Source organism: Miscanthus floridulus, chromosome 19 (assembly GCF_019320115.1).
Source record: "Miscanthus floridulus cultivar M001 chromosome 19, ASM1932011v1, whole genome shotgun sequence".
Taxonomy (NCBI): Eukaryota; Viridiplantae; Streptophyta; class Magnoliopsida; order Poales; family Poaceae; genus Miscanthus; species Miscanthus floridulus.
The window spans coordinates 48,924,978-48,989,411 of record NC_089598.1 but is presented as its reverse complement, the minus strand read 5'-3'; the positions used below and the strand labels follow the sequence as shown (position 1 = coordinate 48,989,411).

At 46.1% G+C, this 64,434-nt stretch overlaps 3 long non-coding RNA genes across 4 annotated transcripts; all 3 read left to right on the top strand.

The window, feature by feature from the left end:
* Positions 1 to 3,813: 3,813 nt before the first annotated feature.
* On the top strand, positions 3,814 to 14,650 carry LOC136529234 (uncharacterized). 2 transcript variants are annotated; one of them, XR_010777233.1, is made up of 9 exons: positions 3,814 to 3,896; positions 11,803 to 11,875; positions 11,990 to 12,664; positions 12,758 to 12,952; positions 13,035 to 13,242; positions 13,330 to 13,586; positions 13,700 to 13,798; positions 13,884 to 14,283; positions 14,422 to 14,650. It is a non-coding gene; the product is annotated as an uncharacterized lncRNA (long non-coding RNA). The 2 variants fall into 2 exon arrangements; XR_010777232.1 differs by lacking the exon at positions 3,814 to 3,896 and adding an exon at positions 9,768 to 9,886.
* A 7,344-nt stretch (positions 14,651 to 21,994) lies between these two features.
* On the top strand, positions 21,995 to 22,546 carry LOC136526962 (uncharacterized). Its single transcript, XR_010776641.1, has 3 exons — positions 21,995 to 22,096; positions 22,179 to 22,386; positions 22,474 to 22,546. It is a non-coding gene; the product is annotated as an uncharacterized lncRNA (long non-coding RNA).
* Positions 22,547 to 22,630: 84 nt separating this feature from the next.
* On the top strand, positions 22,631 to 23,216 carry LOC136527432 (uncharacterized). Its single transcript, XR_010776791.1, has 3 exons — positions 22,631 to 22,732; positions 22,846 to 22,944; positions 23,029 to 23,216. It is a non-coding gene; the product is annotated as an uncharacterized lncRNA (long non-coding RNA).
* Positions 23,217 to 64,434: the final 41,218 nt, after the last annotated feature.

Here is a 64,434-nt window from a genome sequence, read left to right as displayed (position 1 = left end):
ATATAGCCAACCGTGCCACATGTATCTTCCTATATCTCGCAGGTGACAGGAAATCACCTGACTTCTACCGTGTTTAAGCAGGGCTAAGCACTACACGAGCCTGAGCTACATAGGATTCAGGGTAACAATATCTGGACAAGGATTGGGTAACCAATGCAGCAAGTGTTTGCATCCAACACCTAAACTTAATGCAACAATATATGTAATAATAATACTGTAACTGCATTTCAGAAATTAGGAGGCTTAATATGCTCCGGGGCTTGCCTTTCACAAAGTTGCAAGGACTTTTAAATCTCCTGAAGGCTGCTCGTCCTGAATCTCCGGTGTCGGCTGCTGCTGCTCGCTCGGTTCGTCGAATTCCAGCAGGGTCACTCCTTCCGGTACACCTATTATATGCCGATGCACAAGATAAATATCATGGATGCATACGGAATGACATGGTGCTCAATGATGAATGAATCACAGTAAGTGTTTACCGAAAACATCACTGGACACTCGTTTACCGAGTAAGACTAGCCCTATTCAAATCACTTTAAAACAGGTATCTAACTTAACTTGAAGAACAAGATCAACTTACCTAACTTGCATAACCTAAGATAAAGATGCTCATCTTCAGTTAAAGGCCTAACACCTAGGTACATTACCACAAACTTAGAAATAGTAAAGGCATACATAAATCAACATTTAAAGTTTCATATGCACACAAGTAGTCCCTTAATTCAATCACAACAAGAGTTATACAAATCCAAATGACTTGCATGAGGACATTCTGGAAAGCTTATGAAATTCTCTACAAATCATTTGTAAACATCAAAGCATGATTCTTACGTTAATCAAATCGAATTCCAGTAAACCTAGAATCTATCCAGAAATGACAGGGTTACTAGCTTAATTATTTAATGATGATGCAAAAGCATAATTTGACCAAGCCAAGTTAACCAACTTGTTGCACATACTAGAGAAACACTAGAAAGTATAGTGCCAACTTCTAAATAAATTATTTAATATCCTTTTCAAATTTATTTAGTTAATTAGGTGATTTAAGCAATATATAGTAAAACTGTTCAGAAAAATCTACAAAAATTACAGTAGCTATCTCATGCTTCACATAGACTACCATAAAAATTTCAAAGCCATGGAGCAAGCAGAACTTGCTGTATCCAAAATAACAGGTGGCATGCCTATTTTTAGCATAATTAGGAAACCCTAATGAAAAGTGTCAAGAAACAGATTTCACATTTTTCCTATCATCATTCTATCATAAGAACCTTACTCACCAAATTTTACCTATACTGGATCTATAGAAAAATTATGAAAATTCACACAAGATCCATCCATTGATAAAAAGAAATTCTATAACTAAAAAAGTATACATGCACTAGCTCTGAAATTTTAACCAGAGCTTCTACTAAGCAATAATAGATTACCCACAAAATTTCATAATTTTTGGACCACAGAAACTCAAGATAAAATTCAAACAAGTTTGCATGCATCTAAAAACACATTTCAAAGTCCTATTTTATTCATCCAAAATTTCTAAAACATGTGCTCATATAATATTTTTATTAAATACTAGACATCACTAGGAACTCAACAAAATTGGAACCATAACATTTGGATCTACCAAACTTGAGTTACACATTTTTGAATCTATACATAAATCTTGTGAAAAACAATTAAACAAAACAAAAAGGAAAACCTAACTCTACTGCTGGGCCAGCCCGAAGGTCACGGCGGCCCACAACTCACGCTGGCGTGGCCCAACACTTGGCGTGGCCCAGGCTGGCTACCTCCTCAGCAGCGGCGACTGACAAAGGGGACCCACGCGTCAGTGAGAGAAACAGGGGAGGAAGAACGGCCGATGGCGTAGTTCGTCGCCGGTGGCTTCTCCGGTGAAGGCAACGGTGCCAACGTGTTTGCCTCACCCAAGCGCACCTAGGGGAACCCTTTATTGCAGCTAACGACTCAGCTAGAGGGGGTAATGACTAGCACGGCGGCGCACAGCCACGGCAGGGCCGGCTCCGGCGAGCTGACGGCGTCGCAGCCCCAAACGGTGACCCTACGAGCTTCCTCAGTACTCCTAGGACCTAGCGTGAGGCAGAGGAGGGGATGGGAGGGTCATGGTGGTGGTTGTCCGCGTGGAGCAACAATGCCGATGAGGTCAGCCATGGCGGCGGTGGAAGAACAACGACGATTCGCCCTTACCGAGGCTCGATTGGACCGACGGTGAGGTGGAGAAGGTAGAGAAGACTACAGCGAGGCTACAGATGGACTGGGCAACGTGTTTTCATGGTGGCGAGCGCGCATGATGACGGCGACGCACGGTCGACAATGGCGGACTGCTTGAGCTCGCTTGGAGCGCGTGGTGGAGGCGAAGAAATGAGAACTGGAGCGGGCGAGTGCGTCGGGCAGGCGCGCGGGGTGCTCAAGACGCGGCCAGCAGTGCCAGGATGCCCGTGGCACGTGGCCTGCGTGAGCAGAAGGCTGGCAACGGGTGGCGCCACGCGGCCAGCGAACTCTGAACCGGTCGGCCACGACGTTACTGAACATTTTCTGAAAAAACGCGATTCAGTGATCCAATTAAGCCTGACCGAGCAACTTCGATGCGATAAAACGGCTAACTCGTTGATCCATTGCAAAAATAGTGTACATGAAAATTGTAGGTCCACCATCCGTCTACAATTTCTTTTCAAGGACCATCATCTAATTCGCCATGGATCAGAAGTTACATCAAGCCCAAGTTGGCTTGATCCAACTGAAAATGTGTTTATGACTTAGACAAATTTTTCAGTGTGAAATCAGTATGTAATTCTAACTTGTGGGCCATGTTTGAGCATGTTCCACACATTTTCATGAGTTGGTCATAAAACAACTTTTGTTCCTTGATAAATTAGCTACAACTTTGGTAAAGACTGCACAGCCATGCATGGTTTCTAAATTGGTCTTTTGAATCAGTCAAACAGTGACACTCCATGGGTCAATTCAAGTCAAACCTCCACTTGAGGGCATTTTGGTCATTTTGATCTATATGAACAATGTCCCAACAAGTAACCTAAGTGTAGTTAAGGTGTAATAGACCATGATCAACCATTTTACAAAATTGTTATACCACTTCTAATGATCACATGTGATAAAGCAATTAAAACAAGCAATTCATTCATATGTTTCAATTCCATGTTTCACATGTTTCATGACCTTGTGGTTATTTTATACTTGTCATATTACTACCATGTTGCCATGTTTCAAGATATGAGAACTTCATGTTACATTCACATGTTGCACTACTACCATTCTAAGCAATCAAGCATGAAACACACATAATTGAAAATGTTGCATATGCATGTTTCAGTAACAATGACATGCTGAGATAGATGATGCACATGTTTATGAAATGAAATGCAATTATTGGAAGCCAAACACCTAGGGTGTTACACTGGCCGGTTAGATGAGCCCTTGGGTGGCTTTATATGGTTCTCTATGTTTTGGGTCTAGCTAACCCGGGCATATGAGAATCATGACTCACAGTGAAAGTGTACACCTCTGCGCAGAGTTTAATAAACTGGTATACTAGCCATGCTCATGGATACGAGCGGCCTTGGAACACTTACATAAGGGATGATGACTTTTACTTGTTAAGATGATCATTTATGTTAATTGTTTAAGATATTGATTATTCATGTTCATTGATCATGTGGTTATGGAATACACTACCTTGTTGTTATATTTGCTGAGTTCGACATGGACTCACCCTTGCAATTTCCCCCACACCTCAGGCGGGATATCAGTTTGCTAGAGTATGAAGGAGTTAGGCTTGTGATCAACCAGTCAGTTGGATCCAGTGGAGTGAAGTCTGCACCCAGAGATCAGAGTTGTCTATCCGGTGATTGTTTTCTAAGGTTATCTCTTTTGCTAAGTTCGCTATATATTAAACATTCTGAATTGATACTGCCCCTTCATTTGTAGCCATATGTGAGGTTTGATTACCAGGGCCCACATATGGTGTGCATTCGGCTTTGTCCTTAAAACCGGGTGTTACAAGTGGTATCAGAGCAATGCTGACTGTAGGACGCAAGCCTAGTAGAAACTGGTCGTTCTAAGGTTTACAAGTTACAGCAAAAATCATTGTTCTATAAACCTTGATATTTTCTTCCCTACTACATTCTTACCCTTGATATCCGTCCCCTCCTTGATGCTTCTTTAAAAGCTTTTTGTTCCCATCTACTCCTTGCTTTGATATGCTTTTAGAATCTTGTCTTACCACCTTCTCGCGCAATTTGAAGTTAAGCTATAGGATCTTTACCCATAATATGAAGAAGACGATAGTATCGCAAGTTTAAGTCAATGATTGAATTGTGCACCTTAATTGCTTGTTGGCTTGTCATTATGATTATGTTTTGTTTTGAATCTTTGTAATGAGTGCAATGATTTTGTGGGATTTTCCACAAATTCATTTAGTTTATAGGCATAAGACATAAGGATTAATGAATAGATAGTTGGGTTTTGGTTTTCTCCTGTTTTCCTATCCTATCTTTCTGGAGCAACCTGTCATCTTTGGTTTATATCTCTGTTTTCGGGCAATCAAAAATCATGGTAAACTTTTAGAGAATACTAGACTTCAACATGTTTCTCTGACCTCAAGAATCACCCTGATAGCTATTATGGTTATGAAGTTATGAAAATCATAAGAGGATGTATCTGTGCTGTCAGAAATCTAGAGCAGTCTGTGGTATTCTAGTCATAACTCAATTTTGGTTGGTGCAAAGTTTGTGGAATTTTTTTTGGATACAACTAGACCTCTGTATCTTTCATATGCCTCTGGAATCACTATCATAGCTAATATATTTTGGGAGATATAAACATCACAAGCCGAAGTTTCTGTGCAGTCGGTAATCTGGGACAGTTTTTGTTGTGTGCTGTGTTTGACCAACTTAGCTGTAAAATCTGGAGAAGTCTTCTACATGAAAGTTATAAAGGATTTAATGAGATTTCCAATGGTGTAAAGTACGACATTATTGGATTTACAGAACTGGAATTATAGTAGTTTTACTGCACTGCTATTTTTCTACTCACGGATAAACTAAGGTTACTTGTTCCTACCTATACACATGAGTTCCTCTTGGTTATCAAAGGTCATCCTGATAAGTTAACTCACTTAGAAGAAGATTCAAGCTATCCTTTGGTGCCCCTACTTGATCTTTTCTTAAGAGGGGTAGCCAAGGCATAAAGGAATCGCAAGATGGAGGTCTCATACAATCTAGAGCTTCACTTGGAAGTATCGGTTATTCCTATGGTTGAGGAATCACTATCAGACACAAGGATCTTTGTTCAAGATTGTTAACAGGTTGGATCATCTACTAGGAGCTCAAATATTTTGTCAGGATTGGTCTTCGCTTCAAGCTATCATCACTTGGGAGTTCAATCTTCAACTTAGGACAAGTTGGCACTGATGGCATACGAAAATATGATGATTGGATTCCTCTACAGTTAGTTCTTTGACAACTTAAGTGAGTTTAGTTTGGATGGAGTTCTCTTTTTGGTTGTGGGATGTCTCTAATGATAGAATTATACGGACAATCGCTCAAGAGAGATGTGTTGAGCTGGAACCCGCTTAAGTATGCAAGAGGGATTTAGAGTTCCCCGGAATGGTAAGATTCTATCACACGTTCATTAGAGGTAATATAGTGTTGAACACAAGAGTTTCTTTTATAAAGCGGTTGGCAAGGATATGGATGTGCTCTATGTAAGAAAAGCAGTGAATTATGCATCAAGAGAACTATGAAGGCTTGAGATGGGCTATTTGACATATGAGATCTGGAGTTATCCATTTGGAGCATAGTGGTATTATCTACTTAGACATGAAGAGTGATATCTACGTGAATCATAAGAATCTAAGGGACATTTTCAGTAAGTTGGTTTGAGATTGTGACATCAGTGTTGGGTTCAATTAACCAAATGTTTTTGGTTTAGAAGTATGTGTTATCTTTAGAAGAAATAAAAGTCATTGCCAATGCCGTTAGCAAATTGGAAGAGCTATGCTAAGAAGATTGGATGACACCATGGATTAAGTTTTGTGTTTAAGAGTCACAATTCAACCTGAGCATATATATAGTTAATAGTGTTTTGAAGTTGGAATCTATTTTGGACCAAGAGAGAGTAATACATGAGGATCAATTGGAATATGGATGTATGAAGTAGTCGATTTGATATCTTGGACTAAAAAAAATCTAGCAAGACATGTTGAGAAGTATTGTGTTACATTTTGGAATTAGTGAGGACAGGAGTTTGTCACCCAATGGATTCCAAAGTGGTCTTTGTGAGAAGCATATGGAGTGTCAGTGTGAAGAATAAGCTAGCACCCAGCTGCAATAGTTCATTGAGGTTGTTAAAAAGGAAAAGAGAAGAGGCCTAACAATTGGAAGAGTACCAGAGAGTTGGTTTGTGGATACTTGAGAGTTAATTAGAGGGCCTATCAACATCTTGGGATCAGCGAGTATGCTATTTGGAGTAAAAGTTAACAGGTGTGCAAAGTCAAGAGGAATCTTTGTCAAGACGGTGGAACTACTCGAGAAAGTGAAGAAGATCCAATGGCAGTGTGTATTCTAGTGTCTTTGATCACCATCTTCCGAATCTCGAGGACGAGATTCATCTTAAGGGGGGTAGAATTGTAACACCCTAAAATTAGCTACTTTCTAAAAAGAGTAAAATGATTTCTGTTAATTGTTTTGTGCTCATAAAAACATAGGTAAAAGAAAATTTTCTTTAAATTAAAATCCAACGTAAGGGTAACAACATGTTTGCGCATACATGCCGTTGCATTGATACTTTTGTGACGAGTGGTTTGGAAAATAAATTCAAATCTCAATCTTTAAAATATTGCTTTCAAGTAGTGGTTTAAAAAGAATTTGAAAATTTGCAAAAACAAAAGTTAGATAAGATGCCTTGTTTTTAAAATCTAAAGGCTTGGAAAAGGTTTTAAGACACGTTAGGACGATGCCTCTCTTTTTCAGGAATCTTTCCGACCTTTTTCGAGATTAAATTCATATTTCTTGGAGCTTTATCTTTTTCCTCGATCAATGCAAAAGTCTTTTTCGGGAGCTAAACCACTTTGGTTGTGTTCCTTATTCTTCCATCTATCCCTAGGAATTTTTTCTAGTATTTTTCGGAGCCTAAATAGTAATTCCTGATTTTCTGTAATTATTTTAATTCCGAAAATCAATATTTACTAAAATATCTCGGATTTCCAAAATATCCAAACCCTGCGTATATATATATGTCGGCGTAGCCCTCAATGCGAGGATTCCAGAAGTACAACCTGTTTTTCGAGCCACCACTCGTAGCCCCGCAGATCGGACGCCGAAGTTCTCCACAGCTAGGTTTCCGGCGAACCTTCGGCGAGCTTTTCCGGCCACCTCGGACGTCTCCAGCGAAAACCGTCACCACCACGAGGTAGATCTCGTCGTTCTCTATGCCGTAATGTCCTTCTTTGCATCCATCCATCATCTATTGATCGTATTCTCTTCGTATCTTTGTTTCCCAGCGAGGTATTCCGGCAAACTCCATTGACGCCCACGAAGCTCCTTCGTTCCGGCCGTCCTAGCCCTTGGCCGCGTCACCCCATTCCGAAGCCCTGCGCCTGGAGCCACGCCTGACCCCGCGGTCGCCTCGGGGCCGTGCTGCCATGCCCCAGGTCCCTTCCGCGCCTCCTGCTCCGAGCAAGCAGGGTAGGCTGCCGCCGCCGGCCATGCCGTGTGGGCTAGGGCTCCTGCCGCGTCCATACCGACGTGGTCGGCGCCGCCCCGCCGCTTTCTGGTCGCCCGGCTGGCCCACTGCAGCTCCCTGGACAGCGAGCCCCCTTGGACTTGGCCATGGAGACTACGATCTGCTACAGCCCGATGAAGAAGACAAGGTAGAAGATGTGCTTATTTATAGTTTTGCCACCATACGAGATTAGCAATAGTTTATCTGTTTTAATTCCGTTTTAGGTGGTTCAAATTGCGTTAGTTTCTTGTCATCGGGATCTACGCAGTAGAGTTATTAGTTTTTATATCACATGTTTATGAATTTATTTTATTAAAATATTAATTGTGTCTATAATTAATTAATCGCTGATTAATTAAAGTCGATTTAGGTTTTTGATTTCGATTTGATTGCGCGAGTTTCATCGTAATGTGTGGTACGTGTTAGCAGCGATGTTTAACATGTCTCACGTCTTGAAAATTTATAAGTTAAATATTAATCTGATTAACCTACAACCAATTAGTTTTCTAACTTAAAAGCAATATATATATATATATATATATATATATATATATATATGTTACACTTCAGTATTTAGTAAATGATATTCATATGATTAATTATTAATATAAATGTATTCCTAAATTATAGTTTGATTAGTTTAAACACACCTTGCATATATTAAACTTGTTAGATGCTCTCACGTGCATTTTACTTTTGCAAAGTTAAAGTTTATTTTGATTAAATAATACATGCACATCCGCTCCTTAATACATTATTAATTATTCCATTGATAAATCCTAAACTAATGTAATGCTTACATCATTTTGGTTTTCCTTTTAAAAATAATAAATGCAAGGGCTTATACGTGCTATATATGTTTTGAATATATACTCTCACTTGTTATTATATCTTTGTAAGTCAAAATTTAATTTGCATAAATGATATCAAAATAACTATAATTAAGATATGAATAGTTTATCTTAGTTTTCTAAATCTAATAACTCAAGTATAAAATGACTTAACTCAATTTAGATATTTCTCTGAGATATCTTATACATGTTTTATAATCATTAAAATAAATAAAGCATATCGATAGACGTTTTCGTTTCACCATAGGTCTGATTAGTGTGTCTTTCGCGTCTGTGTGATCGTAGTAACATGTAGATTAGATTTAAAACCTTTTCAATTGATTGGTGTATTGTTCTAATCTACTATGTTTGCTATGCATGCTTGTTTGGGTGCTTGTGTGGTGCTTTTTGGTCTTGTCTAGTCAGTGAGTTTTGCGTTGGTGATCTATAAGAAGTTGGAGATCAAGAAGAAGAAGAAGAAAACGTTGAAGATTAAAGCTTACTGAAGGATCGGTGTTTAAGGCAAGTATAGCTTGGGTTTTCTTTCTGTGACCATGATCTTGAAACTTGATTAATGAATATGCTATAAACATAAACAAGATGACTTTTTAGCAATATAAGGACTTGTCTTGTAACTGATTATCTGGGATTTAACGTACAGCTATGAGGGCTATATGGTTCTGGCTCTAGTCGCTTGAGAAACCCTTTTCTAGCTGGTTAGAGGTCTGCGAGTTGGGTATAGGATAGCCTCTGTCCTGTTGAGCCTAGCTTTGGAAGCGGCCTTTTACTTTATTTTTTGGAAGGGGGGGTTCCTATATCTGATGACCCTGCGGCCCTGGCCGGTTAGACGAGCCCTTGGGTGGCTTTATATGGTTCTCTGTGTTTTGGGTCTAGCTAACCCGGGCATATGAGAATCATGACTCACAGTGAAAGTGTACACCTCTGCGTAGAGTTTAATAAACTGGTATACTAGCCATGCTCACGGATACGAGCGGCCTTGGAACACTTACATAAGGGATAATGACTTTTACTTGTTAAGATGATCATTTATGTTAATTGTTTAAGATATTGATTATTCATGTTCATTGATCATGTGGTTATGGAATACACTACCTTGTTGTTATATTTGCTGAGTTCGACATGGACTCACCCTTGCAATTTCCCCCACACCTCAGGCGGGATATCAGTTTGCTAGAGTCTAAAGGAGTTAGGCTTGTGATCAACCAGTCAGTTGAATCTAGTGGAGTGAAGTCTGCACCCAAAGATCAGAGTTGTCTATCCGGTGATTGTTTTCTAAGGTTATCTCTTTTGCTAAGTTCGCTATATATTAAGCATTCTGAATTGATACTGCCCCTTCATTTGTAGCCATATGTGAGGTTTGATTTCCAGGGCCCACATATGGTGTGCATTTGGCTTTGTCCTTAAAACCGAGTGTTACAATGTGGAATCATGGGTGTATGGTGTTTTGGTATATGTGTATTTGCATTTGCAAAATGTATGGCTTAGGTTGATTGAGTGCATTGTTGTTTAACTATTTTATATGCTGAACATGTTAGGTTAGTTTGGTTTCTAGTTATTTTGGTCATTAGGGTTTTTTGTTTATTGTAGGTGTCATTAGGGTTAGTTATTTGTTGGTCATTAGGGTTAGTATGTATTTTAGTTATTTGTTGGTCATTAGATTTCAATTTTTTATGACTAGAAATGATTATGTTGTTGGGGTTGAAAAAGATGAAATGATATATTTTAGTTTCTACTTATTGGATTGAAACTTGCATGATATATTGATATGTGACACTACTTGTTGTGTGATGGTTGTAGATGGATAAATTAGTGAGGTTTCATCATGGAGGCCGTATTGTTAGGACAAGAGATGATAGTTTGGAATTTCTGGACATGTGTGAGGAGTTGTTGATTTTTTCTAAAACACCATCTTTGACCCAGTTAGTGGAGCGAGTGAAGGTTAAGTTAGGCTGGAATGAAGGAGACGTGCATGTTCAGTTTGAAGGTGTCATAGATGTTGGGTTGTCGAAGGGTCCTCGGATCAAGCGGTTGCTCAAAATTACAAGCGAGTCTGAATGGAATGATTACAAGGCAGTTGTATTAGCCTCAGAAGTGCGATATTTGGATTTAGTAGTAAGTAAGGAGTCCGGCTTAGGAAATGATAACTTCGAAGCATGCCCATCTTCCCCGCTCACATAGGTTATGGTCCTTTGTTTGAAGAAGAAATACTTGTCACACAAGTATGTTGATGGCAGGCAATTCTTGAGCGAGTTGATGGCGTCGAAGGATAAGTGGTCACTTGCATATGACACCGGAGGTTGGAGATGGGGCTTCATGACTAGTAACATGGCAGAGATGTTCAATAACCTTCTAAGAGGTTGTTGTGGTTTGCCTGTGACTGCTATTGCCTCATTCACCTTCTACAAGTTGAATGCTTGGTTCGTTTTGAGGAAGAAGCATGCGAGGTCTCTATGGACAGTAGGCAAAGCTTGGCCACTTTTAGCATCTCAGGAACTAGCTTTCTCAAAGAAAAAGTCTAAACGACAGAAGGGTTCATGTTTTGATCCGATCAACCATGGATATGAGATTCTAGAGGGTGGTGGTACTAACATTGGTGGTGAAGACCGGGGTGCTCGAAAACATAAATTAGTGATCAATGAGAACAAGTGTACGTGTGGAAAACCGACCATATACCATAGGCCTTGGTCCCACATGATTACAGCCTGTCACCTTAGACGTGTTGACGCTGAGGTCCCTCCCCGTATGGCCGCAGAGTTCTCTTTGAGGAACCTAATGAGCATCTGGAATCCTCAGTTCGAGCCATTTCTTGACGAGAGTCAATGGCCTACTTATGATGGCCCCAAGTATGTGGCTGATCTTGGTTTACTCTGGAAGAGTAGAGGACCTAGGCGGTGGAAGCGATTCAGGATGGACATGGACCGAGCCATGAAAGGTAGATCAACCATGAGTAAGGTTCGGACACATTTTGTAGAGGACACCCAAAAGAGCCATTGCTCTGGTTGCCATAAGACGGGCCACAATAAGAGAAAATGTCCTGAACTACTTAGACAACAGGTATCCACCAAGCTAGCTACTTGAATTGCTTTGTGTAATAGTGCATTGGTTTACTTTTGTTTTTTTATTATTATGTTACTTCGTACCACATATACATGCTTTAACTTATACTAATGCTTTGGCATTCCTTATGTTGTAGGATGGATCGGTTCCCCCTTCTTGATCCAAGGTTCGATGAGCACCACCGATCTCGGAGGATCGAGAACGGAGAGGTATATTCAATAATTCGTATGAAACAGTGCATTGTTCATCTTTTGCTATATAGTCCATGCTCTTTATAAAGTGACATGAACTAATACTTTTTCATGCTTGTCTTTTTTTTGCAGGTTTTGAATGTGCTGAGGCCAATGACACATGAGGCCTCTACAACCATGGTCTACGACGAGAGGTACACGCCCCTCCTAAAGCTGGTGAACCTTGCTACCGTTGCTCGTGTTTGTCGTCGAGGCATGCCACCTTTCAACCCAGCAGCGCTGACGGCGTTGATAGATCGGTGGTGTCCAGAGACACACAACTTTCACCTACCGTGCGGGGAGATGACGGTCACTCTCGAGGACGTTGCCATGATCCTTAGAGTCAAAATCTGAGGATTCCTAGTGACAGGAGACACAGAGTCTGAAGGATGGCAGCAGCGGGTTGAGCACTTCTTGGGACGTCCCCTAGCGGCAGTTGAGGCTAGCAAGAAACGGCGCAGCAGTGGGGTGTCCCTGAGGTGGCTTCGTCAGCAGTTTCAGGAGTGCCCACCCAACGTAGACGCCCAGACCGTGACATACTACTGTTGGGCCTACGTCCTGCACATGTTTGGTACGGTTCTCTTCCCTGATGGCACTGGAGACACGGCGTCCTGGATGTACATCCCGTGCCTTTGGAACTAGGAGGATGCCGGCAATAGGAGTTGGGGCTCGGCTATACTTGCCTTCCTATACCATCAGCTTTGTGAGGCTTGCCGCTGTCCTAGAGGCACGCACGCTACAATGTTAGGGTGCATCACACTGTTGCAGGTAATAAAGCAAAGTTGTACAAGTTTCCACTACAATTCAATGTTTTTTCTTAACAAAAGTGATTAACATGCAAGTTTCCACTCTTTTTTGTAGATTTGGATGTGGGAGAGGCTTCCAGTTGGGAGACCACATTAGCTTGATCCCCCACAACCTTGGTTTCCTCAAGGAGACACAGTTGTTGCCCCTACCGTGGCACACCTCTACGTGCGAGCCCACAGAACTTACCACGTGTCACGCCACGCGTACATCAGCTTCACCAACGAGCTGGACACCCTTTTGCCACAGCATGTAAGTTTCCCACCCTTTTGGCCTAATCGAGGATATGTGCACAAATTGAGCATCGACTAGTTGATGACGACGTTGTGTACAGGTTGAATGATGCCCATATCGGCGGAGGCAAGTCATGGATCTCAACTTGAGCTCCTTGTGCATGGTAGACGAGGACGTCTAGACGATGAGGACCCCCTTATTTGTTTCTATACAGTGGAGTACCATCTCCCTCACCGTGTAGCACGGCAGTTTGGTAGGCTGCAGCCTTCTTCGCTCGAGGATTTCTCCATCGGTTGGCAGCTCCACAAGTACGTAACATGCAATATTTTGTTCATTTCACATGAATGAATCATTGAGTAGGCCTTCATATTGCCGCTATGGTGTAAAATTTGCAGGTTCAGTAGACAAAAAAAGAAGAAGATCACCAACTGGCAGCTGGAGCACCAGCGCTACATTAATGAGTGGATGTTGATGGAGTAGAACAACATGGGCATCCATGCCGTCCATCGTGACAAGGCATTCGATGATTACCTTGTTTGGCTTGGTCAATGAACAAGGCTTCAATTGAGGCCCGCTTGGACAGAGCAAGACGGTGCTGACATTGCGAGCGAGGATGAGGGCAACAACCCATATGACCAAGCTACCTGAGAAGGTAGGCAAGTTGAGATTGCCCCTGCGTTAGCCAGAACTATAAGTGATACAACTATTTCCATATCTGAGGTCTTTACTGTGATGGAGACTTAAATTCTTGTTTTTGTTGCATAGAGCACAGAGATAATGAGGACAGTGGCTGAGCAAGGAAGGGCATTGATGATTCCTGTGGGCGATCCTGATGATGCCTCCATGTTACGATGGCACATTCAGGTAGTCTCCTATCATTTAGTTGATGTTACATCTTTATATAGTTTTGCGACCAACCCCACTTACTAATAGTGCTTTCAAAATGCAGCGTGCCATGCATCGCCTCCGAAAGGTAGCTGCACGCCTTGGATGTAGACGTGCCCCGGATGTGGCAGTCCCACAACAGCTTGGTGCTGGACCTTCTACTACACATGTTGGAGGGACTTAATCTTCACATGGTGCACATGTTGGCGGGACTTCTTCTTCACATGGTGCAGCAACTAGTGCACAGGGTGGTCAAAGACATGGTCCTTATGATGATGAAGGAGAACACTAGGGAGAAGATGATGATGAGATTGGTATGTCCTAGCTTGAAGATGCACCCCAAGAAACTCAAGGCCCCTCCAGTTCTGGACATCCACAGAGGACGCTCAGACCAGTGGACAGGTACACTACAGGTACCTATCCGTTTGGGAGGGGAAAGCATTATGCTCGCCGTCCACGTTAAGGTACATCTTTTGATATGGTAATCATGATACTTGGCTCAGATTTTAGCAAACACCAAATAGCTATGTGAAGGTAGTCTCATTAATGGTTTCTAACTTAGCTCAATATCCGCTAAAAGTTGTGAAAATGGACTACTGTAGGAAAAAAGAGAGACAAGGATAAAATGATGGAGCATTAGACAAGGAGCGAGCTAAAAGATCCAAAGACTTCATATGCTTGTTTTGTGCATGGACTATGTATGCATTGGACCTTATGTAATGCACTATGTATGGACCTTGTACTATGTTTGGACTATGTTGGATGATTGATGAAGCATATGTATGGACTATGTATGGATGTTGAATGTGTTGGACTATGTTGGATGTTGAATGTGTTGGACCTTATGTATTTATGGATGTTGAATGAATGTGTATGTCGGTGTGGTCATTTGTTATGTGAAATTCTATATGCTCATGTATTCTGTCATGTATTCTATGTATTATGTGTTATGTGTATGCTCAGTTCATTGTTTTTTGGTGAACCCAGGAGCTCGGCGTCAATTGAACACAAGCCGAGGGTGGGCACCTCAGCGTTGACTACCCCTGGTGCATACTGGAATCCTTTACCTCGAAGCGATGAGGTGCCCAAGCTCGGCATTCCGTAAATTGATGCCGAGCCGTTAATCTCGGCGTGAAAATAGTAAATGCTGAGGTAGGCGTGTGGGCTGACCCGACGATGCCCGTGGCCCAAATGTCAGGGTGGCTCGACTTGACGCCTAGCTGTCCGATCTCGGCATGGGCTGACTCAGCGCTGAGGTTCGGCCCAAACCTGGCGTGGGCCGTGGTGATCCAAACCCTAGGGTTGGCGTGGGCCGACTCGACGCCGAGCCTCAGCCCAACACGTAAACGGCCGAGCCAAACCCTAGGGTTGGCGTGGGCCGAATCAACGCCATGGTCATCTACCTCGGCGTCGTCCAACTTGACGCCGAGCCTATAAATCATAAAAAAGAAAGAATAAAGTATTAAAGACAGAGGTCTTCTAAACCTTTGGTATAGGTTGAAATCCTATTTGCATGATTCAAATGAAAAATCTTTCTCAATGATTCCTCTTCTACTAACACGAGTTATACTAATAAGAGTAGACATGCTATATTTATGTTTGTTCCTACAGGAAAAACCGAAGGTTGGTTCGATTTCAATCCCCTATTTTTAGAGAGAGTCAAATCTTTTTTTCAGTTTGGGAATCAACCATAGTACATGAAACTTAGAGATAGGTAAACTGCAATTTATGAAATAACGAATGCACAATGATTACACTCACATCAAAACTAACAATGGCATGTCGCAAACTAAACCTAGCATGCCTTAGGGGATTGAAAGAAACAAGTGATACAGACATTGCAAAGGTACTACAATTACACACTCACATGAAAACTAATAATGGCATGTTGCAAACTAAACCTAGCATGCCTTAGGAGATTGAAAAGAACAACTCATACAAGCATTCCACATTCGGATTGACTAACAAAGGTTGGTCCTAATAATGCTCCCACATATTGAACTGAGTTGCGCCTTCCCCATAGTATCCTCCAGTTGACGGCGGCAGTGGCGGTGGCGGTGGAGAAGGAGGCCCATGCTTCTTATGGTACGGGCACTGGCAGTACGGATTATTGCATAGTGCCTCCTCTGCATCATTGCTATTGTCGTCGTCCGACTTGTCCCTGTTACCACTTCTAGGGCCATACTCTAGGTCAAAGATGCGTCCCTGTAGATATGTGATGTACTGTTGATGGGGATAGATAGGAGGAGGGTCGACCCATCTAGTGAAGCCACAGTTATCTAGACAGCTTGAATCATGAAAACCCATCTACCAATAAGTACTACTACAAACCAAATGCAAATCTAAAAAAGGAGAGAGTTCAAAGGAAATACAAATCCTCGCAGGCATCTAAAGAAATGATGGCCTCCACCATCACAGTCATTGTACATCTGCACAACGCAATCCAAACCGTGGCGGCATTTTGGCCAATCTTCAATGCGCTTGTCGTATGATCTAAGAGGTCTCTCACGGGTGAAGTCACTCTTCCTCTCCAAAGGAAATTCCTCTATTGGTTCTTCAAAAGAATCAGGACCCAGAGAACCCTCCCACACAATTAGAGGTCCCTTCCTCACCCCCTTTCCTCTCCCTTCGTCGAAACCCTTTCCACTCGAGGAACCTCCGCTCGACATTTGCTAAAACTAAACCAGAAAACAAGTTTTGTGGATGTGGAGCAAGACATGGAGCACTATATATAGAGATGAAGGTAGGTTCACCATGAATGCTACTTGACAAAAAACTTGTGTGCGTACTCATTTATTGAATCTGCAAAGGCTAGATGCTTCATCTGAAAAGCCTACAACCATGACTGGTCATTTCATCTGAAAAGGCTACACCTGTGTTTTGTCACTTCACCTAATGCAGTACATCACTCTGATATTAATTCATTGCGTATACGGATACAACAGTAAATGAATCTAGGCTTTTCAGTGAGTTTTCAAATAGACTTTTCATTGACTGCAACAGTACTTGTAGCCCTTTCAGTGACTGCAATAGCACAAGTAGCCTTTTCAGTGCTACAAACAGTAGCACTACAGTCCTAGGATAGTTAACGAAGTACAGGGCATAAGACCATCTGAAATAAAAGCATAGTGCATTACAACATAATAAAAAAAAGTCCAAGGAATAAGTTCATCTGAAATAAAAGTAGAGTGCATTACAATATAGTAAAAAAAGTCCAGGGCTACACGACATCGCTCATGAATAAACCAAATACCTACTGAGTGCAATGAGGCCACTTTCCCTTCCTTTGGGCATCGGGATTCTCCTCCATCGCTGCCTTCGCTCGGCGCACATGCTCAAGCTTCTTCTCCCTCTCTGCCCTGTACGCAGCAACACGCCTCCTTTCCTCCTCTTCCTTATGCTCCTTTTCTATAGCCTCCTGTCTATGTCTCTGCTCAAACCTCTCCTTAACCTCCGCATCCCACTCCTTCAGGCCTTCTAGATGCTGCTTGTCTGACTCCTTGATCTCAGTGTCAATCCACTGCTCAAAGTCACACAGTGGTGAAACGGCCTGCAAGAAAAACAAATTGTTACAAAACAAATAAATAAGCAATACTTAATATCACAAGAAAATTAATTAACACACAATAAAAATTCCTCACAATCGATGCACGGCGCTGTTGCTTTGTAGGTTCCCATGCATAATTGGGACACATCCAGTACCTCTGTCTATTTGTTTCCTCATCTTTAGAGATGTCTACCTTGCAAGGATCACCACAAAAGCACATGGGTCGAGGAACGCCTTTAGGGAGAGGCTTTAGGTCGTAGGGATTTGCCCTCTGGCGACCATAGCTACAATTGAAAGAATTTAGTCATATTAACGGAGAACCAAACCTAAACCTAGGGTTTTCTATTTGTTGCACAAATACTGAATAAACATTGGGATTACCTTGGAATACGAGCTTTACCACGCCTTGACATCCTAACATTACGTAGAAAAAAATCAATCCAAAGTACCTTGCAATGAATGTAAAGCTACTAACACTAAATCACCATACCTCCCAAATAAGCTTTTCATTACAAACCCTAAGCAAATTTGAATCCCAACAAACACAAAATTTAACTCAATGATTATAAACCAGAACATATACAACAACAACAACAACAACCATACATTTGGGTCATTCAATCATTTGAACCACCATACATTGCATGAATGACATGAACATGAACCAAACCTATAATGCCAAGTTTAAAAAAAAACACAAACAACCGAATCTAAATGGATGAAATGAAAGAGGGGAAAGAGGAGTACCTTGGCAAAACATCAAAACCCTCGATCTAGCCTCCCAAGAGTTGGATTTAGGATTTAGGGTTCATGGGAAGAGAGAGGGAGTGGGAAATGGCCACCTGTTGGTTCTGAATGGAGGGAGGTGGAAGAAGGGGGCCGCGGCGTGGCCTCAACTAACCGAACCTCGGCGTTGAGTCAGGCCGCACCAAGGTTAGCGTCTTGGCATCAGCTGATCACACGCCGACCTCTTGGCCCACGAAGCATTGTTGGGCCACCTGGGCCATGCGCCGGATGGTGCCAAGAGCTCAGCGTGACTCCCCACCGCGCAGAAGTTAGGCCTGTGGCGTTGGCTGACACGACACCGACGTACTGGGCCCTATGCGCTAGCCCTAGAGTTGTCGGTGACGTGGCAAGGACTCAGCGTCGTGTCAGTCGACGCCGACCTTCATACCTCGGCGTGATTTCCTAAGACGCTTAAAAATGGTCTATTTGTAGCAAAAGTTTTGGCAGGGGTCTTTTTGTAAAAAATATTTTAAAAAGGGACCAAAATGCAAAAATTTCACCCAATTGAATACGTTCATGTAGCCTGTAGCAGCAGGCTGCGATTGTTGACTCGATACGTATTCACTTTCTCGTGGACATTTTGCAAAATTAAATGAGGTAATAAGGGTACGCATCACAAATATTAATTTGATGCGTAGCGAGAGAGACTTAAAAAAATTTTTAGTTTGATGTTCCAACCTATTCTGGGAACACCTCATAGGGCGTGTTAGCTGGTCTGAAAAAATCAGACCAGGTTGGTTGCCCACTCATTTCACTGTTTATCAAAACCAGCCAAACAGTGTTTTCTCTCACAAAACCAGCCAGTTTCAGCCAAGTTTCAGACCAGCGAACACACCCATAGACATTAAGCTTTTCATCCACTACGCCAGATTTGCATCATCACTACCGGCATCATCACTGCCGGATTTGTGAGAACAGGCAGTGATGTACCTTCACTGTCGGTTATGAGCTTGAAAATGAAAAAAAATGATTGGGGCTGGGCTAAAACCGACAGTGAAGGACCACATCACTGCCGGTTTGTGGCTTGAACCGGCAGTGTTTTGGCGGCTACTCATCACTGCCAGTTTAAGCCAAGAGCCGACAGTGATTGGGCTCTATCACTGTCGGTTCTAGCCAAGAACCGATGGTGATAAGCCTATAACACAAAGGGCTACAACCGTCCTCTCCTTCCTCCTCTCTTCCATCCCGAGAACAGAGGCACACTGTGGGGGTATTAACCCCTATACCCTTACGACTAGGTTTGGGCCGGCCCAGATCAGGGGGTTTGGTCCACTAGAAGACGACGCGCGGCCTAGCCAACCTGTTCGGAATCCCGCGCAAGGAGTCAAGGCGGATTTGGAGATCAAGCAAGATCCTGGTCGGTTAGAATAGGAATCCTTATCCGGCCACCTATGGCAATTGTAACTGGCTAGGATTAGTTTCCAGATCTGTAACTCTGCCCCCCGGACTATATAAGGCGGGCAGGGGACCCCTCTAAAAAACATCTCTCATTGACATACAACAATACAATCAGACGCAGGACGTAGGTATTACGCCTTTATGGTGGCCAAACCTGGATAAAACCTTGTGTCTGTCTTGCGTTACCATCTTGTTTGTTGCTTGCGCATCTGTCTGCCGATAATCTACTACCTTGGGCATACCCCTAGGTAGATTGTCGACCATATTTCATCGACAGTGGCGTGCCAGGTAGGGGGTATGTGTACTGCTCTCTAGGCGAACAAGATGGTCATCATCCCTGGTTCCATGGCTACGCCAAACGGCCTCACGTTCACCATCAGCCAGATCACCTGGACCACCGGCTTCGATGACTTCATCGCCATGACCCCAGAGGAGGTGCAGGTTCAATCTGCGCTGACCACTGCTTCACCTGCATCGGCTACAGCTCCGACCACGGAGGATCTGGCTCTGACCATGGTGGATCTGGCTCTGACCATGGCAGATCTGGCTCCGACCATGGTGGATCTGGCTCCAACCACGCCAGTGTCATCTTCAGCCACGCCGACAACCCGTCGTCCGCTTCCTCGCTACAAAAGGAGGCAAATCGACAACACCGACTTGCTCGACTCCATCGATCGGGTCAGCACCAAACTTGCCGAAACCCTGGCTCTGGTAAGTTCGATTCAAAGTCAACCTAATGAGCAGGTAACTACGACCCATAATAGATCTACCTGACCAGCTCGGGTCAGTCGTCTTGCATGACTCGGTACGGATCTCGTGGTCACATCTACTCCTGAAGGGTGCTTCGTCCGTCGCCGGCCAGCCCCTGCGATGGGTCTCTGGCTCTCCGAGTATGAAGCCTCGATGGAAAACCACCAGGTCTAGCACTACGGCCTATGCAACTTTGTCAACATGGTCCGAATTGAGGATTATCAAGAAGGATCAGTCCACATAGTTCAAGAGGGTGGCTCAAGCTCCTCGTCCAGCATCGCATCTAATGCCCCCGTTCACACCGAGCTCCAGCATCATGACGATGAAGGCGTTGAATACGATCTGGATAGCCCAGACCATGCCCCGGGAATCCCACAATTCCTGTCCTTCCTACCAAGGTGAGGAGACTTGATCAATGTCATCAGTAATGACAAACCGCCGGCGGTCAGCAAAACAGAACAAGAAAGGCTAGCATGCGAAGCACGCAATATTGACTGGTTTAATCGCCGACAAATTGAAGCCGAGGCAGAAGAGGAGGCCCGATGCATAAGGGTCTAGCCATGCAACCTTAACAATGCTTTTGACAGGGTGGGGGACAAGCAGGTCTTCAGGACTCCAAGCGCCAACGTAGCTGTTGCTATGGCGACAATGCAACGACTACCCAACACCCCGGAAACATAGGCAGTTCGCGATGACATACAAGCTTACCTGACGGCTGCTATGGCCCAGACCACAGAGATTGTAAATCAAGCCCAGGCTCCATCCGTCTTAGTCGAATCAAGCCATAGCCACCAGTACTCAAGTCGCTTATAGCCACCCAACCAACGTGGCTCACGCAACAATGACCCATCAGACAACCGTCAAGGTGGAAACGGTGGCCATGATGGTGGTCGGGACGAGCCCCTCCTAAAGCTGGTGAACCTTGCTACCGTTGCTCGTGTTTGTCGTCGAGGCATGCCACCTTTCAACCCAGCAGCGCTGACGGCGTTGATAGATCGGTGGTGTCCAGAGACACACAACTTTCACCTACCGTGCGGGGAGATGACGGTCACTCTCGAGGACGTTGCCATGATCCTTAGAGTCAAAATCTGAGGATTCCTAGTGACAGGAGACACAGAGTCTGAAGGATGGCAGCAGCGGGTTGAGCACTTCTTGGGACGTCCCCTAGCGGCAGTTGAGGCTAGCAAGAAACGGCGCAGCAGTGGGGTGTCCCTGAGGTGGCTTCGTCAGCAGTTTCAGGAGTGCCCCACCCAACGTAGACGCCCAGACCGTGACATACTACTGTTGGGCCTACGTCCTGCACATGTTTGGTACGGTTCTCTTCCCTGATGGCACTGGAGACACGGCGTCCTGGATGTACATCCCGTGCCTTTGGAACTAGGAGGATGCCGGCAATAGGAGTTGGGGCTCGGCTATACTTGCCTTCCTATACCATCAGCTTTGTGAGGCTTGCCGCTGTCCTAGAGGCACGCACGCTACAATGTTAGGGTGCATCACACTGTTGCAGGTAATAAAGCAAAGTTGTACAAGTTTCCACTACAATTCAATGTTTTTTCTTAACAAAAGTGATTAACATGCAAGTTTCCACTCTTTTTTGTAGATTTGGATGTGGGAGAGGCTTCCAGTTGGGAGACCACATTAGCTTGATCCCCCACAACCTTGGTTTCCTCAAGGAGACACAGTTGTTTGCCCCTACCGTGGCACACCTCTACGTGCGAGCCCACAGAACTTACCACGTGTCACGCCACGCGTACATCAGCTTCACCAACGAGCTGGACACCCTTTTGCCACAGCATGTAAGTTTCCCACCCTTTTGGCCTAATCGAGGATATGTGCACAAATTGAGCATCGACTAGTTGATGACGACGTTGTGTACAGGTTGAATGATGCCCATATCGGCGGAGGCAAGTCATGGATCTCAACTTGAGCTCCTTGTGCATGGTAGACGAGGACGTCTAGACGATGAGGACCCCCTTATTTGTTTCTATACAGTGGAGTACCATCTCCCTCACCGTGTAGCACGGCAGTTTGGTAGGCTGCAGCCTTCTTCGCTCGAGGATTTCTCCATCGGTTGGCAGCTCCACAAGTACGTAACATGCAATATTTTGTTCATTTCACATGAATGAATCATTGAGTAGGCCTTCATATTGCCGCTATGGTGTAAAATTTGCAGGTTCAGTAGACAAAAAAAGAAGAAGATCACCAACTGGCAGCTGGAGCACCAGCGCTACATTAATGAGTGGATGGTTGATGGAGTAGAACAACATGGGCATCCATGCCGTCCATCGTGACAAGGCATTCGATGATTACCTTGTTTGGCTTGGGTCAATGAACAAGGCTTCAATTGAGGCCCGCTTGGACAGAGCAAGACGGTGCTGACATTGCGAGCGAGGATGAGGGCAACAACCCATATGACCAAGCTACCTGAGAAGGTAGGCAAGTTGAGATTGCCCCTGCGTTAGCCAGAACTATAAGTGATACAACTATTTCCATATCTGAGGTCTTTACTGTGATGGAGACTTAAATTCTTGTTTTTGTTGCATAGAGCACAGAGATAATGAGGACAGTGGCTGAGCAAGGAAGGGCATTGATGATTCCTGTGGGCGATCCTGATGATGCCTCCATGTTACGATGGCACATTCAGGTAGTCTCCTATCATTTAGTTGATGTTACATCTTTATATAGTTTTGCGACCAACCCCACTTACTAATAGTGCTTTCAAATGCAGCGTGCCATGCATCGCCTCCGAAAGGTAGCTGCACGCCTTGGATGTAGACGTGCCCCGGATGTGGCAGTCCCACAACAGCTTGGTGCTGGACCTTCTACTACACATGTTGGAGGGACTTAATCTTCACATGGTGCACATGTTGGCGGGACTTCTTCTTCACATGGTGCAGCAACTAGTGCACAGGGTGGTCAAAGACATGGTCCTTATGATTGATGAAGGAGAACACTAGGGAGAAGATGATGATGAGATTGGTATGTCCTAGCTTGAAGATGCACCCCAAGAAACTCAAGGCCCCTCCAGTTCTGGACATCCACAGAGGACGCTCAGACCAGTGGACAGGTACACTACAGGTACCTATCCGTTTGGGAGGGGAAAGCATTATGCTCGCCGTCCACGTTAAGGTACATCTTTTGATATGGTAATCATGATACTTGGCTCAGATTTTAGCAAACACCAAATAGCTATGTGAAGGTAGTCTCATTAATGGTTTCTAACTTAGCTCAATATCCGCTAAAAGTTGTGAAAATGGACTACTGTAGGAAAAAAGAGAGACAAGGATAAAATGATGGAGCATTAGACAAGGAGCGAGCTAAAAGATCCAAAGACTTCATATGCTTGTTTTGTGCATGGACTATGTATGCATTGGACCTTATGTAATGCACTATGTATGGACCTTGTACTATGTTTGGACTATGTTGGATGATTGATGAAGCATATGTATGGACTATGTATGGATGTTGAATGTGTTGGACTATGTTGGATGTTGAATGTGTTGGACCTTATGTATTTATGGATGTTGAATGAATGTGTATGTCGGTGTGGTCATTTGTTATGTGAAATTCTATATGCTCATGTATTCTGTCATGTATTCTATGTATTATGTGTTATGTGTATGCTCAGTTCATTGTTTTTTGGTGAACCCAGGAGCTCGGCGTCAATTGAACACAAGCCGAGGGTGGGCACCTCAGCGTTGACTACCCCTGGTGCATACTGGAATCCTTTACCTCGAAGCGATGAGGTGCCCAAGCTCGGCATTCCGTAAATTGATGCCGAGCCGTTAATCTCGGCGTGAAAATAGTAAATGCTGAGGTAGGCGTGTGGGCTGACCCGACGATGCCCGTGGCCCAAATGTCAGGGTGGCTCGACTTGACGCCTAGCTGTCCGATCTCGGCATGGGCTGACTCAGCGCTGAGGTTCGGCCCAAACCTGGCGTGGGCCGTGGTGATCCAAACCCTAGGGTTGGCGTGGGCCGACTCGACGCCGAGCCTCAGCCCAACACGTAAACGGCCGAGCCAAACCCTAGGGTTGGCGTGGGCCGAATCAACGCCATGGTCATCTACCTCGGCGTCGTCCAACTTGACGCCGAGCCTATAAATCATAAAAAAGAAAGAATAAAGTATTAAAGACAGAGGTCTTCTAAACCTTTGGTATAGGTTGAAATCCTATTTGCATGATTCAAATGAAAAATCTTTCTCAATGATTCCTCTTCTACTAACACGAGTTATACTAATAAGAGTAGACATGCTATATTTATGTTTGTTCCTACAGGAAAAACCGAAGGTTGGTTCGATTTCAATCCCCTATTTTTAGAGAGAGTCAAATCTTTTTTTCAGTTTGGGAATCAACCATAGTACATGAAACTTAGAGATAGGTAAACTGCAATTTATGAAATAACGAATGCACAATGATTACACTCACATCAAAACTAACAATGGCATGTCGCAAACTAAACCTAGCATGCCTTAGGGGATTGAAAGAAACAAGTGATACAGACATTGCAAAGGTACTACAATTACACACTCACATGAAAACTAATAATGGCATGTTGCAAACTAAACCTAGCATGCCTTAGGAGATTGAAAAGAACAACTCATACAAGCATTCCACATTCGGATTGACTAACAAAGGTTGGTCCTAATAATGCTCCCACATATTGAACTGAGTTGCGCCTTCCCCATAGTATCCTCCAGTTGACGGCGGCAGTGGCGGTGGCGGTGGAGAAGGAGGCCCATGCTTCTTATGGTACGGGCACTGGCAGTACGGATTATTGCATAGTGCCTCCTCTGCATCATTGCTATTGTCGTCGTCCGACTTGTCCCTGTTACCACTTCTAGGGCCATACTCTAGGTCAAAGATGCGTCCCTGTAGATATGTGATGTACTGTTGATGGGGATAGATAGGAGGAGGGTCGACCCATCTAGTGAAGCCACAGTTATCTAGACAGCTTGAATCATGAAAACCCATCTACCAATAAGTACTACTACAAACCAAATGCAAATCTAAAAAAGGAGAGAGTTCAAAGGAAATACAAATCCTCGCAGGCATCTAAAGAAATGATGGCCTCCACCATCACAGTCATTGTACATCTGCACAACGCAATCCAAACCGTGGCGGCATTTTGGCCAATCTTCAATGCGCTTGTCGTATGATCTAAGAGGTCTCTCACGGGTGAAGTCACTCTTCCTCTCCAAAGGAAATTCCTCTATTGGTTCTTCAAAAGAATCAGGACCCAGAGAACCCTCCCACACAATTAGAGGTCCCTTCCTCACCCCCTTTCCTCTCCCTTCGTCGAAACCCTTTCCACTCGAGGAACCTCCGCTCGACATTTGCTAAAACTAAACCAGAAAACAAGTTTTGTGGATGTGGAGCAAGACATGGAGCACTATATATAGAGATGAAGGTAGGTTCACCATGAATGCTACTTGACAAAAAACTTGTGTGCGTACTCATTTATTGAATCTGCAAAGGCTAGATGCTTCATCTGAAAAGCCTACAACCATGACTGGTCATTTCATCTGAAAAGGCTACACCTGTGTTTTGTCACTTCACCTAATGCAGTACATCACTCTGATATTAATTCATTGCGTATACGGATACAACAGTAAATGAATCTAGGCTTTTCAGTGAGTTTTCAAATAGACTTTTCATTGACTGCAACAGTACTTGTAGCCCTTTCAGTGACTGCAATAGCACAAGTAGCCTTTTCAGTGCTACAAACAGTAGCACTACAGTCCTAGGATAGTTAACGAAGTACAGGGCATAAGACCATCTGAAATAAAAGCATAGTGCATTACAACATAATAAAAAAAAGTCCAAGGAATAAGTTCATCTGAAATAAAAGTAGAGTGCATTACAATATAGTAAAAAAAGTCCAGGGCTACACGACATCGCTCATGAATAAACCAAATACCTACTGAGTGCAATGAGGCCACTTTCCCTTCCTTTGGGCATCGGGATTCTCCTCCATCGCTGCCTTCGCTCGGCGCACATGCTCAAGCTTCTTCTCCCTCTCTGCCCTGTACGCAGCAACACGCCTCCTTTCCTCCTCTTCCTTATGCTCCTTTTCTATAGCCTCCTGTCTATGTCTCTGCTCAAACCTCTCCTTAACCTCCGCATCCCACTCCTTCAGGCCTTCTAGATGCTGCTTGTCTGACTCCTTGATCTCAGTGTCAATCCACTGCTCAAAGTCACACAGTGGTGAAACGGCCTGCAAGAAAAACAAATTGTTACAAAACAAATAAATAAGCAATACTTAATATCACAAGAAAATTAATTAACACACAATAAAAATTCCTCACAATCGATGCACGGCGCTGTTGCTTTGTAGGTTCCCATGCATAATTGGGACACATCCAGTACCTCTGTCTATTTGTTTCCTCATCTTTAGAGATGTCTACCTTGCAAGGATCACCACAAAAGCACATGGGTCGAGGAACGCCTTTAGGGAGAGGCTTTAGGTCGTAGGGATTTGCCCTCTGGCGACCATAGCTACAATTGAAAGAATTTAGTCATATTAACGGAGAACCAAACCTAAACCTAGGGTTTTCTATTTGTTGCACAAATACTGAATAAACATTGGGATTACCTTGGAATACGAGCTTTACCACGCCTTGACATCCTAACATTACGTAGAAAAAAATCAATCCAAAGTACCTTGCAATGAATGTAAAGCTACTAACACTAAATCACCATACCTCCCAAATAAGCTTTTCATTACAAACCCTAAGCAAATTTGAATCCCAACAAACACAAAATTTAACTCAATGATTATAAACCAGAACATATACAACAACAACAACAACAACCATACATTTGGGTCATTCAATCATTTGAACCACCATACATTGCATGAATGACATGAACATGAACCAAACCTATAATGCCAAGTTTAAAAAAAAACACAAACAACCGAATCTAAATGGATGAAATGAAAGAGGGGAAAGAGGAGTACCTTGGCAAAACATCAAAACCCTCGATCTAGCCTCCCAAGAGTTGGATTTAGGATTTAGGGTTCATGGGAAGAGAGAGGGAGTGGGAAATGGCCACCTGTTGGTTCTGAATGGAGGGAGGTGGAAGAAGGGGGCCGCGGCGTGGCCTCAACTAACCGAACCTCGGCGTTGAGTCAGGCCGCACCAAGGTTAGCGTCTTGGCATCAGCTGATCACACGCCGACCTCTTGGCCCACGAAGCATTGTTGGGCCACCTGGGCCATGCGCCGGATGGTGCCAAGAGCTCAGCGTGACTCCCCACCGCGCAGAAGTTAGGCCTGTGGCGTTGGCTGACACGACACCGACGTACTGGGCCCTATGCGCTAGCCCTAGAGTTGTCGGTGACGTGGCAAGGACTCAGCGTCGTGTCAGTCGACGCCGACCTTCATACCTCGGCGTGATTTCCTAAGACGCTTAAAAATGGTCTATTTGTAGCAAAAGTTTTGGCAGGGGTCTTTTTGTAAAAAATATTTTAAAAAGGGACCAAAATGCAAAAATTTCACCCAATTGAATACGTTCATGTAGCCTGTAGCAGCAGGCTGCGATTGTTGACTCGATACGTATTCACTTTCTCGTGGACATTTTGCAAAATTAAATGAGGTAATAAGGGTACGCATCACAAATATTAATTTGATGCGTAGCGAGAGAGACTTAAAAAAATTTTTAGTTTGATGTTCCAACCTATTCTGGGAACACCTCATAGGGCGTGTTAGCTGGTCTGAAAAAATCAGACCAGGTTGGTTGCCCACTCATTTCACTGTTTATCAAAACCAGCCAAACAGTGTTTTCTCTCACAAAACCAGCCAGTTTCAGCCAAGTTTCAGACCAGCGAACACACCCATAGACATTAAGCTTTTCATCCACTACGCCAGATTTGCATCATCACTACCGGCATCATCACTGCCGGATTTGTGAGAACAGGCAGTGATGTACCTTCACTGTCGGTTATGAGCTTGAAAATGAAAAAAAATGATTGGGGCTGGGCTAAAACCGACAGTGAAGGACCACATCACTGCCGGTTTGTGGCTTGAACCGGCAGTGTTTTGGCGGCTACTCATCACTGCCAGTTTAAGCCAAGAGCCGACAGTGATTGGGCTCTATCACTGTCGGTTCTAGCCAAGAACCGATGGTGATAAGCCTATAACACAAAGGGCTACAACCGTCCTCTCCTTCCTCCTCTCTTCCATCCCGAGAACAGAGGCACACTGTGGGGGTATTAACCCCTATACCCTTACGGCTAGGTTTGGGCCGGCCCAGATCAGGGGGTCCGGTCCACTAGAAGACGACGCGCGGCCCAGCCAACCTGTTCGGAATCCCGCGCAATGAATCAAGACAGATTTGGAGATCAAGCAAGATCCTGGTCGGTTAGAATAGGAATCCTTATCCGGCCACCTATGGCAATTGTAACTGGCTAGGATTAGTTTCCAGATCTGTAACCCTGCCCCCCGGACTATATAAGGCGGGCAGGGGACCCCTCTAAAAAACATCTCTCATTGACATACAAGCAATACAATCAGACGCAGGACGTAGGTATTACGCCTTTACGGCGGCCGAACCTGGATAAAACCTTGTGTCTGTCTTGCGTTACCATCTTGTTTGTTGCTTGCGCATCTGTCTGCCGATAATCTACTACCTTGGGCATACCCCTAGGTAGACTGCCGACCATATTTCGTCGACAGTGGCGCGCCAGGTAGGGGGTATGCGTACTGCTCTCCAGGCGAACAAGATGGTCATCATCCCCGGTTCCATGGCTACGCCGAACGGCCTCACGTTCACCATCGGCCAGATCACCTAGGACCACCGGCTTCGACTGACTTCATCGCCATGACCCGGAGGAGGTGCGGGTTCAATCTGCGCCGACCACTGCTTCACCTGCATCGGCTACGGCTCCGACCATGGAGGATCTGGCTCCGACCACGGTGGATCTGGCTCTGACCACGGTGGATCTGGCTCCGACCACGCCAGTGTCGTCTTCAGCCACGCCGACAACCCGTCGTCCGCTTCCTCGCTACAAAAGGAGGCAGATCGACAACACCGACTTGCTCGACTCCATCGATCGGGTCGGCACCAAACTTGCCGAAACCCTGGCTCTGGTAAGTTTCGATTCAAAGTCAACCTAATGAGCAGGTAACTACGACCCACAACAGATCTACCCGACCAGCTCAGGCCAGTCGTCCTGCATGACTCGGTACGGATCTCGTGGTCACATCTACTCCTGAAGGGCGCTCCATCCGTCGTCGGCCAGCCCCTGCGATGGGTCTCCGGCTCTCCGAGTATGAAGCCCCGATGGAGAAACCACCAGGTCCAGCCCTATGGCCTGCTCAACTTTGTCAACATGGTCCAAATTGAGGATTATCAAGAAGGATCGGTCCACACAGTTCAAGAGGGTGGCTCAAGCTCCTCGTCCGGCTATCGCATCTAATGCCTCCGTCCACACCGAGCTCCAGCATCATGACGATGAAGGCGTTAAGTACGATCTGGATACCCCAGACCATGACCTGGGTTCCCACAATTCCCGTCCTTCCCCACCAAGGTAAGGAGACTTGATCAATGTCGTCAGTAATGATGAACCGCCGGCGGTTGGCGAAACAGAACAAGAAAGGCTAGCGCGCGAAGCACGCAATATCGACCGGTTTAATCGCCGACAAATTGAAGCTAAGGCAGAAGAGGAGGCCCGACGTATAAGGGTCCAGCCATGTGACCTTAACAATGCTTTTGATAGGGTGGGGGACAAGCAGGTCTTAGGACTCCAAGCACCAACGTAGCTGTTGCTATGGCGACAATGCAACGACTACCCAACACCCCTAGAAACACAGGCAGTTCGTGATGATATACAAGCTTACCTGACGGCTGCTATGGCCCAGACCGCAGAGATTGTAAATCAAGCCCGGGCTCCATCCGTCTCAGTCGAATCAAGCCACAGCCGCCAGTACTCAAGTCGCTCATAGCCACCCAACCAACGTGGCTCGCGCAACAACTGACCCATCAGACAACCGTCAAGGCGGAAACGGTGGCCATGATGGTGGTCGGGACGATCAACCACCGTCGGGAGGACAACCACCGCGACGTTCGGGACGACAACCGCCGAGACAACCGCGATAATCGCCATGATAACCACGGTCACAGGGTTAATCAGGATGGCAACCGAGATCGCCGTGATGGCAATAACGATCTCGCCATTACCTCGGAGGACGCTGATCTGCGCGATCGCATCAACCAAAGAGCCAACGATCGTGCATCCCACGAAAGCTATCGCCGTATGGAATATGATACTGCCCACGGCCCTCCGGGTTTGAAGCAGTTTACTCCGCACCTTCGCCAAGTCATATGGCCCAAGAACTTCAAGCTCGAAAAACTTCAGAAGTACGACGGCAAGGAGAACCCTGAATTATGGGTCATGCTCTATGAAACTGCGTGCAGATCAGCCATGGCTGACTGAGCACGTCATGTCTAACTACTTCCCAGTCGCTGTTGGCCATGCAGGTCACCAATGGCTGGTCAGCTTGCCGGCGAACTACTTTGATTCTTGGCAAGAGCTCAAGCAAGCCTTCATCGACAACTTCATTGCTACTTGCGAGCAACCCGGCAACAAATATGATCTGCAGTGGATTCGAGATCAGAAAGATGAGCCACTGTGCGAGTACGTCCGGCGTTTCTCGGAGATGCGCATCAAGGTCCCGTCAATCTCGACAACGAGGCAATCGAGGCTTTCATCACTGGCCTCCGCTTCCATGACGCCCTAAGGGACAAGCTCCTCCGCAAGAGACCTGAATCAGTCACAGCGCTCCTGGCCACTGCTAAGAAATATGCGGACGCCGACGATGCCAAAAAGATAATTATCGAAGAAGCAGCAAGGGTTCCACGCTCCTGACCACCCCCCACACCACGACGACTACCGCGGCAACCATGGTCAGAACAACAATTTTGACCGCCGCAACCAGCGCAACTGACTCCCGCGACCACCACGACCAACGTAATCAGCGGCGTAACCGCCGTGACGATTACAGGGGCAAGCGTGCTCGGGAAGATGACGGCGAGGTCAACACCATTAAAAAAGGTGGCGGACGTCGTAACTACGAAGAAGACTATGCCAAAGCATTGAAAGGGCCCTGCCAGCTCCATCCCAAGTCAAACCATACCATGGAGAATTGCCGCGTTCTCAAGTCTATCTACACGCGTCAATAGGCTCCGGATACATCCGACAAGCCTAACGACGTAGGGGAACAGCGCAACGAGGACAACGATGATGAAGACGCAGATCCCCGTCACAAGTACGTCAAGCCAACCGATCACGTCCACACCATCATTGGAGGCAAAGTGTCCATCAGACCAAACTGAGAACGCAAGCTGCTCGCCCGCGCCTGCTTGAATGTGGCCAACACCGACAACCTCATCGCCTGATCCGTGGCTCCCTCCTTGGTCTCACCATGAGATCTCCTTCAGCAGAAAGGACCAATGGGCAGCAATACCTGAGCTAGGACATTTTCCCCTGGTCCTCGATCCTTGTATCAACAAGGTTCAGTTCGATAGAGTGCTGATTGACGGCGGCAGTTCCATCGATATACTGTTCAAGAATAGTCTGCCAGCCCTGAAGATAACCCAGGCGGATCTCAAACCATATGAGGCACAGTTCTAGGGTGTTCTCCCCGGTCAGAGCTCTACACCTCTCGGGCAGATCACGCTACCTGTGCAGTTTGGTACCTCGGACCACTTCCGCACCGACTACTGTCAACTTCGTGGTCGCTGACTTCGACGGCACCTACCATGCTATCCTTGGTCGACCATCGCTCACCAAGTTCATGGCCATACCTCACTACAGGTATTTGGTGCTCAAGATGCCTACCGAGAAAGGAGTTCTAACTCTCAGGGCAACGTATACGCAGCTTACACCTACGAGGACGACAGCTTCAAAATAGCAGAGGCTCACGACCTCTCTATTCGCATGGCTGAGACCATGCTCGACGCCAAGAAGACCTCAGCCGACCACCTGGAGATCCCAGAGCTCGAGGCTCCACGCAAGAACATCAAGTCCAAGGAGCACAAGGTGATCCAGCTGGTCGACTGGTGATCCCTAGCAAAACGGCCCTTATCGGGGCCAACCTAGATCCCAAATAGGAAGACGCGCTCGTCAGGTTCTTGAGGAGCAACATGGATGTGTTCGCATGGAAACCTGCTGACATGCCCGGTGTACCTCGGAACTTGATCGAGCACTCCTTGAATGTCAACGGCAAGGCCAAACCTATCAAGCAGAAGCTACGACGGTTCGCTCGCGACAAGAAGGAGGCGATTAGGGTAGAAGTTACATGGCTTTTGGCAGCCAGGATTTATCAAAGAAGTGTATCATCCGGAGTGGTTAGCCAACCCGGTTCTTGTACGCAAAAAGAATAATGAATGGAGAATGTGCGTTGATTACACTGATCTCAACAAACACTGCCCTAAAGACCCCTTTGGCTTACCTCGCATAGACGAGGTCATAGATTCAACCGCCGGTTGCGAGCTGCTTTCCTTTCTCGATTGCTACTCTGGTTATCACCAGATCGCTCTCAAAAAGGACGACCAGATCAAGACATCTTTTATCACGCCTTTCGGCGCCTACTGCTACACGACCATGTCGTTCGGGCTCAAGAACGCCGGGGCTACCTATCAGCGCGCCATACAGGCCTGCCTCAAAGACGAGATAAAAGATGACCTCATCGAGGCTTATGTCGATGATGTAGTTGTCAAGACCAAGGAAGCACATACCCTTGTTGACGACCTGGCACGCACCTTTGCAGCCCTTAATACATTCCAATGGAAGTTAAACCCAAAGAAGTGCATCTTTGGTGTTCCTTCTGGTATATTGCTTGGCAACGTCGTCAGTCACTGACGGCATACGCCCTAACCCGGAGAAAGTCAAAGCTGTCTTAGACATGAAGCCGCCCAAAAAGGTGAAGGATGTCCAGAAGCTTACCGGATGCATGGCTGCCCTCAGTCGTTTCATATCAAGATTAGGAGAGAAAGGACTACCATTTTTCAAGCTGCTCAAAGCATCCGAGAGTTTTGAGTGGTCAGAGGAAGCAGACGCTGCCTTCACACAGCTGAAACAATACCTTACATCACCTCCGGTCCTCACTGCTCCCAGAGAAGATGAAACTCTCCTACTTTACATTGCAGCAACTAATCGGGTGGTCTCCACTGCCATGGTGGTCGAGCGCGATGAGCCTGGCCACGCCTACAAGGTACAGCGACCAATCTATTTCATCAGTGAGGTACTCAATGAATCCAAGACCAGGTACCCACTAGATTCAGAAACTGATCTACGCCATACTGATAACATCCCGAAAGTTGAAACATTACTTCGACGGATATCGTGTGGTGGTCATGACCGAGTACCCTCTGGGAGACATCATTCGCAACAAGGATGCGAATGGGCGCATCATCAAATGGGCAATGGAGCTATGCCCTTTCTCCTTGGAATTTGCAAGCCGTACTACAATCAAGTCTCAGGCACTCGTCGATTTCATCGTCGAGTGGACAGACTTAAGCACACCTGCCTCTCAGGGGCCCGATGAGTATTGGAAGATGTACTTCGATGGCTCTCTCAACATCGATGGTGCAGGAGCAGGAGTCCTTTTCGTGTCACCATCCAAGGAGCAGCTCCGGTACGTCCTCAGGATTTATTTCCCAGCATCAAATAATGCCGCCGAGTACGAAGCATGCCTACATGGTTTGCGCATTGCGGTCGAGCTCGGTGTCAAACGTCTCTATGTTTACGGAGACTCGGCTCTGGTCATCAACCAACTCAACAAGGACTGGGACACGACCAGTGAAAAGATGGATGCATACTGTAAATCGATCAGAAAGCTGGAAGGCAAGTTCTACGGCATCGAGTACGCACACGTGGTCCGAGACAAAAATCAAGCAGCAGATGCGCTAGTCAAAGTTAGGATCATCCTGAGCCAAAGTCCCACATGGTGTATTCGTTCAAGACCTGCTCACTGCCTTCCATCGAAGAGGAAGACCCCACGGTCGACAAGCTTCCAGACCAGCTATTGGTGGCTACGGTTCCGGCGTCAAGCACCACCGAGCCACCTCCGACCACCAATGAGCCCGACTAGAGAGTACCTTTCATCAAGTACCTGACAGATGGCAGCGGTTACACTGATCGGACAGAAAACGAACGCCTGATGCGTCGCAGTAAGCAATACCTGCTCGTCGATGGCAAATTATGGCGCAAGAACGCAAAGGAGGAAATCTTGATGAAGTGTATAACCCAGGAGGATGGCAAACATCTCCTGGACCAAATCCACTCTGGCTCCTGCGGCAACCACGTGGCCTCGAGAACGCTGGTTGGCAAGGCTTTCTGAGCAGGGTTCTATTGGCCGTCAGCTGTAGCCGATGCAGAGAAGCTAGTCCGCCATTGTGAGGGTTGTCAGTTCTTCGCCAAGAGAATCCACGTACCAGCACACGAGATCCAGACAATACCAGCCTCTTGGCCCTTCGCATGCTGGGGACTGGATATGATCGGGCCCTTCAAACCGGCTCCTAGGAAATTCACATGTGTCTTTGTGCTGATTGACAAATTTTCTAAGTGGATAGAGTACATGCCTCTGGTACAGGCATCTTCGGAAAAGGCTATCACGTTCATCGACCAGGTCATCCACCGCTTCGGCATACCCAACAGCATCATCACTGATCTGGGTACTCAGTTCACCAGGAACGCTTTTTGGGACTTCTGCGATGAAAGGAGCATAGTAGTAAAATACGTCTCGGTGGCGCACCCTAGAGCTAATGGACAGGTCGAGCGGGCAAACGGTATGATCTTGGACGCACTTAAGAAGAGGATGTATAGAGAAAATGACAAGGCTCCCAGAAGATGGCTCAAAGAGTTACCAGCCTATGGTCTGGGGCCTCAGAACCCAGCCCAGTCGCAATACCGGCGTATCACCATACTTTATGGTTTATGGCGCTGAGGCAGTGCTCCTAGCAGATATAGCCTTCAGATCAGCACGGGTAGAGAACTTCGACGAAGACAAGGCCAATGAAGCGCGGGAGCTAGAAGTGAATAGTGCAGAAGAGAAGCGGCTCGATTCTTGCATACGTACAGCCAAATACCTTGCTGTTTTGTGCAGGTACTACAACAAGAATGTTAAGGAGCGGTTCTTTGTGGTCGGGGACCTGGTCCTGAAGTGGAAGACTGAATCAGGCTGGTGTCCACAAACTCGCAACTCCATGGGAAGGGCCCTTCATGATCAAGGAAGTTACGCGACCTACTGTCTTACAGGTTAGCTCACCTGGATGGTACGGACGTACCCAATTCATGGCACATCGACAAGCTTAGGCGTTTCTATGCTTAACTGCTAAGATATGTACTCCTCTTGTACTTTTGATTTAATTCAATAAAGCTACTATGATTTCTCCGACCACTCTAATGTGTCACTTCGAAGTCTATTATTATTCTAACTTAACCAGTCAAAACCTGACCACCATTCCTTCCTGGGTTTTCAGAGCAGGCCCTGTCTCCGGTTCCTCCCAACGCGTGCATGGGATCTGCTCTCTACGCTGCGGGTGATCGGCAGGTCCCCTCTGGTTTGATTTGTCTGCGTCTATGTGTGCATAGGCTACGCTCCTCACACTCCGACCACAAGACAAACCAGGGCCATACAAACCTGTCAGGATGACGTGTCGACTAAACTGGTACAACTAAACAGAACGCTAACATGTTCTCACTTAGTTACACCAACGTGAGATTCAAGCTTAAATACATTTTCCACAAAACAAACAAGCTTATGATGATATACAGTTATGTTATTACAAGCTTGCCTGAAAAGGTCTAAGTTTACAATAACACAACTACATCTTCTTCTACAGCTATAGCCTATACTATTGGCTAGTCGGGTTACGCGGCACCTGCTGCTCGCTGGGCCTGACATCGTGCTCGAGTCCCGGGACTCTTGTACTGGTCGAGCTGAAGAAGATGGCCCCGCCGATGCCTGGCTGGTCGAGACCGCAGGCTTCGCCGGTTGGCTCAAAACTGATGGCGTTTCCTAGCTGACTTGTTGATGGCGTACCCTGTACAGGTGCTGTCCCGCCTCCACACAGGTTAATGTCGCCAATTATTTTTGCCGACAAGTCCAGCTGGGTCATCCGAAGCTCCTCAGCCTTGTCTGGATCTACCTCCTTCGGGTATCCAGCCTCTAGGCGCTTGAGATCGATCAAGGGGTAGTGAGCACGTACCATGCTTAGCACATGTGCGCCTGTGTACTCACCTGCCTCCTTCATGAACTCTTGGAACCATCCCCATGCCTTTCGGCATCTATCGACCAGTCCGAGCTGCTGGCGTCCTTGGCACTTCCTCGTAAGCGCTGGGTCGATAAGGTTGAGGACCGGCAAAATGCCCGTTGCCACATCCTGGCACCGGTTTTTCCATGTGTCCCGATCCTCGGTGATCTCTTGGCATCGCGCCTTCCAGCCGTCACTGATCTTTCATCATGGCTTCCAGATGCTTCTTGGCATTGACTTTTAAAACTGCAAACCACACAAGACATTAAAACAGTCATACCACGACAAGATAAGGTGGGAAACAAAAGTGAGCAAAGGGGTCTGGAACACTTACTTTTCAGTTCCTCTTTCATCTTGGTCGTGTGGTCCCGGAGCTACGACTGGTCGTGCGCCAGTTTCCTATTGTCCTCCTTCAGGCGATCACACTCTATGACCGCACGACTATTCTCCTCTCGGAGACAGGACTACTTCGGCTTCTAAGCCTGCACTACGGCTGTTACTACCAACAACGCAACAACACTTGTCATGCAATCGTTGTGATAAAGTAACTACTTACTTGTTTTTTCCTGCTCTTTGTTACTGAGCTGGATGACCAGGTTCTGGTTCTGCGCCTCTTGCTCCGTCCTCTCATGGTTGGCGGCTTCAAGTTGGTGGCGCAAGCGTTCCACTTCGGCCGCCAGTTCTTTATTGCTTGCTGTGATCCCCTCAATCTGGTTGAAGCATTTCTTGCGGTACCTTGCGGTCTTCATTAAGTCCTGCATGCAAAAAGCTAAGTAAGACAATATGACTAGATGGCAAGATCAGGTGGTCAAGCAAAGCATACCTGGACTTCCGTCACTAGTCGTTTCGCCACCCATTCAACTTTCATGGTCTCTTCGACCTCTGGGATTTCCTCATGAACAACCCATTGGTCATTCCGCCAGCGCGACACATATACATGTTGTCGTCTGTCCTGTGGACGGCCTAGGACCTCTTCTACTTCGTCCTCTTTGGCCTCTTCTTCAGGTATCGGTGCTGGTCCAAAATTGGCAGCTTCTGCGATCACTATATCCTTCCCACGGGCTGCAGCATCGATAAACGTGCTCTATGCTCTCGCCTCCGTCCGCTGCTCCTTGGTCTGACCCGTTACCCTGGGTACTGAAGTGTCGCCCTCAGCAGGGTTAGTGCTTGGAGCACTTGCACTTGGCTCGGCTCTTCTCTCGACCCCCTGCTCAGGGACTGTTGTTAGACCGCCTGTGGTCTGAGGCTCCGGTGGACCTTCTGCTATGTTTTCCTCCATGGCCGGCTGCTGTGCAGTCTTCTCTGCAACTGTTGCTGGAGCCACGCTGCTCCCAGCTAGTTGATCTAGATTTTTGATGGACGCCGACCTAGTACATCCAAGATAAGTTCAGAAGGCAACCATAGTCAATAAAAATTGCAAGTTTACATCAAAGTTACAAATACTTACATGTTGGAAGCACGGAATGATGTGGCAAAGGCACGTCTCTTCGGCCGTGCTTGCTCCACGTGCTGTGCGGGTGACACCTAGTCTCCTTCTACATCTAGCACTAGCGCCGAGGCTCGGTGCTCGACCCCTTCGCTGCTTGTCCTCTGCGCTGCAGTGGTCGATGATGCGGGTCCCATCGGCACAGAGGAGCCACCTTGCTCCGTCGACTCCAGTTGCCTCCTCCTCTTTTGAGGGACGAGTCGAAAGATGTCTGCATCCTCTGTTTCATCGTCTGACAATGTAAAGATCGCCTGACGACGCTTGCTGGCCGCCAACCGCTTACCAGCAGCTCTAGCCACTGCCTCCTCCCCAACTCTGAGCACGGCCCAGTCGACATCTTCGATCCCGGCGCTGGTCTGGGCGGTTGGGCCGGCAACTTGCGGCCAATCTACACCAGGGGGTGGAGACACGAACACTTGTTGCTCTATCCCGACCATTAATCTAGGAAACACAAAGGAGATAACACAGTAAGTTTCTATTACAACATAAAACTACGGGTACAAGGCAGGATGATTTACCTTTGGGGGAGGTCGGGCGAGCTTGAAAGCGTGCTCGATGTCGCTCAATCTGACATAATTTGGATCAGCTTAAGTTAAATAGCTCTCCAATTCTGGCTCTGACTTCGATCTTGTCAAGCACCTCTTGCCTTGTCCTCGTTGGGTCTGTGCTACCTTGGTACTCGTAGCCGGGGTGTACCCTCCTCTGGCAGGGCTGGATCCTTCGGCTGATGAAGTTCCTGACCACGCTCGGACCATCTAGTTTCTTCCACGGGATCATCCCAAGTAGTTCTGGGATATGTTTAGGTGCTTGGGCTTCTCTGACCAGCTAGTCCTCTTCTCCGGAATGAACCCCACGTCGCACAGTGTGATCGTGTTTGGCTCTTCGTGGATGTAGAACCACTTCTTGTACCAGTCATCAAGCGACGTGTTCCAAGGGTAGTGCAGGTACTGGGCCTTCATCCCGTCACGAAGGTTGAGGTACACACCTCTGGCTATCTTCGAGCCACCGCTTCCTTTCTTTCGCAGACAGAAAAGATGGTGAAAGAAATCAAAATGGGGCTAGAAGCCGCCATATGCTTCGCAAAGATGAATGAAGGTGGAGACAAGAAGAATCGAGTTGGGATGCAGATTGCAAATCCCAATCTCGTAATACAGACAGAGCCCCTGAAGGAAAGGGTGCACTGGAACCCCTAAAACCCCACTTGAAGAAATCTTCGAAAACCACAATCTCACCTGGTTGTGGATCGGGATACCCCTCGCCCTCTGGCGCGCGCCATCCCGTGAGTTCCTTGTTGTGGAGTACTCCCATGATGACGAGGTCTTCGATGGTTTGCTCGTTGCTTCTTGACTTCCACCACTCCTTCGCCATGACTCCGGCTGTCTTCTGGGCATCACTTTTCGCCATGAATCTGGCCTTGCTGATGAAAACGGATACAGTGGAGGAGTGGTTGGTGATGATTTTGGAGGTATTAGGGTTGGCAAGAGGAAGGAGAAGGCTACGGTGGCGAATGGTAATGGGGCTCGGTAAAAAGTAACTTACCAATTCTATACTATATTTAACCAAGAGTTCCTCCATTTTGTCTGCCTGAGATTCTTGGGAGACGTGCACACGCACCGTAGACGGTTGTTTTCACAACCTCGAGATCTATGCCAATATATGCGCCTCTTCGTTATCAGTGTATGCGCCTCTTCGTTATCAGTGTGAGAGGGCCCACACTGACGCACCTCCTTACAGGTGCCAAGTGACTGTTTGCTTGAAAGGACAAGAAGGCAGTATGATGTGCTATACCCGTCTACTTTTTTTACTAGACATGTCGGATTGGACTTGACAGAGTAAGAAGATAAATAAATATACCAAATAATAGTACAAGTGGCATTTGGTTCTTCACCGCACGTCTCGTGCTTAGGGATGGTCCAGACCACTATCATGCTCAGGGACTGCCCAGACCACTACTGTGCTCGGGGACTGCTCCGACCACTACCATGCTCGGAGACTGCTTCTGACCACTGCCATGCACAGGGACTGTTCCGACCACTGCTCGGAGGCTACTCTCCTCGGCTACATGTGATTTGTACTCACATACAGTCGAGAGGCATTTATTTGGACCTTGCTACAAGGCTTATGCTTTGCCTTCCAGCAAGCTCGGGGACTACATCGGTACAATGCACCTGCCAGTGCATCTCGTATTGCTTGTACGACGATTGGATTCTTAACTTCAGTGGAAATTCTTTTTAGACCCTGGCACCACGTGCCTACATCACCTACTACCAGGCTCGGGGACTAAGTGGGCACACTTCACCTTGCGGTGAATGTGTTTATCTAATCGACCCTACGCTTTGACTGATTGCCAGAATTACTACTGTCCAAGGGTCACTTACATTTCTTTTCAGAAATACAAGTGGGCACACTTGATAAGGAAAGAAATCTTTTTCTTTTTTCTTTAAGAGCACCATGTATTCTTCAGACAACCAGAATCTTTGGCTATAATCATGGTCTACTGCTCTCTGTTCTGACCAGAATGCTGGCACATTCGATTGGTCAATGTTTCAATCAGTTGGAGATGACATGAAGGTGGATCGCATTAGTCAAAGGAGATCGAACGCCGTGTCGCAGCATAATACATGGTGCTCGGGGACTAGCTGTGGGGGTATTAACCCCAATACCCTTATGGCTAGGTTTGGGCCAGCCCGGATCAGGGGGTCCGGTCCACTAGAAGACGACACGCGGCCCAACCAACCTGTTCAGAATCCTACGCAAGGAGTCAAGGCGGATTTGGAGATCAAGCAAGATCCTGGTCGGTTAGAATAGGAATCCTTATTTGGCCACCTATGGCAATTGTAACTGGCTAGGATTAGTTTCCAGATCTGTAACTCTGCCCCCTGGACTATATAAGGTGGGCAGGGGACCCCTCTAAAAAACATCTCTCATTGACATACATCAATACAATCAGACGCAGGACGTAGGTATTACGCCTTTATGGCAACCGAACTTGGATAAAACCTTGTGTCTGTCTTGCGTTACCATCTTGTTTGTTGCTTGCGCATCTGTCTGCCGATAATCTACTACCTTGGGCATACCCCTAGGTAGACTGCCGACCATATTTCGTCGACACACACGTTTGTACCCTTTCCTCCATTGTTGCGGCTGCTCTTCACATGAAGCTAGTGCTTGGATTTTAAAGAATGGCTTATTCTTTCTGCTTTAAGGTTAGTAACAAACATCCACTCCTTTGATTTTGTTGCTTAATTAGCTTTATTTTGATGGCTACATTGCTTGATTCTCATTCTAGTTCTTTCTCCATTCTAGAGAGCACTTTTCCAATTGGACATTTGTGCAAGGCTCAAATTGTGGTGAATCCATCATCCAAACGGTTGGTGTCTATGAACACATTTAAATTCCTAGCTAATTATTCCATGGTAGTCAAGATCATCATTATTAGTATGTGATGCTATAATTAGTTCTTAGAAGTAGAGTAGAATAGATGTTCTTCATTATTGCGCAATAATTGTTTTTTACTATGATTTTTAATTTATAGGGCCGGACTACCAATTTTAAATTTCCAATAATTAGTGTACAATAATATTTTCTAAAAATAGTACTTTCGAGCTACAATTGTTGTTCATGAAACTCGATTTCTTATTAATTCTTTGTAATTACTGTCTCAGTATTTTTTTGTGCAGAGATGGATTGAGAGTGGATGCATCTGTCCCAAACAGACAAGCGGTACATGCATGGCGTCAGCCAGTTTATCACCGATGCCAAAGCCCATGCTGGGAATGTGAACCCTATCTTCTGCCCATGCAAAGATTGCAAGAATCGTAGGAACTTTCATCAAATTGAGTCTATACGATCACACTTGATTACCAAGGGGTTCATGCTAAACTATATGATATGGACTATGCATGGTGAGGTTGGTGTGAATGTTCTGCAGGAAAATGATGATGATGTGGACATGCCTAACATAGCCATCCACGATGCTAATGAGGAACCTGGTGTCAATACGAAACCTATGGCCACAGTTAATAATGTGTTTAGGAACACGCTAGCTGACGACACCGAGGATAACGATGGCATTTCTCAGCTGCTATGTAATGTAGAGACTGGATGTCTTAGTGAAAGACAGCTGAGAAAACTAGAGAAAATAAGACAAGATGGCAAAACACCATTGTATAGGAATTGTCCAATGAGCAAACTAGAAGCCGACATCATGCTGTTAGAGTTCAAGTCGACAAACGGATTGAGCGATAAAGGCTTCGATCAGTTGTTAGGTATAATAAGGAAAATGCTCCTAGAAAAAAATGAGTTGCTAGAAAAGACATACTTGGCGAAGCAAATGATCTCCCCCATCGGCCTCAAGATTAAAAAAATCCACGCATGTTCCAATGATTGCATATTGTACTGTGGAGAAAAATACAAAGACTTGGACAAGTGCCTCAAGTGTGAAGCTCCATGGTACAAGGAAGGACCGTCAGATGAGGGTACCAAGACCAGAGGAGGTCCCATAAAGGTCGTTTGGTATTTCCCTATAGCTCCCCGGGTGCATAGGCTATTTGCATGTGCAAAGTCAGCCAAGCTATTGCGCTGGCATGGCAAAGAGCGTAAGAAAGATACAATGATGAGGCACCCCGCCGATGGGCATGACTGGAGGACTATCAATACTATATTCTATAAGGACGTCGGTGGAGAGGTAAGGCACCTTTGGTTTGCTTTGAGCACAGATGGGATGAATCCTTTCGACCAGGTTAGAAGCAATCATAGCACCTGGCCAGTGACGCTCTGTATATACAACCTTCCACCTTGGGTCTATATGAAGCGGTCATACATCCAGATGCCACTACTGATCCAAGGGCCAAGACAACCTGAAAATAACATCGATGTGTTTCTAGAACCAGTGATCGATGAACTAGTGGAGATATTTAAAAAGGGTGTGCCGGATGTTTGGGACGAGTACAAAAAGGAACATGTCACGATCAAGGGAGTACTTATCGCTACAATCACCGACCTGCCAGGTCAAGGTTCATTGTCCAGAGAGAAGACAAAAGGCTATACTGGATGTGTCGAGTGCTTGGACGACACCGATGCGGTAAATCTGCCAAATAACTCAAAGATAGTTTATATGGGACACCGTAGGTTCCTACCTAAGGATCACCCTTACCGTAGGAACAGAAAAGATTTTAATGGTACTATTGAGAAATGCTTAGCTCCAAAATATCAAGACGGGTCTGCGATACTTCGAGAACTCAACAAACTAGAGGTTGTCCTTGGGAAGGGGGACAATGCAGTAGCAGCGCCTAATGGGAGTGTTTGGAAGAAAAAATTAGTTTTTTGGAAACTACCTTATTGGCCATTTCTAAGTGTACGCCACTGTCTTGATCCCATGCACATCACTAAAAACTTGTGCGCTAACACTCTTAACACCTTGATGGACATAGGGGGGACATCGAAGGATTCACTAGCCACACGCCTAGACATGCAACACTTGGGAATCAGGAAGGAGCTGCATTCCGTGGAGCTAGAGAATGGCCAGTTTGAACTTCTAGTTGCGTCATGGACATTGAAGAAAGAAGAAAAGCGTGCACTTATTTCTTTCTTCAATGAACTCAAAGTCCCGATGGGCTACTGTGCAAACCTGAAGAGGCTAGTGAACATGAGAGAACTCAAGTTCAACTATGGCCCTATGAAGACCCATGACTGTCATGTCATTATGACTCAGCTACTCCCTGTTGCCCTGCGTGGTATCCTCTCACCAAAGGTCCGTGCCCTAATCATAAAGCTTTGCTCGTTCTTCAACACGATCTCAAAAAAGGTCATTGATGTGTCCACGCTAGAGCAGCTATAGTGGGACATAGCCAAAACTCTCGTTAGGCTTGAGATGCATTTCCCACCGACTTACTTTGATATCTCATTGTATCTACTCATTTATCTTGTTGACCAAATTGGAGCCCTTGGCCCAATATACCAGCATCAGATGTTCCCTTTCGAAAGATTGATGAAAGTTTTTAGGAGGTATGTTAGGGATAGATTCAGGCCAGAAGGGGCATGGTTGAAGGATGGTCAACGGAGGAGGCTATTGAGTTCTGCATATATTATCTGGACATCAAAAGGGTCGAAGTTCCAGAATCTCGTTATGAGGGAAGACTACGTGGCAAAGGAACGATTGGGGAGAAATCTGTTATAGTAGACGACCTTGTTTCTTTTAGACAGGCACAGTTCGCTGTTCTCCAGCAAGCCGAGGGTGTGATGCCATACATTGAAGCACAGGCAATCGCTGCAAACTCTATATCCGAGCAGGTCACAGGCTTGGCTGGATAAAAAACATAAGGAGTAATTTGTCAACTGGTTGCGACATCGCTTGCTTGGAATAAAGTTGGGTAATCAACTAGATGCCTTAGCCAAGGGACCTTCGAGTACATATCTTAAGTACCATGGGTATGAGATCAATAGATTCACATTTTACACAAAAAAGCAAGATGGAAAGAGCACATACCAAAATTGTGGTGTTCGTTTTGATGTTCACGACAAAAATGGCAACGTGCAGGCGACATACTATGGTTTCATAGAGGAGATATGGGAGCTAGCCTATGGTCCATTGAAGGCAGCTCTTTTTCGCTGCCAGTGGGTCTAGCTTGAGGAAATCAACACTGACAGCGAAGGGTTCACTACCATTGATCTTACTAAGACCACATACAGAGACGACCCCTTCATCCTTGCAAGAGATGTTATGCAAGTCTTCTATGCAAGGGACAACAAAGACAAAAGGAAGGCTAAAAGTAGTCCTAGAAGGGAAAAGGAAGATTGTCGGTGTCGATAGAGTGATGGATGAAGAAGACTATAGGGGCTATTAGGAAATGCCTCAATTCGGGGTGAACGTACCCGTACCTATCATTCAAGAGGGTGATGAACCTGCTTATGTATGGCTTGATCACAATGTGGCCCTCATTGTTGATGCACCTAAAGATAGTTAGATTATTGTTAACTATGTAATCATTATGCACATAACCATGAAGGATGTTTGATCCTGATGAAACTCTCATCTCCTCTCTCCTCTTCGTTAATACTTTGCCAACTCAACAAATATGCCAACGTATCATAGCAATTAATGAGATTGAAAGTTATTTAAATCTACCATTGAGACTGACCTTATTACTATTCAAACACTCGATTAGACATCGGACGTAACATTTCTAAACTTTACTCTTTGAATTTAAACACCAGCTAAATATAAATATAAACATATATGTCTAGACTTCCGATAGAAGGACATTGGGGCGGCCATTCTCTCTCGAGCTACTACTAGTAGTGAGGGATCCATAGCTCCTCGGTGCCACTGGTCCCCAACCAGTTTGTAGTCCCTGCTCGCAATACTCGAAGGAGCCCAGCCCACAGTCGACATTGAGCAAAGGTGTAGTAGCTCCATTCCTCCTCCAACCTTCATTGATTATTGATGTATGTGCTCCTGGAGATGTGAATGGGAATGCCTGTGGCTTGTGTGTTGACTGTTGAGTGATCCATTTACTTGATGCGTATATTGTTCCAGTCTCCAGATCAGGCCGAGATGAAGAGGAACGCTAAGAAGGCCACAGAGAAAGAAGGTGCACAGAGAAAATTCATTTAATAATTTATAAAATTGAAACAAAAAATTTGGGCCACCTAAGACTCGAACACGGGTCTCGAGGGCTAAGTTGAGGGGTCTTAACCATTGCGCCAGTAGGAGGAGTTCGAAAGAAAACTAAAAGTTATCCTACTTAACACCTAACTGCTACACCACTTCACTACCGGTTTGGAGAGTGACCCAACAGTGATATACCCCCATCACTGTCGGTTTATAATCAAAACCAATAGTGATGAGCTATTTCCCGAAGTAAATTAATAATTTATAAAATAGAACAAAAAAAATTGGGCCACCTAGGACTCGAACACGGGTCTCGGGGGCTAAGTTGAGGGGTCTTAACCGTTGCGCTAGTAGGAGGAGTTCGAAAGAAAATGAAAAGTTATACTTAACACCTAACTGCTACACCACATCACTGCTGGTTTGGGAAATGACCCGGTAGTGATGTACCCCATCACTGTCGGTTTACAATCAAAACCAGCAGTGATGAGCTATTTCCCAAAGTAAATTAATAATTTATAAAATAGAATAAAAAATTTGGGCCGCCTGGGACTCGAACACGGGTCTCAGGGGCTAAGTTGAGGGGTCTTAACTGTTGTGCTAGTAGGAGGAGTTCAAAAGAAAATGAAAAGTTATCCTACTTAACACCTAACTTAACACCTAATTGCCACACCACATCACTGCCGGTTTGGGGAATGACCCCTAACTGGCTGCGATGGCGGTAGGGCCCTTCACTGCCGGTTTTAGTTCTTCACAGTTGATTGCTCAAACTGACACAGAAGCCTCCATTCAACCGATAGTGATGTGTAGATGCTCCTCACATGCCAACAGTGCTCCCACTGACCACAACAGTTGGAACACTGCTCTCACCTACCCTGATAACTTTAGTTTAGAAATAAAAATGTACCACAACTGCTAGCCCCTATAAATGTCCCTCAGCCAGGAGCTAGCCTCTCCATGCATGTTGGTTTCAGCCAGGCCTTATCAGCCATGATACAATGTTTTCCTCTCACAACAAACCACAGATATCATTATGTGTCGTAGTTCACCAAAATGGTGCACACAAGAGGTACTAGAAGAATGCTACTAAAGATAGAGCAACGCTTTAGATTGGAGATGCCACGAGGTTCACAGAGACATCCGCTGCGGTGCGCATCTAGAAAAAGGCCATGTACAGACAAGGTGGATTCATCGATGCCACCTTGTCATCTCCAACCGGTATAGCTTGTAGACCACCTCGGTGCTGCTGTTTGCCCCTAGTTGGTGCTAGAAGAATGCTACTGAGGTGGTTACATTATAATGTGTTGATACACATTGATTGTAACATTGACCTATATGCAAATAGGTCTTTGTTATCTTACATGGAATTTTAGTGTAAGGTCTTTGTTATCGTATATGTAATTTATTTCTAACATTTTTGTTATTTTTTGATGTATTTCATTACTATCTGAATAAATATATCATTGTTGTTAAAACTTTCCCACTGTACTACCTAAATAAATATATCCTTTACATATATGCACCTTCACTGTCGGTTTTACTTACAAACCAGTAGTGATATTAACGTTCACTGTCAGTTCTATTTAAAAACCGGCAGTGATATTAACTTTCACTGTCGGTTCTACTTAAAAACCGGCAATGATGTCCATGCCCCCCTATATAAAACAAACCACCGGCCACATACATCGATCCCACCCATCCACGATCTCTCACAGTCTTATTTCTCATGTTTTACTCTCACTTCTCAAGAAATCCACTCTCTCTATGTGATTTGGTCATGGCACCTGCATTTTTCAATGGTATTGATATGTTGTCTTCTCTAATATTCTATCTATATTCATTTGATCTATATTTATATTCATGTTTCTTTGCATTCTATATTTATATATATTCTTATTCCTTGCATTCGATCTATATTTAATTATGTTGCCACATTTTACTTGGAAGATTTTTTTATGCATATATTTTATGTTCATATTTTTTTGGCATTTTATCGATCAGGTGGTATGAACAATGGACCTCCCCCACCACAAGAACCAGGTTTCCACCCTCACGATGAGCCATTCGCTCCTAATATGGCCATTCCACGGTTCCCTGTTCCAGCTATTGTATGAAATATTTTCCAACATCTTTTGTTTTTTTGATGCTAACAAATAAGTGTAATTAGTTTAATATCATTGTTGCATACATACATGTCGTAGACTATATCCCCAATAGATTGGCTATGAACAACACTTAGCTGGTTCTTTATCTCAGACATCGTCGAGAACACGGCATCTAATGCAAGTGGTCGGCTATGGACGTGTGAACTCAGTTTTTCCATCCCTTTGAGGGGTACTGTAACGTCCTGCCTCTATGAGACCGGGTCCGCTTACATCTGGCAGCTTTTCTAGGACATAGACTGCCCTCACAGACCCACACAAGTCTTTTCTGCACACTTTGTCCTCACTCGTGCGCACCCGGGAAAGATTTTTCGATCGGTCACCCATCTTGAAATTGCTCTAGGCCAAGCACGCTTAACCTCATAGTTCTTTAGAGATGGGATTTTGGAAAAAAAGTTGCAACTTGTTGGTATGAGTATCCTATTAATCCTGTTAAGCCCTGGGCCAGGATGTTACATCCTCACCCCCTTAAGAGACCAACGTCCTCGTCGGTCAATCCCAAGCAAGGAACATCCCCTCTTGGCCACATCTGTGTGTCTAGTGTCAGCGCATGTGCCATGCTGTGTGACCACTCTAGGACCACGCCAGCCATGCGCACCATGCCTGCGCAACTACGACACACATGTCTGTGAAACCATGAGAGTCAGCTCTGATACCATTCTGTAACGTCCCGTCTCTATGAGGCCAGGCCCGCTTATATCTGGCAGCTTTTCTAGGACATAGACTGCCCTCACAGACCCACACAAGTCTTTTCTGCGTACTTTGTCCTCACTTGTGCGCACCTGGTTAAGATTTCCCGATCGGTCACCCATCTTGAAATTGCTCTAGGCCAAGCACGCTTAACCTTAGAGTTCTTTAGAGATGGGCTTTTGGAAAAGAAGTTGCAACTTGTTGGTATGAGTATCTTATTAATCCTGTTAAGCCTTGGGCCAGGATGTTACATCATATATATATATATATATAACACCTTGGTGTTACGATCTTATTTATCGCCGCGATTTAGGCCTAAGTAAAACTTTCGAAACGAGTCTCTTGAATTTTTAATTTAAAATGTACTTGAGAGGCGATAAGCGAACCCTGTGTGACTTAGTTTCGCGGACTCAAGTAAACGACCAGGTTAAATTTCAGTGCGTAAAAATATTTAGGAATGTCGAACGATAATCCTGGCAAATAAATAGCGAACAGTTTGTTCTATTAGATTAAGCAGAAAAAGCAACCTTTATAAATAAAATAAAATTCGTTAATAAATAGAATGATATACACATATATAGCTTTTGGATCAAATTTAAATTCAAGCTTTGCTGAAGTTTTCCTGTGCCTAGACGTTGCGAATTGTGTAAATTAGTAAACCGTTATATATATATATATATATATATATATATATATATATATATATATATATATATATATATATATATATATATATATATATATATATATATATATATATATATATACGACGAGGCAAAATGCCAGAAACGAGCTTCATTGATTTTGAGCGTGCTGTTGTCTGCTCTGCTCGATGCTGTCGTGGTCACCATGTCAACACCGCCCATGTGCCTCTGTCTGCCTATGCTCCTCTGATCCCCTTTTTCCTTCTACCATGCATGTAGCTGAGGATTGAGACATAATATAGGATACGAGAATTGATGGTGCTTGTAGGTCAGCTGTTGGATGCATGTGCTCAGAGATAGGCCAAGAAGCTAGCATCTCATCCCTGCATGCCTAATTTCCTGTCCACTGTCCTTCCACCTTTACAGCAGCCTACAGCGGTGCAGCTCAATTTTTTTACCTCATTCTCCTTGCCTTGCCTCTCTCTGCCTTGCTTGTCTATTTACTGCTCGCATGGTCCCGTCACTTGGCTGTCTTGCGTATTGGATGTTGGCCGACCCACGCGCTGCTGCCCCTGCTGTCCGTCTCAATCACGACACGCTTAGGCAGGTCTGGCCGGGTCACCTCCGTGTTGGCAGCGTGCTCCTCTCGCTCTCTTTCTTTTTCTTTGCCCCGTGTGTCCCAACTCCTCTCGCTGCTGCTTACCGCGCGCTGGCGCCATTCCCGCAGCACCTCGCCTCGCATCGCCGTACCGGCCCTCCCCGTGAGTGAGCCCCGACCCGCGTGTAGCTTCGCCGCTCTCCTAGCTCCTTCCTTCACGCTGCTGGCCGCACTACTCGCACCGAGTCCGTGCGCAACTCCGCCGCGCACACGAGCTGCCGACACCGGCGTCCTCTCCTTTACCTTCCCAGCATTCGGTGCCCCGGCGTCTGCGCCCGTGTGCCCGCGACGCCGCCCCTCCCTTCTCCTCCCCGCATCACGCGTCTGAGCCCATAGCACCGGCTTAGGCCGCACCTCTACTACCGATGCCGCCGCGAGCTCCGCAGCCCTCCTCCTTGTTCGGGAGCCGCCACTTCCCCGCGCTAGTCTCCATCGGTTGGTGCACCGCCTCCCCTACCACAGACGTCCGTTCCTATGCTGCTGCGCACGTGAAGCTTCTCGTCCCGTGCCGGGCTGCTGCTCCATGGCCCCGCCGCCGTTGCTGGCGTATCTGTCGTGGCCTCATGTGGCCGTCGTGCGGTGCCCGAGATGCGCGCGATTTCCCCTCGGTCCGCTGCTGCTGCGCCTGTGTGCCACAGCACCAGCCTGGGCTGGGTGGCCGCGCCATTCCACTCCACTGCACCACTACATCGTCATGGGCCAGCTGCTCCACCGCCGCGTCGCAGTGGCCGGTCGTCGTGCCCCTCCCCGATGGTACTCTGCTTTTCGGAAGAGAGATAAGGTGAGGAGGGTATAAGTCCAAGTTGAAGTACTATACCGGGTCCTTTTTGCTAAATACGAGACTCACGTAAATAGTGCGTTGTACAGCGAGTGGATTTAGAGAAATCTCAGGGGTCAATCACCACCGCCGTCTAGCCTTGGCCACGCTCGTCCGCGACTGGGCCGGCCTGCTCGCACTGCCGGCCTGGTCCGCCTGTGCCTAGGCTGGCTTGTCGGGCCGCGCTCGTGCCCCCGCCACTTGGGCTGGCCTACTCGCCGCGCGCACCGCTTGCGCCCGTCCAGCATTGGGCTAGCCTTGGGTCACCTGCCTAGGCCTGCCTACTGCTGGTCTTGGCCGCTCCCGGTTTGCTGGGCTAGATGGTTGGGCCGCTGCCCCGCTTCCGGTCATTGGGCCACCGATCGCATGCCGCCTGGGCCGCGCATGTGTTTGCGGGCCGGAGCATCGGTCACGGGCCACGCTGTGGCCGCGCGTTCGCTGAGCCAATTCTGATGGCCCTGGCTCGGTTCGTTTCTAAGCATTTGTTAATTTGGTTTGAAAATAAACTTATACAATTCATGGTAAATCATAGATAAATCAAAAAAATGCCAAACCAATTTTAATAGGCTCCTAAAATCATGAGCTACCTATTAGTAGATTTTGTTCACATAGTTTGATAATATTTTTGGAAGCTATATATTTGATTTAAGATACTTAACATTATAAAAATATAAATTTGTAGGAATTGTCGTGGTCAATTGGTAATATTGTTGAATCTGAAATTTGCACAATAGGCTCCTAGCAATATTAGGTACTCACTGTAGTTTTTTTAGCTCCAGAATAAGTAGTTTGCTAAATTGATGATGATAACCTATTTCAAGTAAAGATTAAATGGATGGAATGAAATAATGAAACACCTTGGTTTATATAACTAAAATTATTGTTGGGAAATAACGCCTTATCCGACAACGTGTATATGTAGCCTAATGTACGGTCGACGTTAGAATTAGCCCATTAACTCAAGAGGCGTACGTCGTATTTTATGAGTCACGATTATAGTTGATTAATTATATCTTTGCATTTGCATCGCATGCATATCATATAGGTACGATGATGGATCAACGGATCAATTAAAGGATGATTGAGAATCCAAAGATGGTGTCATGGTATTCTCTCCAGGAGATGATGCAACGGGCTTGTTATTCAGCTGATGGTGGATGATCTGAAGATGCAGATACTAACTTTTTAATATATATCTTACCCAGGCAAGCCCCGGTGCATAACCCCTACTTTTATGTAGTTTAAATTATATTTGTGCATTAAGTTTTAAGGAGTTGAATGAAACCCACTTGCATATATATATCTTTATCCCATGAGTCTTACTAGTATGATAGGATCGTGTAGATTGCTATGCTACAGGACTCCGATAGAAGTCGAGTGATTGCCTGTCACTCGCGAGAGATATGAAATATATTACTAAATTATTATCAACTGGAAAATATAAATGGTGGAAAGGAAAATGGTGACCGGGTAGGGATATGGTTTGGGTATTGGTGGGTGTAAGAGGTTGTGTCGCCATGGACACGGGGCATAGATTGGTTACACTGCTTTCCCTGTCTGGTCGGTTAAGGACCGTTTGTTGCATAAGCCATCGAGGCAAGTCATAGACTTATTATCCTAAGCACATACTTGGGTATGGGCGCTTGGAAGACTTGTTGCTCTCTTGTCATGGATCTGGCTCTTTCTAGACTGACTGTCAGGGTTTTATTTTGGTGGAGGAGGTCCTTGCACCGCACTGAGTCTAGGACTCAGGGGCAGGGGCTTGGAGTCCTAGTTTGGACATGGACCTGGACACTGGGATAGGAGAGTGATGGGTTGGTCTGGCTTGTGCCTTGGGTATAAGCGAGGCGTGTGTTTTTGGGGTACCCAGCTAGGGGCATTGATTCATGAATCGCCGGGCGATCCGGTATAGCTTGTTTCATGCCTAGCATCATAGTAAGAATTGAAGATGAAAGATGGAAAAAGGAAATCTGATTGCTTACCACCTGCTTGAAAGTAGCACACGTGCTTACATAGAATGGTTAGTTAATGAACCAATGCGGCTCTTAATAAAAATTGAATATAAGGACGCACGCTTAGTAATGCTTTCTACAAATGCAATAAACCCACAAGCCAGATAGCCTTGCATATCCTTGGAGTCTTTTCTTTCCTCCTGTCGGGTAAGTCTTGCTGAGTACAATTGAGTACTCAGGGTTTTATTCCCCCTGTTGCAGGTGACAGGTGGATGCTAAAGCTGACCTTTGTGTGTGGATACCTCCTGGTGGGCTCAGCGAGGATTCCGTTATGCTGCGATCGTAGTTATTATTTACAACTCTCACCAAATGCTTTTATAAATGAAAGTTTATAATCTGTTGTCATAGTTGTTATATATCAATACTTCAACATATCATGAATAGATATTTATTTCCGCTGTAATCTTGATCACATGTTTATATTCCATTGTTATGTTAATAATTATTATACATCGATGTTGTATTAAAAGTGATGTAAGAAATGGTTCAGAATGATGTAAGCTTTATTCTCTCATTTGTGATCCTGATGGCAAAAATGTGGATTTTTAGGTTCTCCCCTGGGGTGTGCCCGACGAAACCGAGTAATTTAGTGTTATTCCTCGAGTGCTTAGTGTCTAATAGAAGACGAGCACTCCTATGAGGCATTAGATTAGGCGGTTCTACCATAGGTGGTATCAGAGCGCAAATGAGGGAATAAGGTTTCGAAAACCTTTTCTAAACTAAAATTTGACAACCCATTTTTGCAAAAAGTTAGGATATTTTTATGCGAAGTTATATAAGTAGCCCTATTACTATGGTTATGTATCCAGGATAGATGGCACTCTGCTGACTTAGATAGGATTAATCAAGTTTTCTGCAGGTACACTGACTCTAGCATAGTCCGATAGTATCGACTAGTTACAGGGAGAGAACGATGTTCCAAAAATCTGAGAAGGGTTGCATTCATGCATATCCTGGTTGTGCATTGTAGTGCCGTACTACTTGCAGATAGACCATCCATAGGTGTCACGCATATTGTATTGTGCACGAACGACTCGTTCCTATTCTAGAGTTAGGTCTGCACTATGGCTTCGTGCTCCACGTTTGCCATGGTTCACGCCTGTAGTGACCCATGTCTCCCCATACCTCTTTTCTGTGCTCTTGTCGGACCCTTACCCTGCAGTCATGCTAGTCAGTAATGGCCTCGGACGTCGCTCGCCTCAAACGCGTGGAATTTGGTCGGTTCAGTCATAGCCCTATTACTATGGTTATGTATCCAGGATAGATGGCACTCTGCTGACTTAGATAGGATTAATCAAGTTTTCTGCAGGTACACTGACTCGAACATAGTCCGATAGTATCGACTAGTTACAGGGAGAGAACGATGTGCCAAAAATCTGAGAACGGTTGCATTCATGCATATCCTGGTTGTGCATTGTAGTGCCGTACTACTTGCAGATAGACCATCCATAGGTGTCACGCGTATTGTATTGTGCACGAACAACTCGTTCCTATTCTAGAGTTAGGTCTACACTGTGGCTTCGTGCTCCGCGTTTGCCATGGTTCACGCCTGTAGTGACCCATGTCTCTCCATACCTCTTTTCTATGCTCTTGTCGGACCCTTACCCTGCAGTCATGCTAGTCAGTAATGGCCTCGGACGTCGCTCGCCTCAAACACATAGAATTTGGTCGGTTCAGTCATAGTGATCCTACCACGGGAACCCTGGTGGACTGCGCTAGGACCACTGAACGCTCTGCCTTTATAAGCAGAGCCTGACTTAGCTATTGGTATCACCACTCAGCGCACTTTAGCTCGCTTAGCTTTTCCTTTGAGCTAGCTTTTCGCTCAGCCTTCCTTGCAACCGCCGCCAGAGATGGTAGGAGCCTAGGTTAGTACCTACTGCCTAAACATTGAGGGTTTTCCCAAAATCTTGCATGCCACCCTGCAAAAGCTCGGAGTTAAAGATCGTCCTGAGTATGAGGGCCATGAGTATGAGGAGCATGGCACCGAGCGGTGTGAGATTACCATCTACATCGGGAAGAGTGAAGAGTTCCCCGACCTCACTAAAGCCTGGAGTGCGACCGCAACCGGGTTTTGCTTCATCGACACCTACCAAGTTGTGGCCTGCAAAGCCTTGTGGTACCTCTGCCAGATCTATGAGGAGCCCATTGCCCATACCCCCATGTGGTTCTTTCCTCCTTTGGACAAGAATCGGCGGGCATGGAGGGCTCGCATGGAGGCTTTGCAAGGGTGGGATGTGCAAGAGGACAGTCCAACCGTGGTGCACTTGGCCACGTACCTGCTCGCTCTAGATGAGCAGTATGACCATCAAGCCTTGGAACTGGGGGCATGCCTTCGGCGCGCCGAGGAAGCCAAGATCTTCAACTAGATGCTCCAGGTGTAGCTCGTCGAAGCGCATGCCAGCGCTGCAGCTGCTGAGAGCCGAGAGGCTGCCATGGAGGAAGCTCTGAAGGAGGCTGAAGATCGGCATGTCCATCAGCTATGGGTGGCCTATCTTGTCACCAGGGCCGAGCGGAGGACGTTGGCTACCGAAAGGCAGGATGCCCCGATCTTGGAAGGGATCCCTATCCACCCGCCAGAAGGAAGAAGAACTAGTGTTGCAGCACCACCAGCACCTCCACCCTCGGAAGTGTCAGAAGAAGAGCCCTTGATTCCTCTCACTTAGCCATTGCTCCAAGAAGATGTAGATTAGTTGCCTTGTAATGTTGTACTCGTAGTAGTAGTGTTTTTCGTTGTTGTCCCCCGGAACACGGCATCTAATGCAAAGTGTCGCGGCTATGGACGTGTGAACTAGTTTTTCCATCCTTGAGGGGTACTGAACGTCCTGCCTCATGAGACCGGGTCGCCGCTTACATCTGGCAGCTTTTCCTAGGACATAGACTGCCCTCACAGACCCACACAAGTTCTTTTCTGCACACTTTGTCCTCACTCGTGCGCACCCGGGAAGATTTTTCGATCGGTCACCCATCTTGAAATTGCTCTAGGCCAAGCACGCTTAACCTCATAGTTCTTTAGAGATGGGATTTTGGAAAAAAAGTTGCAACTTGTTGGTTATGAGTATCCTATTAATCCTGTTAAGCCCTGGGCCAGGATGTTACATCCTCACCCCCTTAAGAGACCAACGTCCTCGTCGGTCAATCCCAAGCAAGGAACATCCCCTCTTGGCCACATCTGTGTGTCTAGTGTCAGCGCATGTGCCATGCTGTGTGGACCACTCTAGGACCACGCCAGCCATGCGCACCATGCCTGCGCAACTACGACACACATGTCTGTGAAACCATGAGAGTCAGCTCTGATACCATTCTGTAACGTCCCGTCTCTATGAGGCCAGGCCCGCTTATATCTGGCAGCTTTTCTAGGACATAGACTGCCCTCACAGACCCACACAAGTCTTTTCTGCGTACTTTGTCCTCACTTGTGCGCACCTGGTTAAGATTTCCCGATCGGTCACCCATCTTGAAATTGCTCTAGGCCAAGCACGCTTAACCTTAGAGTTCTTTAGAGATGGGCTTTGGAAAAGAAGTTGCAACTTGTTGGTATGAGTATCTTATTAATCCTGTTAAGCCTTGGGCCAGGATGTTACATCATATATATATATATATATAACACCTTGGTGTTACGATCTTATTTATCGCCGCGATTTAGGCCTAAGTAAAACTTTCGAAACGAGTCTCTTGAATTTTAATTTAAAATGTACTTGAGAGGCGATAAGCGAACCCTGTGTGACTTAGTTTCGCGGACTCAAGTAAACGACCAGGTTAAATTTCAGTGCGTAAAAATATTTAGGAATGTCGAACGATAATCCTGGCAAATAAATAGCGAACAGTTTGTTCTATTAGATTAAGCAGAAAAAGCAACCTTTATAAATAAAATAAAATTCGTTAATAAATAGAATGATATACACATATATAGCTTTTGGATCAAATTTAAATTCAAGCTTTGCTGAAGTTTTCCTGTGCCTAGACGTTGCGAATTGTGTAAATTAGTAAACCGTTATATATATATATATATATATATATATATATATATATATATATATATATATATATATATATATATATATATATATCTATATATATATATATATATATATACGACGAGGCAAAATGCCAGAAACGAGCTTCATTGATTTTGAGCGTGCTGTTGTCTGCTCTGCTCGATGCTGTCGTGGTCACCATGTCAAACACCGCCCATGTGCCTCTGTCTGCCTATGCTCCTCTGATCCCCTTTTTCCTTCTACCATGCATGTAGCTGAGGATTGAGACATAATATAGGATACGAGAATTGATGGTGCTTGTAGGTCAGCTGTTGGATGCATGTGCTCAGAGATAGGCCAAGAAGCTAGCATCTCATCCCTGCATGCCTAATTTCCTGTCACACTGTCCTTCCACCTTTACAGCAGCCTACAGCGGTGCAGCTCAATTTTTTTACCTCATTCTCCTTGCCTTGCCTCTCTCTGCCTTGCTTGTCTATTTACTTGCTCGCATGGTCCCGTCACTTGGCTGTCTTGCGTATTGGATGTTGGCCGACCCACTGCGCTGCTGCCCCCTGCTGTCCGTCTCAATCACGACACGCTTAGGCAGGTCTGGCCGGGTCACCTCCGTGTTGGCAGCGTGCTCCTCTCGCTCTCTTTCTTTTTTCTTTAGCCCCGTGTGTCCCAACTCCTCTCGCTGCTGCTTACCGCGCGCTGGCGCCATTCCCGCAGCACCTCGCCTCGCATCGCCGTACCGGCCCTCCCCGTGAGTGAGCCCCGACCCGCGTGTAGCTTCGCCGCTCTCCTAGCTCCTTCCTTCACGCTGCTGGCCGCACTACTCGCACCGAGTCCGTGCGCAACTCCGCCGCGCACACGAGCTGCCGACACCGGCGTCCTCTCCTTTACCTTCCCAGCATTCGGTGCCCCGCGTCTGCGCCCGTGTGCCCGCGACGCCGCCCCTCCCTTCTCCTCCCCGCATCACGCGTCTGAGCCCATAGCACCGGCTTAGGCCGCACCTCTACTACCGATGCCGCCGCGAGCTCCGCAGCCCTCCTCCTTGTTCGGGAGCCGCCACTTCCCCGCGCTAGTCTCCATCGGTTGGTGCACCGCCTCCCCTACCACAGACGTCCGTTCCTATGCTGCTGCGCACGTGAAGCTTCTCGTCCCGTGCCGGGCTGCTGCTCCATGGCCCCGCCGCCGTTGCTGGCGTATCTGTCGTGGCCTCATGTGGCCGTCGTGCGGTGCCCGAGATGCGCGCGATTTCCCCTCGGTCCGCTGCTGCTGCGCCTGTGTGCCACAGCACCAGCCTGGGCTGGGTGGCCGCGCCATTCCACTCCACTGCACCACTACATCGTCATGGGCCAGCTGCTCCACCGCCGCGTCGCAGTGGCCGGTCGTCGTGCCCCTCCCCGATGGTACTCTGCTTTTCGGAAGAGAGATAAGGTGAGGAGGGTATAAGTCCAAGTTGAAGTACTATACCGGGTCCTTTTTGCTAAATACGAGACTCACGTAAATAGTGCGTTGTACAGCGAGTGGATTTAGAGAAATCTCAGGGGTCAATCACCACCGCCGTCTAGCCTTGGCCACGCTCGTCCGCGACTGGGGCCGGCCTGCTCGCAACTGCCGGCCTGGTCCGCCTGTGCCTAGGCTGGCTTGTCGGGCCGCGCTCGTGCCCCCGCCACTTGGGCTGGCCTACTCGCCGCGCGCACCGCTTGCGCCCGTCCAGCATTGGGCTAGCCTTGGGTCACCTGCCTAGGCCTGCCTACTGCTGGTCTTGGCCGCTCCCGGTTTGCTGGGCTAGATGGTTGGGCCGCTGCCCCCGCTTCCGGTCATTGGGCCACCGATCGCATGCCGCCTGGGCCGCGCATGTGTTTGCGGGCCGGAGCATCGGTCACGGGCCACGCTGTGGCCGCGCGTTCGCTGAGCCAATTCTGATGGCCCTGGCTCGGTTCGTTTCTAAGCATTTGTTAATTTGGTTTGAAAATAAAACTTATACAATTCATGGTAAATCATAGATAAATCAAAAAAATGCCAAACCAATTTTAATAGGCTCCTAAAATCATGAGCTACCTATTAGTAGATTTTGTTCACATAGTTTGATAATATTTTTGGAAGCTATATATTTGATTTAAGATACTTAACATTATAAAATATAAATTTGTAGGAATTGTCGTGGTCAATTGGTAATATTGTTGAATCTGAAATTTGCACAATAGGCTCCTAGCAATATTAGGTACTCACTGTAGTTTTTTTAGCTCCAGAATAAGTAGTTTGCTAAATTGATGATGATAACCTATTTCAAGTAAAGATTAAATGGATGGAATGAAATAATGAAACACCTTGGTTTATATAACTAAAATTATTGTTGGGAAATAACGCCTTATCCGACAACGTGTATATGTAGCCTAATGTACGGTCGACGTTAGAATTAGCCCATTAACTCAAGAGGCGTACGTCGTATTTTATGAGTCACGATTATAGTTGATTAATTATATCTTTGCATTTGCATCGCATGCATATCATATAGGTACGATGATGGATCAACGGATCAATTAAAGGATGATTGAGAATCCAAAGATGGTGTCATGGTATTCTCTCCAGGAGATGATGCAACGGGCTTGTTATTCAGCTGATGGTGGATGATCTGAAGATGCAGATACTAACTTTTTAATATATATCTTACCCAGGCAAGCCCCGGTGCATAACCCCTACTTTTATGTAGTTTAAATTATATTTGTGCATTAAGTTTTAAGGAGTTGAATGAAACCCACTTGCATATATATATCTTTATCCCATGAGTCTTACTAGTATGATAGGATCGTGTAGATTGCTATGCTACAGGACTCCGATAGAAGTCGAGTGATTGCCTGTCACTCGCGAGAGATATGAAATATATTACTAAATTATTATCAACTGGAAAATATAAATGGTGGAAAGGAAAATGGTGACCGGGTAGGGATATGGTTTGGGTATTGGTGGGTGTAAGAGGTTGTGTCGCCATGGACACGGGGCATAGATTGGTTACACTGCTTTCCCTGTCTGGTCGGTTAAGGACCGTTTGTTGCATAAGCCATCGAGGCAAGTCATAGACTTATTATCCTAAGCACATACTTGGGTATGGGCGCTTGGAAGACTTGTTGCTCTCTTGTCATGGATCTGGCTCTTTCTAGACTGACTGTCAGGGTTTTATTTTGGTGGAGGAGGTCCTTGCACCGCACTGAGTCTAGGACTCAGGGGCAGGGGCTTGGAGTCCTAGTTTGGACATGGACCTGGACACTGGGATAGGAGAGTGATGGGTTGGTCTGGCTTGTGCCTTGGGTATAAGCGAGGCGTGTGTTTTTGGGGTACCCAGCTAGGGGCATTGATTCATGAATCGCCGGGCGATCCGGTATAGCTTGTTTCATGCCTAGCATCATAGTAAGAATTGAAGATGAAAGATGGAAAAAGGAAATCTGATTGCTTACCACCTGCTTGAAAGTAGCACACGTGCTTACATAGAATGGTTAGTTAATGAACCAATGCGGCTCTTAATAAAAATTGAATATAAGGACGCACGCTTAGTAATGCTTTCTACAAATGCAATAAACCCACAAGCCAGATAGCCTTGCATATCCTTGGAGTCTTTTCTTTCCTCCTGTCGGGTAAGTCTTGCTGAGTACAATTGAGTACTCAGGGTTTTATTCCCCCTGTTGCAGGTGACAGGTGGATGCTAAAGCTGACCTTTGTGTGTGGATACCTCCTGGTGGGCTCAGCGAGGATTCCGTTATGCTGCGATCGTAGTTATTATTTACAACTCTCACCAAATGCTTTTATAAATGAAAGTTTATAATCTGTTGTCATAGTTGTTATATATCAATACTTCAACATATCATGAATAGATATTTATTTCCGCTGTAATCTTGATCACATGTTTATATTCCATTGTTATGTTAATAATTATTATACATCGATGTTGTATTAAAAGTGATGTAAGAAATGGTTCAGAATGATGTAAGCTTTATTCTCTCATTTGTGATCCTGATGGCAAAAATGTGGATTTTTAGGTTCTCCCCTGGGGTGTGCCCGACGAAACCGAGTAATTTAGTGTTATTCCTCGAGTGCTTAGTGTCTAATAGAAGACGAGCACTCCTATGAGGCATTAGATTAGGCGGTTCTACCATAGGTGGTATCAGAGCGCAAATGAGGGAATAAGGTTTCGAAAACCTTTTCTAAACTAAAATTTGACAACCCATTTTTGCAAAAAGTTAGGATATTTTTATGCGAAGTTATATAAGTAGCCCTATTACTATGGTTATGTATCCAGGATAGATGGCACTCTGCTGACTTAGATAGGATTAATCAAGTTTTCTGCAGGTACACTGACTCTAGCATAGTCCGATAGTATCGACTAGTTACAGGGAGAGAACGATGTTCCAAAAATCTGAGAAGGGTTGCATTCATGCATATCCTGGTTGTGCATTGTAGTGCCGTACTACTTGCAGATAGACCATCCATAGGTGTCACGCATATTGTATTGTGCACGAACGACTCGTTCCTATTCTAGAGTTAGGTCTGCACTATGGCTTCGTGCTCCACGTTTGCCATGGTTCACGCCTGTAGTGACCCATGTCTCCCCATACCTCTTTTCTGTGCTCTTGTCGGACCCTTACCCTGCAGTCATGCTAGTCAGTAATGGCCTCGGACGTCGCTCGCCTCAAACGCGTGGAATTTGGTCGGTTCAGTCATAGCCCTATTACTATGGTTATGTATCCAGGATAGATGGCACTCTGCTGACTTAGATAGGATTAATCAAGTTTTCTGCAGGTACACTGACTCGAACATAGTCCGATAGTATCGACTAGTTACAGGGAGAGAACGATGTGCCAAAAATCTGAGAACGGTTGCATTCATGCATATCCTGGTTGTGCATTGTAGTGCCGTACTACTTGCAGATAGACCATCCATAGGTGTCACGCGTATTGTATTGTGCACGAACAACTCGTTCCTATTCTAGAGTTAGGTCTACACTGTGGCTTCGTGCTCCGCGTTTGCCATGGTTCACGCCTGTAGTGACCCATGTCTCTCCATACCTCTTTTCTATGCTCTTGTCGGACCCTTACCCTGCAGTCATGCTAGTCAGTAATGGCCTCGGACGTCGCTCGCCTCAAACACATAGAATTTGGTCGGTTCAGTCATAGTGATCCTACCACGGGAACCCTGGTGGACTGCGCTAGGACCACTGAACGCTCTGCCTTTATAAGCAGAGCCTGACTTAGCTATTGGTATCACCACTCAGCGCACTTTAGCTCGCTTAGCTTTTCCTTTGAGCTAGCTTTTCGCTCAGCCTTCCTTGCAACCGCCGCCAGAGATGGTAGGAGCCTAGGTTAGTACCTACTGCCTAAACATTGAGGGTTTTCCCAAAATCTTGCATGCCACCCTGCAAAAGCTCGGAGTTAAAGATCGTCCTGAGTATGAGGGCCATGAGTATGAGGAGCATGGCACCGAGCGGTGTGAGATTACCATCTACATCGGGAAGAGTGAAGAGTTCCCCGACCTCACTAAAGCCTGGAGTGCGACCGCAACCGGGTTTTGCTTCATCGACACCTACCAAGTTGTGGCCTGCAAAGCCTTGTGGTACCTCTGCCAGATCTATGAGGAGCCCATTGCCCATACCCCCATGTGGTTCTTTCCTCCTTTGGACAAGAATCGGCGGGCATGGAGGGCTCGCATGGAGGCTTTGCAAGGGTGGGATGTGCAAGAGGACAGTCCAACCGTGGTGCACTTGGCCACGTACCTGCTCGCTCTAGATGAGCAGTATGACCATCAAGCCTTGGAACTGGGGGCATGCCTTCGGCGCGCCGAGGAAGCCAAGATCTTCAACTAGATGCTCCAGGTGTAGCTCGTCGAAGCGCATGCCAGCGCTGCAGCTGCTGAGAGCCGAGAGGCTGCCATGGAGGAAGCTCTGAAGGAGGCTGAAGATCGGCATGTCCATCAGCTATGGGTGGCCTATCTTGTCACCAGGGCCGAGCGGAGGACGTTGGCTACCGAAAGGCAGGATGCCCCGATCTTGGAAGGGATCCCTATCCACCCGCCAGAAGGAAGAAGAACTAGTGTTGCAGCACCACCAGCACCTCCACCCTCGGAAGTGTCAGAAGAAGAGCCCTTGATTCCTCTCACTTAGCCATTGCTCCAAGAAGATGTAGATTAGTTGCCTTGTAATGTTGTACTCGTAGTAGTAGTGTTTTTCGTTGTTGTCCCCCGGTATTGTACTCTAGCCGTTGTTGCCGTCCGTAGTTGTTGAGCTCGTTCGACCATAGGTGAATGCTGTGTCATGAATGGGAGCCTGAATGCCTGTACATTGTACCCGTGTAAGATCATTGGAATATGTATTTTGTTTATTTCGCTGTGTTTATTGCGTTTATCTACCTTAAGTTTCGTTAAATGTGCTTAAAGTTTTCAAGGGCGATGTTAGGTGGATTACAAGAGAAGTTGCCATTCAGATACCAGCAGATCAGCCGTGATTGGATGATATAGGACATTGTGTCGACTAATTGTGGATGTCCTAACAGAACACTTGAATCTTTTTAAAACAAATCCGTCGTTGGATTTGAATTCCTTGTCCCTTGTTGTGAAGGGAACCTTTGTTATTTAAATTTTCCCTTGCAATACTCCCCTTATTCTGTGGTCTATGACCCCACCGCCTTCATGGCGTGTAAGTTGGTAGTAGTTGCCTGGTTAATAGCTTATGGTGCCGCAATGACACTGAGGGCTCCCCGTGGAACAGCTGCCACATGGTGACACTGCTCGGCACACTTTGGTATCGAGGTTGTTGACCAAGTACCTGTACCAGGTTACACCGCCGCACCATTTTGTTTTAAAAATTTTCTCCTTAGAAATGTTCAAGTGTTCAAATGGGAAGCCCACAATGGGTTGATGCAGAAGTGTTATCTCAAGGTAAACAAGAGGTGGTTTTGGAGGAAGAAAGTAGGACATGGTCTCAGTCTACATGAAAGACGGATGTGGTCGAGTAAAGGACAGAAAAGGAAGAGTAGTAAGGAAGGTTAGCCTCGGGTAGTCGGGAGTAATAGAAAAGCCTAAGTGAATGTCATGTCCCAAGCCTTGTGTTTAGTTGACCGTGCTACACATGTTGGGTCATTTCACTGCGTGCCCTACGAACGCTGTCTATATCGGGTCCTTAGCACCCTGTTTTCGTGTGGCCACGGCATCGTGCCGCACTCGCCGTCCTTGTGCACTGTGCGCTTTTCCTTTTTCCCAGCATCCGGTCGGCTCTCGACTCTCGCGCCTTGTCCCTCGTATCGGACCCCCCAATTTCCTTCTTTTGGTGGACACGATCGCCCGCACGCCTGCCTCGTTGAGCGGACCCCCTCTCATCTCCTCTATTTCCCCCTTTGCCGCTCGCGCAGGAAGCACACCATGGCTATGCTTATCCCCACAGCAAGAACCATCTATGTATCCCATCTACTCTGCCTCCACTTCCGGTGTGTTGCTCCCCCACCTCCGTTCGCCTCTATAAAATCCCCTTGGACCTTGCTTTTCTTCTTCATCCCAATTCCCCCGTATTCGGAGCATAGCTACGAGATCTAGTCGCCATTGTGAAGCTAGGTTCGTCAGTCGGAGGTGATGGTGTAATCTGAGGAGAGGAAAGGATCCGATTCGTTGTAGAAGTTCAAGTTCCCCTTTTGGGTAGTTAATCTTAGGGTTCGCGATGTTTTACTTCTCACTCGACTGTTTCTAGATCTGTTGGTGCTATGCCATGTTTTGGATAATCATCTTCTTATTGATTCTCCATTGTCCTCATCTATCTCGACTTCTGGAGTAAGTCTCGG